This window comes from Durio zibethinus, chromosome 27 (genome assembly GCF_047325235.1).
Source record: "Durio zibethinus cultivar Kanyao isolate XHJ-2024 chromosome 27, ASM4732523v1, whole genome shotgun sequence".
Lineage (NCBI taxonomy): Eukaryota > Viridiplantae > Streptophyta > Magnoliopsida > Malvales > Malvaceae > Durio > Durio zibethinus.
In genome coordinates, this window is record NC_143188.1 from 13,289,929 (window position 1) to 13,362,017 (window position 72,089).

The 72,089-nt window shown below is 27.2% G+C and overlaps 3 protein-coding genes across 3 annotated transcripts; 1 reads left to right on the forward strand and 2 right to left on the reverse strand.

Annotated features, from left to right (window-relative positions):
* The first annotated feature begins 4,921 nt into the window (after positions 1-4,921).
* LOC111279458 (NAC domain-containing protein JA2-like) lies at positions 4,922-8,921 on the forward strand. Its single transcript, XM_022866432.2, has 3 exons — positions 4,922-5,072; positions 6,069-6,322; positions 8,092-8,921. The coding sequence occupies exons 1-3, from the start codon at positions 4,925-4,927 to the stop codon at positions 8,455-8,457; spliced, it is 768 nt and encodes a 255-aa protein (XP_022722167.2). The 5' UTR covers positions 4,922-4,924; the 3' UTR covers positions 8,458-8,921.
* Positions 8,922-29,596: 20,675 nt separating this feature from the next.
* LOC111280089 (NAC domain-containing protein JA2L-like) lies at positions 29,597-32,180 on the reverse strand. The gene is made up of 3 exons (XM_022867251.2): positions 31,894-32,180; positions 31,014-31,267; positions 29,597-30,060 (listed from the first exon to the last, which is right to left on the reverse strand). Exons 1-3 carry the CDS (start codon positions 32,039-32,041, stop codon positions 29,695-29,697), a joined length of 768 nt encoding a protein of 255 aa, XP_022722986.2. The 5' UTR covers positions 32,042-32,180; the 3' UTR covers positions 29,597-29,694.
* Positions 32,181-46,318: 14,138 nt separating this feature from the next.
* On the reverse strand, positions 46,319-50,447 carry LOC111279618 (NAC domain-containing protein JA2-like). Its single transcript, XM_022866582.2, has 3 exons — positions 49,969-50,447; positions 48,702-48,955; positions 46,319-47,220 (listed from the first exon to the last, which is right to left on the reverse strand). Exons 1-3 carry the CDS (start codon positions 50,105-50,107, stop codon positions 46,798-46,800), a joined length of 816 nt encoding a protein of 271 aa, XP_022722317.1. The 5' UTR covers positions 50,108-50,447; the 3' UTR covers positions 46,319-46,797.
* Positions 50,448-72,089: the final 21,642 nt, after the last annotated feature.

Consider the following 72,089-nt stretch of genomic DNA (forward strand, 5'->3'; position numbering starts at 1 on the left):
ATAACTATAAAATAAAGTTAGTTTCTCACATAGACAAATCGATATTTAAAGGTATGGTGTTCATGAATATCTCAAAAATTAAAAAGAAAAAAATATATTTTTTCTTTAAATACATTCAACATTTATATCTCTTGACACTCATTATACTACTAAAATTTCATCGACAAAATTAATAAATTTATTAACAAATTTTTGTATATTATAAGTGAACAATTATTTTTAAAAAAATTCTAAAGATGTTGCTTGCTTCTCATATATGCATTGCCCAACATTTTATCTTAGATTGTCCCCATTTCTGCTTACTTGACTTTAGTCTCAAAATTATGCTAAATAACGAGCTGCTTTTAGAGAAATTTCCTCTCTAACTTCCTTAATAGAAGAAAGAAAAGAACACTTTTTTTTTTAACTCAATAATTCCAAGGGTCACACTAATTTATCACCAATGGTCAAAATATTTAGATTTACTCAAGATACTAGTTGATGTATCAGAATCTATTTTAGATTTAGAATTCCAATATTTGGGTCACTCTAATTTATCCCTAATGGTCAAAATATTTAGATTTACCCAAGATACTAATTGATGTATCAGAATCTGTTTTAGATTTAGAAATTTTTTATATATTATTAGCATTAGATAAATTCTACTGTTCCTTGAAATGATGGTTAAGGTAAGAAAACCCTAAATAGCTGGCAAAAGTCAAAGGAAAATCTCCATTGATGTAATTTTGAGATAAAAACCAATCCCTTTAAAAAAAAAAAAAAAACTTTATCTTTTTAATGGTAAGAGTATTTTACACTTTATTCAATTTTTTTTCAAATTAATTTAAATAAATAAATTTATATTAAATTTAATAAAATCATTAAAAATTATCCCTTCGTATTCTCTTAGCTAATTTAAACAAGGTAATTAAGACAAAAACATACTTCTTTTATTACTTAAATCATACGTCCATTGATCAAATCTATCTTTTAATTGTCCTTTAATTATAGATGCCTTGCCCAACATTTTGTCGTAGGTTGTCCCCATTTCTACTTCCTTGACTTTAGTCTCAAAATATTGTAATTAATGTGCTATTTCCAGGGAAGCTTCCTCTCTAACTTCTTTAAACTGTGGAAAGAAAACCCTTTTTAAACAATAATTCCCATATTTGGTTCGTACTAAAAAAGTAGTATTGCTAATTAGTTTATAATTTTTCATACAAGAGAGTATTACTGTTTAAACTTAAGATCTTTATGAAAATATGACTTAACCTTTTACCCTTACTATTTGAGGTATGTCACAATTGTTTTTATTATTTAACTTATTTATTTATTTTTTTGAAGTCAGTTTATAAAAGAAAAACAAGTTCCAAATGTAATATCTTATTTCATTAAAAACAAAAATAAAATATGAATTAAATTTAAATATAGTTGCTTCATTTAATAGTAAAAACAAAAAGTATTTTCGCACTTTATTGTGAAACAGTGGCGGATCAAAAAAAAATTAGAAAGTGTTTATTTATAATATATATATATATATATATTTATAAATAAAAATTTTAAATGATATATTTCTATATTATCACAATTGTTTGCGATAAGCTCTCTTATCTTAAAAAAAATTTATTGCTATTGAAATTGAAGCGGCAAACACTATGGAAATAATATATTACAATAAATTCATAACAAATAATAATCAATAATATAAAAATATATATATCAAGATTTACGTACAAAGTTATCTAATATAAAAGAAAAAAATTATGGACCATCATAAAATTTTTTATCAAATAATAAATATATAATTTTTTTTTTAATTTAAACTAGAGTTAAACAATAATTAAAAAATTTATTAAAAAAATCTCATTAAATAAATAATTTAATAAAGACATTAAATTTATATTTTAAAATTTTTAATTTTAATTTTTATCATTTAAAATATAAAATATTAAATTATATATATATATCAATAAAATTTTAACTCAATCACACAAACCTGACATACATTCAATCTCTTTATCAAATTCGTAACTCTCCTTCTCTTTTTTTTCTCACTCCGACAAATTTTTTCTCTCTGGCGGCTCCCCCTTTTTCACGTGTTATTAGACGCAGCCCTCACCCCATTAAAAATAGGTCTATCACATATTATTTAAAACAAAAGGCTCATAGTCTTTAATTAGTCAAAAAAGAATGGGGTTGGACCCCACATCATAACAATTATTAATATTATTAAATACATCACGTCAATATTACAATATATATAACTAGTTAATTATTCAATTAAAAATAAAAAAATTTATTCTATAAATCACTTTTTATCAATAAATATTCTGTCAATGGAAATAATGTTAAATTTTTTTTTTAATTTTTTAAAATTTTCAATTTTAGAGTGTTAATGGACACTCTATCTTAATATAAGGATTTGCCACTGCATTGAAAATATAAAAAATTTGAAGGCTGAAAAAGGAAAAACACAATGACAAAAATGAAATTCGAAATCTGAAGAATCTAATGGGAAGGAAAAATACCTGTGGCCTGTCGGCTGATGGGTAGTAGCTAAAACAAAAACAGTTATCAAAGACCAAAAACAAAGGGTGGGAGACTTTGTCACATGTGCAGCCAAATATCCAGGCAGGATATTTGGAGATTCTTGAGAGTGGATACTATTTTTGATAGTTTTTTAAATTGTTAATAAGATTAAATTATTAAAAGTTTATAATTTTTCAAGATTGTTAGTGTTACACTATATATAAATTTTTATTAAATTTTTTTAATACTCAATAATTATCAAATTTAAGTTAGCAATTTTGATATTTTGACAATACTATTTTTTTTTTTTAACTTTTCAAGATTATTGAAAGATTATATTATTAAAAAACTCTTAGTATTTGCTAAGAGCTTTAAAATTTTCAAGATTATCAATGGTATTAAACTATTACATCATATATAAACTTTTATCAAACTTATAATTAAGCAACACCACAAAACATTAAAGAACAACATATCCATTAAACCTTTGATAAAACTTGATTATTTCATTAGCAATTGTAATTAATTTCAACGATAAATCCTTTAATCCGACAAAAAGTAAGTCATGACAACATATATTGAGTCATAGGCGTGCTCCATAACAGTACTTTGTCTTATTATTTATAAATCACATGGGATAATAGATAATAATTTAATAAACATTTATTTTCTATAAATATGGCATAAATATCTAATAAGATGCAATCATGTACCAAAAGTTTAGTCACCATTATATTATTAATAGCAATATCAGTATTAAAAATATTTTCTAAAAAATTATAAAAAAACCTTGGAAAATTATAAAAAAGTGGTAAACTAAAATATTTTAAAATTTATGAAAATTTAAGAAATTCAAAACATTCAAAAAATTTCAAAATCTTAATAAAAAAATCCAAAATAAATTAAAAAATCTAAAAATTTCAAAATATTGAAATTTTTAATAAAATTAAAATTTCTTAAAAAATTAAATAAAAAAAGATTCTCAAAAGCTTTAAAATTTTAAAATAAAAAAATCTAAATTTTTGAAAAAATCTAAAAATTTGAAAGAGTTGTAAAAAATTTTTAAAAATTCTGAAAAATTTTCATTTTTTGAATCTTATAATTTTATTTATATATATATATATATTTGAAGTTTCGGAAAAAATTTTGAAATTTTGTAGATTTTACTAAAATTTTAAGTTTTTTACTTTTTATTTTGTAGAATTTTTTAAATTTTTTATAATTTTTTAGAATGTTCTAGATTTTTGAAAATTTTTTAGTTTTCAAAATTTTTTTAAAAATTTTCAGAATTTTTTTAAATTTTGGGTTTTTTCAAAAAATTTTATATTTTTTAATTTTTGATAATTTTTTTAAAAATTTTTATTTTTTATTTTTCAGTTTTTAAAAGTTTTGTGATTTTTTTTAATTTTAAGAAAAATTTATTTTTATTAAAATTTTCATTTTTTTTATTTTTTTTGGAATTTTATTAAAATTTTTTAGATTTTTTTATTTTTTTTTAAATTTTCATAATTTTTAAAAATATTTTAGGATTTTTTAAAATTTAAAACAAATTTAGATTTTTTTATTTTAATACTAACATGGTAATTGATGACAAAGCGTTGATTAGATTTTTTTGCTAGTATCAATATTTTATTGAATATTTATATTATGTCAATAAATTAACTAATAATATTAGTATGAAATATTAAAGTAGATGACGAAATAAAACTTAAAACACCCAATTAATAATTTTATTTTTTTAAGTTACAAATTGATAAAAAAAAATACAAGATCTTTTTTTATATTTAACCCTTATAAATTTTAAATTCTAAAATGAGAACTGAAGGTGCAGAACTTTTCCATGTGTGGCTATAAAGATGTTGGAATGACATAAAGATGTAGGGGAGTGTGAATGTACTTTATTGCAGAAATGCATCAGGTGAATATGACTACAGCTGTTAAGCTGTGAGTCCATCATGTACTGCTAATTGGCATTAATAAGTTGAATGGCTGAGGAAAAAAAAAGAATATAAACAGTTTAATCAAATTTGTTAATTAAGTTCCATGACAAAATGTCAATACAGCCTATTCTCAGCATCATCATTACTCACTTTTTCTTCCAACTTGACCCACATGTTAATCTTCGTTTCCATGCACCATAATGTCTTCAGTCAACCTAATCAATTCCCACAGCAAGAGACAGATACTAATATTGTAGGTCTTCTCTCAACTAATTGAGTTTCTTTTGTCTTCTTTGCATTTTCCTATCTACTTCCTTTCTTTATATAAGAAGCATTATCAAATTACACCATAGATTTCAGAGATAATATATGAGAATATATACTCTATTTCTCTGGTTGTTTTGACCATTTCCTAGACAGAAAATTGATTAAAATTTAAGCAGGTTTCTTTCTTTTCTTTGAAGAAGATCGAGAAGATGGTTTTTATTGGCTTCAGATTCAATCCCACCGATGAAGAGCTTATCGAAATCCTGAACCAGAAAGTATCTGGGAAGACTGCCATGGCGCCTTTGGATTTCATTGTTGAAAGAAATATTTATGAATTCGAGCCCCAAGATCTTCAATGTCTGACATTTTTGCTTCTTCTTCTTCTTGTGTGTTCTTTATCATAGATTAATTTCTGTTCTATATATGTTTCCTTAGTTTGCATGTCTGACATCACATTTTGGCATATGAAAGTGTAACATTAATACGTAAAGATATCAATTTGGGTGTCCTTAGCCTCCTAGGATCATGTCTGAGTGTGCAAACGAACAGAATCCCGTGTTTCATGGACCATGCATTGATCAGATCAGACCAACAATCATATAGTTCCCATCCCATGTTTTATCCGTCATCCTAATCCCTACTTACTGACTGTCTGTCTCCCTTGCAATGGCTTCCCAAATCCAAAAATATTCAACTTTCATTTCTAAGTGGCTTTCCTACCAATTAGTTCTATAAGAAAACATTTTTTTTTTTGCTAAATGTACTATACAAAAACCGATCAGGATCAGATGAAAGTTTTCTGATGATTATCAGCACATTTGAGAGCCGATTGGAGTGCTGCTTCCACCGCAATGCAGCAAAGGATCTTGTGATCATATTGAAGCAATTAGGATTACAGCGATCACTTTATCACCAGTCATACCTAGTTTATGTAGGAGGATATGTGCACAACTTGGCTACACATAGGACCTGTTTTGATAATTTAAACTGGAGTGAAACGAAATGCGGTGAACTAAAGGGGGGTCAGGTAATGGCTCAACCTAAACCAGTCTTCGCAAGAGTCGAACAGATAGAGACAGAAATTGGGGGTGAAGCAGAGAAAAAAGTTGTGTAAAAACAAATAAAAATGCGTCCAGTTCAAGAGGTGGTAGAAGCCTAGAGTTCCAATTTCACAAGAAAGTGCGTTTTATGAGTGAACCCTAGATGAAACCCAAATTGATTACACATCCGAGAATATATTTAGCTAAGCATATTCCAATCTCTCTTTCTCTGAAATATACAAAAAAAAGAAAATTACATCTCAATTCTTAAACTCATATATAGTGAAATTTATAGAGTATATGCTTTGTGCAGGGATTCAAAGTGTGGCCTTTAACAAGAACGAAAAGTATTACTATTGTAGGAGGGAGAGCGATTCAAGAGAAGTACCGGGTCGAGGATGGTGGAAGGCAACAAGTCATGTCAAGACAATTTCTGATAATGGACAAGCGGTGGGTTACAAAAGACCCCTAACATTTCACAAGTTTAGGGATAACCAAAGAAAGCGCAAAGATGCAATCAAAACTGACTGGATTATGCATGAATATGGGCTTCAATCCATTGCAACGGTTAGCTTTAGCTATTCATTCTTTGCTTTTTCTTCATAACGTTTTAAGCAAAACGCATATTTTCATTCGGATACCTTTGCCTGGTTCATGAAATGCACTGAATTTAACAGTGAGCTGTTTGTTCACGAGAGTTGGTTTTTCTATTATGTTGAGCCCTAATTTTAACCCCAAAAGAAAAAAAAATGCAAAATTATTTTGAATTTGCAAGCTATAGATTTCTTGAGACATCATTTCTTCTTTTTTTTTTCTGCAGCCACTATACATTTATTTACAGATTGATATATTTTTTACATCTATACTTTTTTGCAAAAAAATGTTGCAGTTTGATGATGCATGAAAAGGTTATAAGTATTGGATTTGAATCTCAAATCTATTGAATGTCATCTATTAATAATGTATTACATGAATCAACTTAATTAAGTTTCGGATTCTATCACATTTATGTTAATTACTCTGAGCTCTTGTACTCATAAATAGGTTAATTATCTACCAAACCATTTCAAAATTAACAATACTTGTTTCTGAGCCTAAAGAGCCCGCTGTTTTTTTCTTTTCACTATCAACTCTAACCTCCTACGTTAAAACCTTGACAATATAAGGAGAGGGAGGCCGCCTAGTTCCTGAATGGCTGCATCTATATATATTGCATAAGTGAATAGCTACAAGTGAGATAGTGATGAACAAAATATTTTAAAAATTTTTATGGCTATGTGCAGCTCTTAATGATTTTTCGCAATATAGTTAATTATTAAAACATTGCTAATTTATCTTAGACTTATTGTTCAACATTGTCCTCAATTTGATACAAACTATAGGTTGTTGATTAATCAAATGTTAGGAACAATTAATTTTTCCATTTTTCAGTACTTGGATTATGAGTTATATCTCTTTAGTTTTTTTTTTTTTTCTCTAGTTTTTTTATTAAAGTAAATTAAAAAGATTTGAATATAGTATTACAAATATAGTTAATTACAATGTAAAAGAATTTCATTATTGAAGTTGTTTTATTTGATAGGAATGATAAGGATGGAAAAGTGTATGAATTAATCATTAAGCGACAAGATCTAATAATTTCGTTTTCATTTTTACCAAACAAAACTTTAATTAGCACAGAAATAACAAGAAAAGATATGGTATTGCTGTTGGGAATATTGACTCAAATCCCATAAGAGATTTGTTAGAGATTTGTTTAGGATTTATCAGATATTGCTTGATGGACAAGAAGACTTGCAAAAAAAGAATTCCAAGAGAAAGAGAATTCTTAATAAGTAAGTTTGATTTGCAAGAGAAGAATTCTAAGAGGAGGGAGATTCTTAATGGGCAAGTTTGTATGGTTATAAATAGGTGAAGTCTCTACAGGGTTAGGTATAAGAAAAAAATGTAAGAGAGTTGTAGGGTTTTGTGGGATAGACACCCTATAGGAGTATTGGGACTCTACGTCTTATGAGTGTGTATGTTTGTTTGTGAGTGGACTAGAGGAGACTGAGAGGGTCCACATAGGTATGATGTATGGGAGCATATGGGTATGTATTTGGTTATGTTGAAAGAGTGCACAAGGGTTTGGGTTTGTGTTTGTTTGGGTTGAAAATACTCTATAGGACTATAGGAGATTGAGAGTGTCTTATGAATATTGATTGTTGAGTGAGATTGATGATTTGATATTGGAAGCTTTTAACTCAACAAATCGTATCAGAGCTGTGGTGTTCCCCAACAATTGCATACTGTATAATCATATAGTTTTTTTTTTTTTTTTGTTCTTGTTTATGTAGGAGTGGAGACTCTGTAAGATTATGTACAAAGGAAAAGAAAAGCTTGAAGAAGACATGGAAAACATCATAAACGACAATCCAATGAGTTCAAAAGCTGAAGTTAGCAGTAGTTCCGTAAATCCCATGCAGTTAGAGTACTTTGCTTTTGAGGAGCAGCCGCCATTTCTACCACCATTACCTGAAAACAATTATTATGAAAATTATTTTTGGTCATCCTCTTCATTTGATGATCAGCAGCAGCAGCTGGAATTCGCGCAGTCATCCTCTTTATTTGATCCAAGTTCTTCGATGCCAATTCTCACACCAAGCTATGATCACTTTGCCCAACAAGACAACCAGCAACCATTTGCAGACCTGTGGTCCTAGGAGAATTGGAATTGTGACCCCTTTGCTCCTGCAAGCATGCTGTTTAACCACAAATAAAATGGTTTAATGTTTCCTTTCCCTTATATAATGTAGTAAGGCTCCACTTGAGAGCCTGATGAAATGCTCTCACCGCATCCGAGAGTGCATTTTATGATTGTATCCAAAAAAACATTCCACTGAACTCTTAAATGGAACCTAAATTAATATAATTTGAAGAGTCTAGTATTATGCATTTAACTAATTTGGGATCCCATACTATGCATGGTTTCAATTTTTTTTCTCATTCTCTAGTTGCATGCATATAACTATCCTACATATATGTGTAATAACACAACTAAAAAACAGCTATTCAAATGCAAATTAAAAAGATACATGTAATTTATGAACAGATTATTGCATTGCAACAGTTATGATTTTATCAATTAACATATTGTGTACAAATTTTAGAAAGATATTTCCCTTGGGAATTCAAACTTAAAAAATAAAAATAAAAACAAATTAAGGCATAATACGTGGGGACAATTCTTGGCTATGTTTGTCACTGCAAGAAATTTCATTTTAAGCAATAAAATTTGTTTAAAGTAATTTGCATAAATGTTGCAAAAAAATATGTTTTTGCAACATAAATAGTATTATATTGCAATAGACTAGTACAAGTAACATTTTTCAGCAAAAAAAAAAAAAAAAACAAAATCAATGTTGTTTTTCATAAAATTACTAATTGCAGCACCTTGAAATAATTTGCACAGCATGGTTTTTGCAACATAAAAGTCTTATGCTAGTGTCGTAAATTATTTTTTGCAATAAAAGTGTATACAAAAATTGATTGAAAATATTTTTTAACATAATTAATTATTATTAATTACATCATAGCATAATATATATTTTTTTTGTTTCTCAATATCACGTTTCTTGTAGTTTGCCCCAATTAAGTCAGTTGTATATTCATCTTTGGATTATCACATTGTGTTAGTAATTTGACTACCTGCATTCTAATTGGACATAAGTATTGGATATACTTAATTAATATTCTAATTGGAAATACCTTGGTGATTTTCTATTAATATGTGGAGAATGTTTTAGACTTTTAAACGTCTTTGGAATTTTGGGAGCAACGTAATCTTATGAGAAAATTGTATTTCTTCTCAAAGCGTGTTGAATCCATCCCATACTATTATTATTATATTATTGTTCTTAAAGGCCCACAAGCCTTTGGTTTCTGTCAGTCAAGAAATAAAGCTTTACTTTATATATAAGAGGTGCGGGAAAGCTGTCAGTTTGACAAGAGACCAAAAACAGGTTGATTTGTAGTTTGATTGGGTTAAAATTTTATAAGAGCGTTCATAAGTCACTATTTTGCATTTTTAACTGTAGAGATTAGGTTTGGTGTTTTTTAAGAATAGATTTAGATTATATTTATTTAGTAATTTATTTTGTCAGATTTTTTAAAATTTTTTTCTAATTATTGCATAATTTTAATTTTAATTAAAAAAAATTATATAACCATTATTTGTCAGTAAATTTTTTTTTTGTAACTCATAATTTTTTTTAAAAAAAAATTTTTGTATAAATTTTAATATATTTTATTTTTTTTACGTTATTAATTAATATCGGTTTATGAGTTTATTATTTTTATATTATAATTTATTACGATATATTATTTTTGTATTGTTGTATTTGTCGCTTTAAACTCAATAAGTAAAATTAGAATTATAGTTATTTTGAGATGTTAGTACTGTAACAATTCAAGATAGAGCTATTACAATAATTAGTAAATTTTATTTGAGATTATAAAAAATGATATAATTTTTATGATAAAATTAATATAAAATTATTCAATTTAAAAAAGAATGATGAAAAATTATTTATATTATAAAAATTTATATGAATTGATATTGAATGATTTGATTAAATCAATAAATACAAAAAATAAAAACAAAAAGAAAATAAATGGTAATATGCTGACTACAATTAAAAAATGAATTAATATCAAAGTACTTCATCATATAGCATATAAGACAACTGCTTATATCGTTTAGGAAAAAATTAAAAACATTGTAGAGAGGAATTTGCATTTGAAGAAATGGAATGGAGAAATGTGTGCCAAACAACATATAATATAATTTTTTTTTTCTTAATTTTTACTATTTTAATTTGATTTGTGTTGGATCCCATCAGATCGGGCTTGATTGGAAACCAGTGATTATGGTTTGCTGATGTAGTTTGTCTTTTCTTGAAGTTTCTAAAGTCTTCTGATTTCGCAAGATTTTTTTTATTTACGGTGAAAAAAAAAGCTTACAATGCATCAATTATCATAAAAAATAATAAAATATAAAAACAAGATTAAAATTTTCATTACTTATATTTAGATTTTAAAAAAAATTCTAAAAATACTCACGAATTAAACTGAATACACTTGACATCTAAAAAATATAAATATAAAAAAAAAAAGCTTTTATCCGTTTATTTATTTTATATTTATTATTAAAATACTAAAAAATTTATATTAATATATTAATTTTTAATACAATTTATAATTAAATTTAAATGAACCATACTTAAGACAACAATGCCAACACTTAAGTTGAAACCTTAATTGACCATGTGATAGACAGTGTATTCTTAATTATAATTTTTATTTTTATTTGATTTGATTTTTTTTTATTTTTTTTATTTTGTAGGAAAATAAAAAAATTAAAATTAAGGAATTAAGATTAAACATTAAAGGATTATTAGACCAAAATTTAGAATAACATGCAACCAATCTTTTGTCTAACTTTCAAAATATGTCTCTAGTAGAGTCACTAAGCTATCGCGACATTCCAAGATCGGGGGATAATGATTCAAGTGCCGAACAAATAGGGAATTTGGAAAGCGGGGGGCTTAAAAAAATATTTTCGATAAAAATCAAAAGAAAGAGTTGTCACCATTTTTTTAACTATGTGATTGGTCAACCAAAAATATTTTTTCCTTTTAATAAAATATTTAAATAATTTCAAAAGTTTTACAAAAAAAAAAAATTAAGGTCTACGAAATCAAATTTAAGGTTCGAGAGTCAATTATACATAGAGAATGATTAACACCCTCACAGTGCTTAATGAATATAGTACCAATTAACTGCATCTTATCCTTAAACTTTGGTTAAAAATAATCCTATTTTAGTGTTTAAAAATTAATTCTTTTTTTAATTCATAAAAAAAACCTTGAATTTTTTCTTTTTCAAAATAAACTAAAATTTGAAAACTAAGCATTTTATTTTTAGATCAAAATGAAAAAAACTTAAGTACCATGACACATTTTTCACTCTCCTATATTTAGGTAGAGTTTCAAAATTATCCTTAACTTGAAAGTTTTCAAATTATTTCACAAAATTGAGATAATACCTCGCATAAATAATAATCACCGAGAGTCACCCTATATTTAGCCCAGATCTCAATGACTATATTTACTCAAAATATTATTTTATTTAAGAACATTTTACTTTGAAAACCCATTTTTTAAAACAAATGCATGACATGCAACATAATATATAATGAATGCATGATATGAATAACATGGTATGAATGTAGGACAATTTAAGGATGCATACAACAAAGTAAAATGAAATGCAAATGTATGAATGGGGGGCAAAGGTTAGTTTTTGGGTTTGGGGGTTGATTTGGGTCTTTAGGGTTTGAAGGTTGGTTTAAGGTTTAAGTTAAGGTTTAAGGTTTAAAGCTTAGGGTTCATGGTTTAAGGTTTAAAATTTAGTGTTTAAGATTTAGGGTTTATGATTTATGATTTAGGGTTTTAAAGCTTTAAGTTTCAAATTTGGAGTTTTATGGGGAAATGCATGTGACCAAAACAAACTACAACAATGCCATTGGTAAAAATGTAAATATTTGATGCATGTGACATGTGCATGACAAAAGAACAAACTAATTACAAATCTAGACATTTACAAAACTAAATTACAAACAAGATGTACATGTGAAAATATGAGGAAAATAAATCAAACACTAAAATTTTTCGAACTTTGAAAAACATGTTCCACTATTTTTCTTTTTTAAAAATCAACCAAACAAACATCTAAAATCACCAAATAAATTATTAAACTAACATTTTATCTATTGAAAATTGGATCAAACACATTGAAATCTTGAAAAACATAGCAAAAACATAATCAAACACATGGAATCAAGCAACATTTGGCCACAAAATGAAGAACAAGTTTTGGCCAAGCATGGAACTACCTTGGCCGAATGTCCCATGGCACTTACACAATCACATTTTCATTCCATTTCACTCAAGAATGCATTGAACATTACAATATTCATCATTTGAAGGAATTTTAATCAAAAGAAGAATTCTATCAAACATATAGCAAACTAAAATAACAAGGAATCTATGAAGAACTATAACATGAACCAAACACCAACATATATCACTAACTAATCAAAATTCATGAAAAACATATGTAGACTCATCATTTATTTATCATAGATAACATTTGAAAGCAAATAAATCAACAAGAAGACCAAAATGAGGTTTGGCCATGGTGAAATGGAGGTTGGTCGAATCTCTAAATGGAGTTAATGGTGGTATTGAATTTTTTTGTTGCTTGATTCTCTAAATTCAATCCAAACTATGAGCTAATTGAATGAAATTTGATTCAAGCCTTGATAAAAAAATAAAAAAGATGATGAACTACAAATTCCTCATAAGAAAAATAGAAAAATGAATGAAAAACCAATGTAAAATTGTTATGAAAATGAGATAAAGATGTAATGGAATGCAAGAAAAGAAAATGAAGATTATACCTTTTCTGAGCTTTCTCCAACTTTTGTTTCTCTCTTTTTTCCTTTTCTTTTTAATTTTTTTCTTTCTTCTTCTCCCTTATTTTTTTCTGTGTTTCTAGCCCTTCTTCCCTTCTTGCCAAACCATCCATTCCCTTCTTGTTTTCTTTGTAATGAGCCATCTTTCTCCATTGGATCTAGCTATTCAAGATCATACTATGGTTGAGAAACCCACTACCAAAGATTGGATTTTTTATGCTATTGGAACCAAGTAAAAAGATTATTTTACCTTGTATTAAAAAGTTTTTTGTTTCTAAGCTATTTTCTTGGACAACAATGCTCCCTTCTTTATTTTCATGATTTTAAAGCACCAACAATCATGAAATAATATGGAATTAAGATCTAAAACTTTTTGTGAAAATTTGACCACTAAAAGGTCAAATTACGAAATTACCTTTTAGGGGTATTTTAGTAATTTCATACCTTTCAAGGTGTTGCCAAGGTTTTTAATGCACCAAAACTCATCAAATAATTTAAAAGCATGATCTAAAATGCTTTACAAAAAATTGACCTCAAAAAAATCATATTACAAAAATACTTTTAAAGGGTATTTTAATGATTTTATATTTTTTGAGGTAAGATCAAGGTTTTCAATATTTTAAAAATATCAAATAATATTAAATCATGATCTAAAGCTTTATGCAAAATTCTTACCTAGGGAAGGTCAATTTATAAAAATACTCCTAAGTGTATTTTAGTAATTTTACACTTTTCAAGATACGATCTAAGTTTTTAATACATAAAAAATCGTTAAATATTATAAAATCATTACCTAAAAGTTTTCACGAAAATCTAACTTTGAAAATATCAAATTACGAAAATATCTTTAAGGGTGTTTAAGTAATTTTATACTTCTCAAAATACAATCAAAGTTTTCAATGCTTTAAAAAAAATCAGAGATTCAATATAAAATAACATTGGTTCCAATTTGGTTGTGAATTTTGAAAGTTGACTCATGTTCTATTTGTTTTGATCGATTTTAACCAATTTTGACTTTATTTGATAGGATTTGACCAAGTTTGACCTTAAGACATTTAGGTCAAATTGATCATAATTTTAAGCATAAAAACTTGTCAAAATTACAAAAATGTTGAATTTGGATTGGGTCGGATTTTAAGTGCTTCATAAATGATCAAATTTTGTTCGGATAAAATTAGGTGTCTACATTAATTGGTATATGTTATTATTATAATTCATGTTTATGTTACAACTTATGAGGATTACTATTACAATTTATGTTATTGTTGGTTAATATTCATAATATTATAGTCACATTTTATAATTCTAGTCGTTTCAAACACATGATAATAGTTGAGAATATTAGACATTGCCCATTACAATGTTAGTGTTGTTTTATCACTTCATACATTTAATATGACCTTCAAAAATGATGATAATGCTTTTAATTTTATGAATTGTAATTGTATAAAACAATTAAATTGTAATATACTTACAATTACTCTAAAACAATTAAATTGTTATACCATTTCCATAATGCCATACATGCAATTAGATATATAGATTCCTATAATTAAATTGCTACACATAATACAACTTTTCTACCATGATAAAATAATCAGATATATATTATGGCTTTTTCATTTAGAAATAATAATAGACTTTTTCAAAATTTTTTACTGTTATGTGCAAAAATGGTTACATGCTCTAATTGTTTTTCACTTATTAAACAATGGCAACATGTTGTAAATTTGAATTATGTAATATAATAAAATGAAGGCCATTTTAGTCTTTATCATACGGCATAGCTATTTATTTTGGACTTTTAATAGACAAAGACAATGATCGTCATAGCTATTTGATTAAAGTTTACTCTTCTTATTTTACTTTATAGATGTGTAGTATGTCATTTTCTTTTTTCATATTCTTATTCACCTTACTCTTTAAATCAAATATTTTCATTGTTATTCTTTACAATTTAATTTTATATTTCATATGTTATCAACGCCTCTTTCTATAGCGCATAAATCCTTTACATGTACGTATGTTTTACTCGTTTATTTTACACAAACCATATATTTGTATAAATATCAATTGATTTTTTAGGAAAGTCCAAGATTGATGAACCCAAGAGGAATTACTGCAATTTATAGTTTTACAAGTGAAGAAGATAAGTATTTCATTCATTGATAATATGATTGATTTATTTTTGTTATTTGTATTTTGTATTTCCAATATTTAAATTGATAAATATTTTTTATTTTGTATCATATATTTGGATTTAATTTAAAGCATAAATTTGCAATTTGATTTTACTTTATGAATTCTTATATACTTTTTTAAAGAATTTTTTCTATAAATTCAAAATTTATCATGTTAAAAAAAAAATTGAAATGGCAACTAAAATTCGCGTCTTGTTATCATAATTCCCTCTAAACCAATTATGATGTTGCTTTATAACCACCTTGAATCCCATTATAAAATTAGCTCAATCCATATATTGATTATAAACCGAGCAAGAAAAACGCCATAAGGTAATTGTGTTCTTCTTTTCTAGAAACAAAGCTTGGGTTTTCATTTTTAACTAATCATCTTAATATTGTTAAGGTATGTTTCTCATACAATTGATGGCATTTTTTTTATTTATGTGGAAATCAATGATTATATTTTGTTAACTACATGTAATGTTAAAATGGGAAATTAGGCATAAGTATGAGTGTACTGCATTAGTTTTTCATTTTATATTATTAAGTCATAGTTATTTGATGTAAGTAATATGTACTTGAGTGTTTTGAAATAACAGTATACATGCTGAAGGTAAAAAAAAATTATCTTTGCAAAGTAATGTTTCAGCAAATACTATTAAAAAAAGTTTGGCAAGGAGACTCATAGATGATGAGGAAATGCAACCCCTTGAAAACACTAACTTTAAATGAAAAAATCAAGAAGATGTAGGTTTTATAGGTTAGATCTATTTATTCTAATTAAATGCACTACATATAATGTTTGAATGTTTATAAAAAAATTATTCAAATATTTTGTTTTTTGTGATACAATTAAATAGAATGCTCATGGCAAATATAAAGGCTAAAAATTACTAATGAAGACTCGAGGTGGCAAATCTTAATTGGATATTGATATGCCCATTGATATAAAACGTGATATTGAGGATAATGCTTGTGATTTAGTAAACTTTTGTGGTTATGTTGTGAGAACAATAGCTCCAATCAATGGTAAAAATTGGAAATTGGCATTTGAACAAGTCGACAACAAGATGCTGAGCCAAATACAAGTAAGAATTCAAAGTGAAATTGGTGCAATTTTTGTATTTTATAACTATTTTTTATCTCATTTTATTGTTTATTTGTAGGATAAATTTAAGTATCCTGATAATGAAGATAGGTTCAAAGCCAGTAACCACGCAACAATTGTCCAAGCGATGGAAGAATAGGTTGCACAAATATTATCAAAAGTATGCAGATGATTGTGAACAATTGAAGCATTTACTTACAGACCTTAAATTGAACAATAGAAGTATTACATTGAATACTTTGGGTCAAATAAGTTTAAGATACTTTACACATTGCATATTTTTTATTAAATGACTATATAGAAACTGTTTAAATAGTTTTTCAATGTACTAAAGAGGATTAAAGCAAAAAAACGAAAGCAAAGACACACTATTGGAAATTTAGTTTCACAAAATGTTAATATAAAATGGTAAATATATCATTTTATAATTTCATCAATTTTATATTATCTTTAATTAGTTATTTATGCCTTATAAACAAATATTGTATTTGTTGCAATTATAATAGGTAGATTGTAATATTGAAGTGAAACCTATGACTGATGAAATTTGGTTCAAACAACATATTCAAAATAATAAAGAAGGTCAAATGGAATGGGTTGATGAACATTCAAAATAAATAGACGCATGTTATTTCAATATCCATATTTTGGTATTATGGTAATGTAATAATAATTATTATATAGTTCTAATATGAATGTTTATATAAATGGAGGAAATGCTAAGAAATTTGGTTCAAAAGAGTTTTCAAAGATTTTGTATTGTTTGTTAAAACAATTGCTAAACACAATCAGCCACATTTATTTCTGGCAAACTTCATTACATAAGAAAATTGCCCAAAACACAATGAAAAATTGCAGTCAACCGATTTTCCTAAGTTATGAAATGCATTATTTAAGACTTTAAAAATCATTTGTCTTATAAAAACCTTACTTGATAGCTTTATACCCTTAATTTATCCCTTAGCCAATAGCATCTATCAACTCATAGTTTTTTTTCAAGAGTCAATAAAAAACTAATTCATTCATACTTCACCTAAGTCAATCCTTATAGATTCTGGCCTTTTATTCTCCAACATATCATAATCTTCATTCATGAGGAAACAACCCATCGATCTCATTCAACTGTCTTTCCAACAATCAACCTTTTTTTTACAAGGTCTTTATTTTCTATTAGTTCTGATCGTAGTTTGATAATAAAGATAAATCAGCTTTGATATATGTTTTTTAATATCTATGATTTGTATTTTGTCTATACTTGTAATTTATTCTCTTATCTGTGTGCAGATCAATTTTTATAAGTTTTATGGATCATAATCACAAATCACGGTTACAAAATTGTCATCATCGACGATAAAATTTACACAATTTCAAAATCATATATTTTTAATCTCATTCTGGTTTATTGTTTTTTAAAACATTACCATTCATGGATTCATTTTAATCTTCACTGAAAAGCAAATACATTTATTTGACTCCCAACTTCAGCCAAATTATTGTGTGAACTTTAGTTTAACTCATAATTTATCGAAATAATATGTATTGGGTTTTTTATTTAAATTTTAACCCTAACAATATTAATTGTTACTTCATTTCATTAATGTAGGTTAAAAAATTAAAAGTTTTATCCAAAGTTCGAATTGGGTTTCAATGTAATTGGTTTGTTATTAGATGTATTAACAACTTTTCAATTTTTTGGATATGGTAAAGTCAAATTTTGTTCTTCAAGTTCAATCTCTAGGTTAGTTGTACTATGCAAATTATTTTCTTTTTTATTTATTTTCTTTTATTTCAATATTTCCTTTACTAAAGTCAATTCATTACAATTTCAAATTGTATATGATTTTTCAAGTCTACGCAATTAATATAAATGGTTTTCATAAGCCTATAAAGCAGTCAATTGATTTAACCTGTTGTCATACTCCAAACCCTAAGATTTAGAATGTAATAATGCCACATCTCATAAGATGAATCTTATAAGCATGCAAGGTAATATATATCAAACTAAATCAAAATCTTCAATAATCTCTAAAATAATACTTTACAAAATCTTAAATCTACAAAATTATACCATTTGTGAGTTGGTCGAATATACTAAAGTTCTTACTAACAAATTTTTTAGAATCAATAATAAAATACTTACTTCGAAAGCAATACCAAACTAAAGACAAATGCTAATCTTACTTATCCAAGTAGTTGTCAAGATTAAGTCTCCCAAGACACAAACATTGAAATCTAAAAAAGTAAAGAAAAATAAAAGCATGAGTACAATCATTAAGCAAGTAACTGACATCCCCTCAGTTGGATTAAGTATACCATAAAATATTTAGGCCAAAATATCAACTAAGTGGTTCGAAAACATTTTGGGTAATCATATATTCAAAAACATTTTCACAAATCATATTATCAAAATCAGATTTTTTAGATTACAAAATGAAATAAATATCAACAAATTATAAAGTTAATTAGTCTCTCATAACATACTATGACCACATTTAACCTCTGTAGTATTGGTTAGAATCAAAATTTCTACTTAGTGTAATGGGAAAAAAAACAAATAAAAACCAACTAGGTGATTGCACTAAATAGTTATAATTAATCCCTTAGTGCAATGAGACAGAACAAAGATTACAGTAACCCTTTTAGTGTAAAGAGACATAAGTATATCATCAATGGTATGGTGAACAAAACCCACTATTCTCAATCAGTGACATAGTTCAAAATTGATATTGATATCACAAAATACATGTCGACATGGCTAACAATCAATCCCCATTGGTAGGGTTAGAACATAGTCATATTAGGAAACAAAAACCAAAATATATTTTTAAATTACCCAATATATACAAATTCAATGTTTATATATTTTCTCAAAACATAATTCATACAAAGTAAAATTCCATTATCATTCCAAAACAATTTTTCATATTCCAAAAAATGATGAATATATAAATATATTATTACAAAATCATTTTAGGAAATCAAAACAACATTAAACCATATTCCAAACTTATAACAATGAAATCATATATACGTTTTGCATGCTTAACCCAATTTACAAAATAAAAGGATAAAACAATATATATTATATATTTCAATTCTAAATATATTGAGGCTTATTTTTCAGGACATTAAAACCAAAGGGATATTAAGTCACTTACTTGATGTACTAAACTGAAACTTAAACAGTGAATCACTCAATTCTTTTAATATCCTAATAATTTAAGAAACATTCAAAAATCAAAATTTTGACCCAAAAACATAAATTTAATAAGGCAAACTTTTCGTGGGTCATTCTAAGTGTGGACATCAAATTTGTCCAGTCACAGAAAAAATAATAATATTATTATTAAATACAATAATAAAAATTAAATAAAAATACAAAATACCAAAAAATCAAAATACAAAATACTAAAAAAAATACAAAATACCAAATAATAAAAAACAAAAGAATAGAAAAAAAAATCGAGGATGGCAGTGGTGCTTTCCCGACACCACTGTCGCTATACTTTACTACCCACCCCTCACCTTACCCTACCACCCATCTCGTTGCCTAACCCTACCACTGTCAAATGTTGCCAAAAACAAATAAAAGAGGCATGGGGCTTGTGCTTGCACCCTCATGCCTAGCCCTGTACCATTCCCTTAGGCATGGGGCACTGTCGAGCTCTATAAATAGAGCTCTTGGCTAATCAAAAAAGAAAGAGAAAGAACCTTACGAAAAAACATTCTGAAAAAAAAACACAAAAAAATAAAAGCTCAGTCCTCCCCACAAGGAGAAACCTAGCGCCGAGAGCCCTGCACAAAAAAGGAAAAAAAGTTAGTTTAAAAAAAATAAAAAAGTCAGAATACAAAAAAAATAATTTTACCAAAACTTTAAAAGCAAATCTAGGGAAGTGGAGACTCTTTTTGATGAAAAGAAGGTCAGATATGTGTTTAGAAAGTTGAAAAGAGTTTGTGGGTGTTTTTTAAAATTTTTCGACACTGGCGACAGCAGTCGGAGCTCACCGTCGGCAGGACACAGTGGTCGTCACGACAGACGGCCATCGGCCCCAGGTCAGCCTGAAAAAAAAAAAAGGAAACAGAAGTTTTTTTTTGGCAGAAAGAGGGAAATGAGAAGAGAATTTTTTTTCTTTACTTTTATAGAAAGTGCCAAAACAAAAACGATGTTGTTTCATTAAACACCCAAAATGACGTCGTTTTTAAACTCAAGGATCCGCGCGTCAACTCGTTGACCCGACTCGGGGTTCGTGCAACCGACCCATGACCCGACTTACCTTTAGACCCAGACCGATCCAACCAGATCGCACACAAATCGAGTCGAATCGATACCGAACTGTTGAACTAACCATACTGTGCCCAAATCGAGCTGAACTGCCAAATCGTATTGAAACCGCTGAGCTGATCGGATCCACATTGACCGGACCACTGATCGGTCCGATTTAGGTAAAAAAAATTTTGTTTTTAATTTTTAATTTATTATTTTATTAATATTTATGCATATTAAAATATTTATATTTGTTAGATTAAATGATGAAATATGTGGTTAAATTTTTTTTTATAATTTTGTTAATTTTTAAAATAAACTTTAAAAACAAAATAGTATAAAAATAAATTTAATAATAATACTAAACTAATAAAAAATGTAGGAAAAGGAAATTTTTATTCGACGATGAGATTCAAAGGTATTTCGAGTAGTGATGCCTACGAAATCTCTAGGTGAGAAGATTTTTTTAAAAATACTACTAGTGTATTAAAGTATTTATATAAAAAAATTTCAATACAATAAAAATTTTCTTTTTTTTTAAGTAATAAATTAAAAATATAAATAATAAAAATGAGAAGAAAAAAAATTTTATCCGATGATGGGATTCTAAAAGTATTTCGAGTATAGATGCTTTAAGAAATCCCTAGGTGAGAAGATTTTTTATAAAATATTACCAATGTATTAAAATATTTATAGAAAATCTTCAATATAATTAAATTCTTTTTTCTTCAAAATTTTAATTAAAAATAAATATTAATAAAATTTCTAACAAAAGAGAATAAAATGTGTGCGTCAACATGGTAATATTTTGTATTGCATGCATGACATTTTTTACGAAAAGTAAATTTGAACCTCCGAGAATGAGATTTTAAGGTATTCCGATAAGCGTTGCCTAAGAAATCTCTAGGTGAGAAAAAGTTCTTCTAATGTTACCAACGTAATGGAACATTTTAAGAATTATTTCAATAAAAAGTTTTTAATTTATTTTTCTCGAGAATAAAAATTTTTTTCTAATAAATAAAAAATCAAGGAAATTATTTTTTGAACACCAAAAATTGGACTTTTTTTATCAAAATCAAAGAATAACACGTTGTTAATTGATATCGTTTTTAACGGGCACTGTGGGGATGCTAATCCTTCCTCATGCATAACCGACTCTCGAACTCAGACTGTTTCACAGACCGTAAAATTATCTTTTTAGTAAATTTTAATTAATTTTAAAACTTTATTAAAACGATATATTTTAGTAGGTGATCAATCGCACCTAGCCAAAAAAAAAGATTGGTGGAGACTCTGTTATTTTTTATTTCATTTCTAAATTCATCGGGCGTACACAAAACTGTTACAACACTAAGCAATATGGTCATATGGCAACCATTTCGACAATTCGAAACTATTTGAAAATATTTTCTTTTAGCATATAAAATAAATTTTCTTTTAATATAACAAAATACCTAGAATTTAGTATAAATATGAAATTAGGAATTAAAACATAAAAATTAATAGCAATATAAATTTTTACAAATATTTAATTTTTAACATTTAATAGTGATCTTTTTCTTTTGTAAACCTAAATATAATTTTATAACCCTTTAACAATATTAAAAACATAAAATTAACATAATAAAAATATATTAAAATAAGTAAAAATTCATTAAAAAATAATATAATTAAAATTCAAGTAATTTATAACTAAATACATCAAATATTGGCTAAAAATAATTTTTAAAATAATTAAAAATGAGAATTCTTAAATTCTGAAAATTTTATATTATGTAATCATTTGGCACATTTTAAGCCACAAAAGCTCGAATATCTTACAATTCCTAATGACAAAGGGAAGCATCAATTTAAAGTAGAGATGTAATACTACAACCTAGAATTTTGTTTTGGCAAGAATGATTTCCAAAAGCCTAAGTTTCAAAGGCCAAAACTTGACAAATCACCTTAACAAACCAATTATCTCACTAGAAAGTTCACATTTTGAACTGTCAAAAGCACCTAAAGTTTGACCAAATCAACCACCGAAGTGAGGAGTTCCGACGGTTCAAAATTTAGGTATTTGTAATTGTTAAAAATCCAAAAATAAAAAATTTGAAACACTAAATTCTCTTAAATTACTTAACTAAATGAAGTGCCACATATACCATTAGAAAGGTATTAAAGAGACATTTCCATTGGTACCCACAAATTTGTCATATTGTCACTAGAAAGTCATCAGAATATTTTTGAAAATGAAAAGGTACAAAAATATCAGTTGGGATTTGTTGAAAATTGCATAAAACATAAAAATTCTAAGAGTTTTAAGCAAAATCTTACCTTAATCAATGATTTCTAAGACTGATTTGTGCTATCTCTTCCTCTCTTCTTCTCAAACATTTCTTGAAGTTTTTCCTTTTTTTTTTGTCAGAGAAACCTATCGATAAAAACTATCGATAAGCTTTTTTTTTTTTTAGACTAATGATACTTATGGGTTGGTCACTGATTAAGCTATCATAACTTGGGCTTGCATATTATATATTCCCCCACTTAAAAGAATTTGGTCCTCTAAATTCAAAATCCCTACCTCAAAGTTTGTTTACTTCAATTTAATGTCACATGACATCTTCTTTTTAAAAATCCATGATGTATCACCCTAATAGCTTCAATCAAGTATGCTCCTTATTGTTTTTCACGTAGCCAAATCAATATAAGCCCCAATGTGTATAAATATATCCATTATAGCCTAATAAACAAATATTCTAACTGTATAATCTCAATTATTGTTCCACGATGCAATCACAAAGCATAAGTCTCCTACAATTCTATATTTTCGAAACATACATAATGCACAACTTAAATCATAGCTAGGTAAAATTACCTTAATGTAATTTCGACTATTCAAATGATTTTTTACTAATAAAAGCAAACATAATAGTTATGCCACAATTTCATAGCTCTTCTAAAATCTCAAAATTTTAAATATCAAAATCTATAATCTATTCACTATTAACCCATAATCAGTCTCCAATTTAAAAGAATTCAATATTTGCTAAATTAGCAATAACCCAAAATCCATAACTTAAATCAAATCATGCTTCCACTGTGCACATTGATATTTCATTCAAATATAACCCAAAAACATCAAACTGACTTTATAGGATTTATTGCACCAACAATATCACTTGCCCATCACATCCCTTACAATAAAATTTCTAATTCATTCTCATAAACATGTCCATGTATATCCTTAAATCCTAGTAACAACATCACCAAATAGTTGCCTCAAAGACATCATATATATTGATTCTTTTTTTTTCTATCATAATTTTTTTTTAACCATTGTAAGACTATGATAAATGTCAAACCAATACAATTGATTATATTAAAAAATTCACCACAAAAATCTAATTATAAAACTTTAAGTTCATGATACAACTCCTTGTTCATGTATCATTACTTTTCAAATTTCAATGATCAAATTTTGCATAATCATTTCACTATTCAAGAAGCCTATAACCATCTAATGTCCTAAATTTTCCTTCAAGAAAGTATATTATTTATTAGCTTCAAGTCAATGTCAAAAATTCTATTTACCATAAGGAATCCTTTTTACCAAAATTCCAATCAATATATTTCAAGAGTATAATTCATATCAAAAGTACAATTATAAAACCACCCCAATATATTGCTTTGTATCGTAATTTTCTTAGATTCTTCAGAATTGCATCCATACTCAAAATTATTGAATAACAAAATCATCACTAAAATTGACTTTATCATTATAAAAATAATTCTTTGTACTTATAACATGTAGTCTTTATTCACAAAATACGTTATAGGCACATGATACGTGTAATCTCCATAAAATATTTTTCATCAATTCTCATATTGCCCTTTAATTTGAAATTATAATCACAACCTAATGACATTGACCATTTCAAATTCCAACCACTCTAAAGAAAAAATCGAAAGATCGACTTCAAATAATTCCACGAAACACCAAGTCACATAATCAAGCTTATAATTTATTCTTTTGACTGACAAAATATTTCTTATCAATCTAATCATTGTAAATCGTAACAAGGATCAAGACAATGATATAGATCATATCCTAAGTTTCTTGGCATATAAATTCAAACATAGTCCATTGAATTCCCAACATAACTCCAAATTCATATATAAATAGCTTTTGATTTCTATAAGCCAATTATCAAATAACAATCAAAATCTTCACCAAACTTATAGGCTTATAGCATCATAATGTTCCAAAATTTCCTTGCAGTCCAATATGTCCTCTATGCTTATTTTACAATGATTTAGTCTTAGCAATTTAATGATATTTAGCAACAATTTTGACCATTGCTGTATATACATTTTCTTGTAGTGTTTTTCAAGTAAAGGTGATTTTTGAGACCACACCTAAATATAAGGAAGATTCTTAACAATTGCATTTATAAAGAGTATTATATTAGTTTTGATTAATTACTATGAAAACCTTAAAATCCAAACCAAAACCTTAAATTATCCAAACCTTGAAACAAGTCAAATCCCAAAACCTTGAAAACCCATTTGAACACCTAAAACCATCTTAAAATTCAAAGGATTTGTATGAAAATCTCATATAAAATAATTAGTGCCTAAATGTCCCCTAAAGGATAGGATCTTTAAAGTAATAAAAACGGGATCTTAAATATAAATAGTTATACCTAAATTTTACATAAAGGTTAAGGAGTCTGAATGGTTTCTTTATATATAAGGACCTAATTTCAAATTTTCATTTCAACATAATGCATGACATCCACTTGCATATATTTACTTTTAGATTATTGTTTGCACTCATTTCATGTGCAATTGTCTTTTAATTATTACTATTTATTTGTTAATTATAGCATCATTGGTTTTTTCACACAAAATATTTTTCATGTAAAATGTCATTCATAAAATATGGATTTTGAAAAAAAAATATTAAAATAACATTCTAAGGAAAATAATTCTTGGTACTCTACCTGGAGTTTGAAAAGCCACCAATAATTATTATTTTTGAAGAATGTTATTTTTGTTTTACAATAATGTCATAATAAACCTTAAGCGGAAAGAATTATCTTTAAATTCTACGTAAATATTAGATAATTTTAAGATAATTTTTTAACCTTAAAATTGTCACAATATTTCTAAATAAAGTTTTCTTTTATAAAAAATTAAATTGATTTTTTTCAAAAAAAAAAGTGAAGGGAATTATATTAAAGATAAGTTGAAACCATTTTCATCAAATACTAAAAGATTACTCATGATTAATTGGTATTATTTTTAAACAAACATTATCGGAAAACTAATCATTCCTTACGCGTAACCGAATTTTTGAACTCAACTTTATTTTCAAATACTAAAATATCTTTTTGACAAATCTTAAATTCATTTTTAGTTTTATTAAAAAAAATAAACTTTTTAATGACTAATAACACCTAAAATAATATTGATGATGACTCCTTTTTTTTTTATTTACAAAATTTTACATCTTACGATCAGATTCATGAACCCACACATAGCAACAGTATCCCATCAATACAGTGCATTCTGACATTTATAAATACCTTTAGGTTGCAGATAGTATGCAAGTCCATATATTGGTACCTTACCGGTATAATGCTTTTGGAGCTTATAAACGCTCATTTATTGTTTGATGATTTGCGTATATACTCACATTATCATTTTCTGTTTATGGCCATCCTGTTAATTCAAATTCAAGTTTAATGACTTGGGTTATCCAAGTGAGAGATTATTGTAGTTATCCACCATATTACCGCTGTCTATTGCCCCAAATTTTCACCATCACTTCATCTTTTCCTCCTCGTCATGAATCTGAGCTCCGTTTTCCAAAAAAAAAAAAAAAAAAACCCTAGAGTCGTAGATCTAAAACCTTAAACCAAAACTTTGAATCTCCGTTTAGCCTCTGCCCACCGTTACCCTCCTCTCACTCTTCATTTCCACTGTTCCTAATCTCCCAAAAGATTATCATCGTCCCTCCTTTTGTTGTCACCGTTGCTCACTGCCATCCGTCATCGTCACTTAAAAACCACATTTTTCTCTTTCTACAAATTCTGATGCACTATCGATTCCCAAAAAAGAACCTCTTGTGCCCGAAACACTCACCATCAGATTTTGTATTGACACTCTTTGGTTTTTTTGTGACAATTTTTTGTATTTGTTGGCTTTGATTGAGGTTCCTTTTAAGGGAAGGACTGTGCTTTTGTTTGTTGTGATTTTCGGTTTGATTATTGTTGGCAATGGGTGGCTGTGCTTTTTTATGTTGATTGTGTAGGGGTATGAGGGCAGGTTAGGGAATGGGAAAGCTTATGGTTGTTTGGAATAGGAGGTTACCGAATGGGATTTGGGGGTTGTTTTGGTTGTTTGGGTGGTGCTGATAAGGGTTAAGGATGGCACTTCTTCGGCTGAAATGGGTCCTAGTGATGGGTGGTGGTGGTATGATTCAGAGAGGTGTGGGGGGGGAGATGATGGTTTAGAGTTTGTGGTCTGGCCCTTTAGGATTTTTGTTACGCTCCCCCCCAATCCTCCTTGTGAATTGTTTTCCTCATATAGATTCCAATTTTGATCCATAAAGAATCTGGGAACTTGTTTTTTTAGAAAGTTGCTAGTATAGGGCAAAAGAGCTAGTTACTCCTAGGGTGGTGAAGCTTGCTGGCTTTGGGATAATGGGTCGATGAATTTGTGCTAGGGTTAAAGGGTAAAGCAGAAAGTGAAAAAAGAAAAGCTAAAAATAGTGCAAGCAAGGGATCAAATAGGTTTTAGGGGTGGAGAAAGCTGGCTACTAGCTACCATGGCACTGCCAACTTCTGGGCTTCTTTTTTATTTTTTGTAATTTTTTAAATTAATAAAATGAGATTGGGACTTAAAATAGGATTTGGACTCACGTTAAGCTTTAAGCCTTCAAACCTAAATTATAAAATTTTGACTTGATCTAAATTGAATTAAATTAGATTTTTACTTACATAAAATTATTAAAATTTATTCACGAATTTGATTAAAATACTTAAGTTAGCTAAAATCATGATATTTAAATCAAACAAAAAAAATTAAATAAACTTAAATTAATTCAAACAAAATTAAATATCTATAATAAATATAAAATAAATAAATGAATAAAGGCTTTCTTTCATATTTACATTTTTTAGATATCAAGTGTGTTTAGTTTAATAGATTCAGTTTAGGATATGTTTTTTCAAATCTAAATATAAATAATGAAAATTTTAATTTTGATATAATATTTTTATTATATTTTATTTGTATAATTTTTATTATACTTTATTTGTATAATCTTTTAGCTAAAGTTAGAATTAAATAATAATTAATTTTTTTTAATTGCACAAAACAAATAACCCAATAAATACAATCTAAATCTATTCCTAGAAAACACTAAACCTAAACCCTACCGTTAAAAATACAAAATAATGAACTGTGAATAAAATTTTAACTTGATCAAACTACAAATCAACCTCTATTTGGTCCCTTGTCGACCGACAGCTTTCCCGCACCTCTTATATATATATAGCTTTATTTGTTGACTAGAAGAAACCAAAGGCTTGTCGGCCTATAAGAACAATAATATAATAATAAAGTACGAGCTAAATTCCACACGCTTTAAGAAGAATCACATTTTTCTCATAAGATTACGTGGCTCCCAAAATTCCAAAAGCGTCTGAAAGTCTAAAACCTAATCTAAATATTAATAGAAAATCACCAAGGATATCCTGCCGACTTTAAGAACCCTTCAGATTGGGAATATCCACCAAGTAAATCCAATACTTATTTCCAATTAGGATCCAAGTAGTCAAATTACTAACACATGATATGCTCGAGTATTACGGAATTTAGGTATTGTTTATATAGTAGAATAATAATCCAAAGATGAATATACAATTGACTTAATTAGGTCAAACAACAGGAATTGTGATATTTAGAAACAAAAAAAATTACGCTATGATGTAATTAATAATTAATAATTAATAATTATGTCAAAAAGTATTTTCAATAATTTTTGTGTACACTTTTATTGCAAAAAATAATTTACAACACTAGCATAAGACTTTTATGCTGCAAAAAAACATGTTGTGCAAATTATTTCAAGGTATTGCAAACAGTAACATTATAAAAAACAACACCGATTTTATTTTTTTTTTGCTGAAAAATGTAACGTCTTTTGCAACATAAATAGTACTATTTATGTTGCAAAAACATATTTTTTTGCAACATTTATACAAATTACTTTAAAAAAATTTGATTGCTTAAAATGAAATTTCTTGTAGTGACAAACATGGCCAAGAAGTATCCCCTGGTCACATATGATGCCTTAATTTGTTTCCATTTTTTTTAAAGTTAGAATGCGAAACTGTTTTTTTTTAATTCCAATGTGAAATATCTTTCAAAATTTTGTGCACCATATGTTAATTGCTAAAATTATAACTATTGCAATGCAATAATCTGTTTATAAATTACTTGTAATCTTTTTAATTTGCATTTTAATGTCTTTTTTCTATTTTCTGTTATTACAAATATTTGTAGAATAGTTACATGCATGCAATTAGAGAATGAGAAAAAGAAAAAATTGTAACCATGCATTGTACGGGATCCCAAATTAGTTAAATGCACAATATTAGACTCTTCAAATTATATTAATTTACGTTTGATTTGAGAGTTCAATAAAATGTTCATTTTGGTATAGTAATAAAACGCATTCTCCGATACTATGAGATCATTCCATCATGCTCTCAAATGGAGCTTACTACAGCGCATGAGGGAAAACATTAAAACATTTTATTTGTGGTTAAACAGCATGCTTGCAGGAGCACAGTGGTCAAAATGCCAATTCTCCTAGGACCACAGGTCTGGAAATGATTGCTGGTTGTCTTGTTGGGCAAAGTGATCATAGCTTGGTGTGAGTGTTGGCATCGAAGAACTTGGATCAAATAAAGAGGAAGGAAGCGCCAATTCCATCTGCTGCTGCAGATTATCAAATGATAAGGATGACCAAAAATAATTTTCATAATCATTGTCTTCAGGTAATGGCGGCAGAAATGGCTGCTGCTCCTCAAAAGCAAGGTATTCTAGCTGCATGGAATTTATGGAACTACTGCTAACTCCAGCTTCTGAACCCTTTGGATTGTCGTTTCTGATATTTTCCATATCTTCTTCAAGCTTTTCTTTCCCTTTGTACATAATCTTACAGAGTCTCCACTCCTACATAAACAAGAACAAAAAAAAAAAAAAAACAAAGTCAAGCTAGAAATATATATATATATATATATATAATTCTAAAATTCTAATAAATGATTTGCAGTTTTATTGAAGGAAAAATGCTATATTAATAATAAAAAATTAGAATGTGATTTTATAAGTAAAAATCTTTTTTTTTATTGAGACATATTGCATCAATAAAAGTCTAAGATAAATTAGCTATGTTTTAATAATTAACTATACTGCCAAAAATCATTAAGAGCTGCACATAGCCATATAAATTTTTAAAATATCTTGTTCATCACTACCTCGCTTGTAGCTATTCAATTTGGCAATATATATAGATGCAGCCGTGCAGGAACCAGCCGAATTCCCTCTCCTTATATTATCAAGGTTTTAACTGTGGGAGGTGAGAGTTGATAGTGAAAAGAAAAAAAAAATAGCAGGCTCTTTAGGGTCAGAGACAAGTACCATTAATTTTTAAATGGTTTGTTGGAAATTAACCTATTTATGAGTACAAGAGCTAAGAATAATTAGCATCTAATAGAATCCCAAACTTAACAAATTACTTTATTCATGTAATAAATGCTTAATAGATTTCTTTTAACATATTTGATATTCAAATCCAGTATTTATAACCTCTTTACCTCTCATCAAACTACAGCCTTTTTTGTAAAAAAAATATAGATGTAAAAATTATAAGAGATGATATCCCAAGAAATCTATAGCTTGCAAATTCAAAACAATTTTGCTTTTATGTTTATTTTATTTTATTTTATTTTTGGGTTGCCATTTGAACTCAAGATACTTAATAAAAAAACCAACTCCCTTGAACAAACAGCTCATTGTTAAATTCAGTACAATTTCATGCACCAGGCAAAAATATCCTAATGAAAATATGCATTTGGCATAAACTGTTACGGAGAAAAAGCAAAGAATCAATAGTTAAAGCAAACCGTTGGAATGGATTGAAGCCCATATTCATGCATAATCCAATCAGTCTTGATCGCATCTTTGCGCTTTGTTTGGTTATCCCTAAACTTGTGAAATGTTAGGGGTCTTTTGTAACCCACCACTCGTCCATTATCAGAAATTTTCTTGACATGGCTTGTTGCCTTCCACCATCCTCGACCCGTCACTTCTCTTGAATCGTTCTGCCTCCTACAATAGTAATACCTTTCATTCTTGTTTAAGGCCACACTTCGAGTCCCTACACAAAGCATGTAATATATAAATTTCACTATGTATAAGATTGAGAATTGAGAATAATTTTCTTTTTCTTTTTTTTTTTGTATAATTTAGAGAAAGAGAGATTCGAATATGCTTAGCGAAATATATGATAGGATGTTAGATGAATTTGGGTTTCGTGTAGGGTTCAGCCATAAAACACACTTTCTCGTGCACGGTGGAAGCATCACTCCAATCGGCTCTCAAATGCATTGTTAATCATCAGAAAAACTTTCATCTCCTGATCAGTTTTCTTATAGTACTAATTGGTAGGAAAGCCATTTAGAAATGAAAGTTGAATATTGTTGGATTTTGGAAGCCATTGCAAGAGAGTAAGACAGTCAGTAAGTAGGGATTAGGATGATCGATAAAACATGGGATGGGAACTATATGATGGTTGGTCTGATCTGATCGATGCATGTTCCATGAAACACGGGATTCTGTTCCTTTGAACGCTAAGACATGATCCTAGGAGAATAATGACACCTAAGTTGATATCTTTACGTATTAATATTACAGCAAAATGTGATCTCAGACACGCAAACTAAGGAAACATATTTAGACCAGAAATTAATCAATGATAAAGAAGAAGAAGGAAAAATGTCAGACATTGAAGATCTTGCGGCTTGAATTCATAAATATTTGTTTCAACAATGAAATCCAAAGGTGCCATGGCAGTATTCCCAGATACTTTCTGGTTCAGGATTTCGATAAGTTCTTCATCGGTGGGACGGAATCTGAAGCCAATATGAACCATCTTCTCGATCTTCTTCAAAGAAAAGAAAGAAACCTGCTTAAATTTTAATCTATTTTCTGCCTAGGAATTATGCTCAAAATAACCAGAGAAATAGAGTATATATTCTCATATATTATCTCTGAAATCAATGGTGTAACTTGATAATGGTTCTTTATATAAAGAAAGGAAGTAGATAGGAAAGCGCAAGGAAGACAAAACAAACTCAATTAGTTGAGAGAAGACTTAGCTATTAGCATCTGTCTCTTTCTTTAGGAGTTGAATAGGTTGAGTCAAGTATCATGGTGCACGGAAACGAAGATTGCTATGTGCGGCTAGTTAAAAGAAAAAGTGAGTAATGATGACGCTGATGTCATGGAACTTAATCGACAAATCCATCTATATTCATTTGTTGAATTATTAGTAATATTTAAAATTTATAAGGGTTAAATATAAAAATGATAATGTATTATAGATTTTTTTTTGTTAGTTTTTATCTTAAAAATATAAATTATCAATTTGGTACTTCCATTTGCATTCAGTCGTTCACTTTAATATTTCCAATTAACGTTGTTAATCAATTTGTTCACATAATAAAATATTTAATAAAATATTAATATATGTCAAAATTTAATCAATGTCATCTCATCAATTATTACATTAATATTAAAAGAAAAGTGAAAAAATAAAATTTTAAAAAATCTAAAATATTTTTTAAAATTAAAAATATATATTTAAAAAATTATAAAAATTATGAAAGTCTTTAAAAATAAAAAAATATAAAAGTTTTATAAAAAATCCAAAAAATTAAAAAAAATTTTAAATTTTTTTAAAAAAGAAAGTTTTAATAAAAATAAAATTTTCTTAAAATTCAAAAAAATAACAAAACTTAAAAAAATTGAAAAATAAAAAATATTTTTTAAAATTTTTGAAAATTAAAAAAATTATTTTGAAATTTTTGAAATTTTATATTTTTTCAAAAAAAATAGATTTTTTCATTTTGAATTTGTAAAGTTTTAGAGAATCTTTTTTTATTTAATTTTAAGAAATTTTATTTTTATTAAAAATTTCAAATTTTTGAATTTTTAGATTTTTAATTTATTTGGATTTTTTATTACGATTTTGAGATTTTTTGAAATTTTGAAATTTTCATAATTTTGAAAATTTTTAATATATTTAGTTATTACTTTTATATAATTAAAAAAATTTCATATATTTTTTGAATTTTTTAAAAAATTTCTTTTAATGATAACATGACAATTAATAATGCCGTGTTCACTAGACTTTTGATAAATATCATTATCTTATTATATATTCATGCTACGTAAACAAGTTAAATTGATGATATTGTCTGAGATACTAAAGTGAATGTCAAAATGAACGTTGAATTATCAAATTGACAGTTTTATTTATTTAGATATCAAACGAATAAACATATATAATATAAGGATCATTTTTATATTTAAATCAATATATAAATATATCTACTTATATTGTTAATTTTAATAAAAAATTTCTAGATTACTTTACCAAAGGATAGTAACTCAAATGGCAAATAAAATGTATTTGTTTTTTTGTTTTCTAGTTTGAATTCGCTAAATTCATTAGATTTGACATAAATATGTTTTGAAGTGGCTTAAAAAAGAGATACATTGGGTAAACCCAAAAACTCTTTGTCCTTTAATAAAAATTTGCTTTGCTTAAGGAAGGTTTAAGCAAGATTTAAATGAATATAAATATAGATATATTCATTTATTAAATTATTAGGCAAGGTTTGAGGAAGCAACTTCAGTTTGCTTTCTTTGTCTCTGTTTTATATCCAGTAGTGGAACTGGCTTTGGGGAATTGGTTCAATAATAGTGCCTTTTAGCGGAATTAATTGATGGTTTTTGTCTTTGATTTACTTGGTTTGGTGACATAGCTTGGGCATGTCGGCTGCCGAGTCTGTTCAAACATTTTTATATAGTGTTGCTTTTGAAATATACTGCCAGTTAAAGTTTTTCTATAAATAAACATTTTTCTAAAAAAAATTGACTGTTTAAAGAAGACTTTTCTTCTGACTTTGCGATCAGTTGAGTGTTTATTTTAAAATAATATTATTCATTCAGAATCATTAATTAAAAAAAAATGAGAAAATTTATGGTTAACTTGACTAAAACTTCCTTATAATTTGGTTGCCATTACTTTTTTTAATAAGATTCTCATAATATGAGAATTAAAAAAAAAATTTATAAGTATTAAAATTAAAATTTAATACTTATAAGATATCAATTTTTAAAAACAATTACATAAATTAATTAAATTAAATATTAAATTTAATGATTATATTAGTTATAGTTTATTTTGCTGTCTTTTTCATTCAAATTAGGATAATCTACCATACTTGGTTTCGGAACCTATATAATTTTGTTAATACAAAGTTTATAATGTAATTGTTTATTACTGTTGACAACCTTAATAGTCTGATAAAATTAAAAAATTACAATTTTTTAATAATAACAATTTAAAAATTTATCAAAAAATTCTACGCTCAAGAATCTCCGAACATCCTGTCTGGATATTTGGCTGCACATGTGACAGAGATCATGGATTACAACCGGACAGAGACCACGCGTTACAACCGGCCAGGGAGCAAGTATCCCACCTTTTATTTTGGTCTTTGACAAATGTTTTTGTTTTATCTACCACGCAACAGGCCACCGATGCTTTGTCTTCTCTTTAGATTTTTTGGATTTCGAATTCCATTTTTTTCATTGTGTTTCACCTTTTTCAGCATTCAAATTTTTAACATTTTTACAGTAGTGGCAGATCCCTACATTAAGATAGAGTATCTATTACCACTTTAAAATTAAAAAATTAAAAAATCTTTAAAAAAAATTTTTTCGTCGTAATAAAATTTGATTGTGGAGTAAATTTTTTATTTTTAGTTAAATAATTAATTACCATAGTAAATTAATTACAATAATTTTGAGACTAAAGTCAAGTAAGTAGAAATGGGGACAACCTGTGACAAAATGTTGGGCAATATGTCAAAATTACATCAATGGAGATTTTCCTTTGTCTTTTGCCAGCTGTTGCTTTTTATTCCTTATCCATCATTTCATGGAATTGTGAATTTATTTAATTCTAGTAGTAATATATCAAAATTTACTAAATCTAGAATAGATTATGATGAATCAATTAGTATCTTGAGTAAATCTAAATACTTTGACCATTGGGGATAAATTAGTGTGAATAAGGAATCATATATTGAGTTTAAAATTTTATCCCCAATCATTTTGAGAATAAATTCACACTAAATATTGGAATTATTGAGTTAAATTTTTTTTTTTATAACTATTAAGGAAGTTAGAGAGAAACTTTCTCCAGCACATTGAATATAATAATATTGAGACTAAAGTCAAGTAAGCAGAAATGGAGACAGCCTAAAACAAATGTTGGGCAATGCATCTATGAGATCAACATAAAAAATAAAGAATAAAAAAAAATAACGTGTGTATGAGAAGCTAACTTTATATTATAGGTTTGTATCTCAAAGTAACATCAAGGAATTTTTTTTTTATTTAAAATTATTAAATTTAAATTTTGATCATTAAAATTAAGCTTTCGTTTAGTATTATTGTTACGTTTAGGAAAAGTTTAAAACTCAAAATCTTCACTCTATTTAACATCAATGTTGTGGTTGAAACAAATTTTTTAATCACAAATACTTTTATAGACTTCAATGCTAAACCGGCAATCAAAATTCACTACTCTACTAATAAATGATTGGGCTATTAGCCAATGGAGATTTTCTTGTTTGTGGCCAGCTCCTAGGGTTTTATTCCCTAGCCATCGTTTTCATGTGAATGTGATAATCTATCAAAAATTACTAAATCTAGAGTAGAATCCGATAAATCAATTATATGATATGATTTTGGCCCCATGGATTCCAGGAAGGGATGATTCGAGGAAATTATTTTGAAGAAACCAAAAATTTCATTCCACTTTTTAAAAGCAGTCTTCAGATATTTAAAAGTTTAATGATAAAATTGTTCTAAACAAATAGAATAGCTTTGACTCAATTAATGGAGTTTACGCGGTTTTGGAAACTTGGAAGATAATTAATTGTTTTTTTTTTTTTTTTTTTTTTGGGTTACGTTTGACTATATTGTTAATTTTGATTCAGCAAAATTAATTTACAATTTTAAACAATACTTCGATTTTGGTTTAAGAAAAGTTCATCAACCGACAATTTGACGGGTATTAAATTTATACGATTTTCTATGTATAATGCTAATTTAAATTTTCATTTTTGAATAAAAAAATATAAATTTTTGTAATATTTTTTAAATTAAAAGTATAAAACATAATCATAATTAAGTATTATATTTATATATAAAACATCATTAAATAATCAAAAAAATAAATTAACTAACGAATTAGAATATAATTAAATAAATCTAACATAAAATTAAATTAAATTCACACTCAATAACTTTTAATTTAAAATTTTAAAATTTTAGAATCTCTTTTTAGTATTAAAGTAAGGCTTTATTGGCCAGATTTTTTGTAATTTTAACTGTTCGTATATGAAAAAAAAAAAAAATCAAGATTTCGGAGTTAAGGATTATCAAAGTTTAATCGGCGTATCAACAGGTCAAAAATTATAGTTTAATTGTCAAACACTTGCTAACCTGGCCCAATGTTGTAAGGTTTGGACGCAAGATTTGGGCTCAAAGAGTAGGCTTGGATATGACCATACGGTTAAACTTAACCATATAGGGTTAAAGGTAAGGTGGAAAAACAAAATATTTGCCTTATAACTTTTCAAATAAATTACACTTGAGTATGAGGTGAAATGATAAAGCACGTGTATATTCCAATCCTATAATTAAATCGAGTTGGGTTGATGTATCATAATTTTAAGCTTATAATTTTTTTCTTTTTTTTTAATTTTGCTTGATAGAAAAGATAAAAAAAGGTAGGTATAAAAATTTGTTAATGTAATGATTAAAATTATAATAATTTTTTTACTTTATAACTTAATAATTGGATTAATAAGTTTTTCTTATTCACCTCTTTTCAACTTTTTAATTAAATAAAGCTTTAAATTTCATTTGAATAGATGACGAGAGGGGCTTTAATAATAGCTGTGACTTATGATTAATTAAAAAATCTAATCAAAATACATTACATCATTTGCTTTGTCCACAGCTAAACCTCGCACATGATAACCCTCAATTAGGGATTTGAGAAATATCTCATAGCCAAATACATCTTAATTTCATAAAATTTGTCATAAATATAATGCAGAATAATGATGGAGTCAAAATTTTTATTTAGTGGAAGCTGAGTTTAAATATATTAAATTATATATATATATATATATAACAACAATAATAGCATACAATCATAATTGTTAAAAATTTTATAATTATCCTTGACATGATTTTATATTTTAAAAAGTTGCATAATAATTTCGGTATTAATACTTTTGAACACTTTTTTTAAGATAGATAATTAAATTATCATTCGACTTGATTTTTTATTTAATTGCATAAATGAATTTTCAAAATGTTTATTATTGAAAATGCTTTTGTTACTGTCATACATCTGGTAAAATCAATGTTAATCTTAACAAAAAATAAATTGATCAATAAAGGCTGTTTAAACTTTATCTAAAACACACATAATTTCAAAAGAAATTTATTTAAGCACCCATTGAATTGATATAGCTCAACCTTTGATGGACAATGGAGCCACCATAAAACAATAAAAACAATTCAACAAAATTCTGTAAACTACTACAATCTCAAATAAATGGAATTAGTATTTAAAAGGAAAATTCTCGAGTAATAGCCAAAGTTGGCAAAAGGAATAGCACCAAGCTTTAATTGATAAATTCAATCCAATCAATAAAGATAAAAATTGATAAGATATTTAGCTTAAATTCTCTTTCATTTTGCTGATGTGATGGGGACAATGCTTTTTAAACCAAATTAAAAAAAAAAAAAAACGTCGCTAAAATTTGAAGAGTTATGAGCTACACCTGCTCGCTTTAGGTTTACTCAATAAGTAAACCAAACCCTGCATAAACCCAGCATAATCTGAAAATGGATTCAAGGTAGGAGACAAGTAAAAGGCTAATCAACTCAATTTGCATTTTATCCTTTTTTTTAACCCAGAAAAGAAAATAAATAACATCTTCTAATTAAAAAAAATATATAAAAATTCAAAAGGCTAATATTATAAATGACCGTTGAATTATATTAAAATATTTAATATGATATTTAAATTTTAAAAATTTTTAATATGATATTTAAATTATATATCTGTTAATTAATACAATATTTAGAAGATTGTTTGACCATCATTTCGGTATTTGAATCATTTCGAGCTAATAACGCAAGGAGCAAATATTAAATTAATTAATAAATTCATAATTATTTAAGTAATACATTAAAAATTTTAAAAATTCAAGTATTATATTAAATATTTCATTATAATTTAGAAATTATTCATAACATCAATCCAAATTCAAAATCAAAATTTGATTGCACTATAAAAACGAAAACAGGAACAAAAAGGAGAATTTTTTTCTTTCTTTCTTTCTTTTACGAGAGACCCTGCATTTCGTGAGAGAAGATTAAAACATCCATGATTCATGGTCACATTGAATATATAGCCTAAAGCTTCAGCATCATCTTAGACAAACATAAGTCCCTAACAGTTTCCATGAGCACACAATTTAAAGAGAACGCAACATGAAATATGAAAGAAAATACAATCCTTTCCCTCTTCATACCAAATAAATGGCACCATCAGTGCTCATTATCTTGTAGGTTTGTTAGAAAACTTAATTTTTATCAGGAGGAAACAAGAGTCGCGTTGCAGCAGTGGTTTTCGAAGGAGGAATGGATCCCAATTAACCCTTTTTTGGTATGCACTCAAATTCATTTATTCAACGTTATATGCACATACATATACACTCTTACATAGGAAGAATTTAGTCACCTACCAATTTTAGATATAAAATGATATAAAAATGATATGGAAAAAATATGAAAACAATATATATATATATATATATATATAATTTTAGTAAAAACGGTTTATAAGTTTGGTAAAAATTAAAAAAAAAAATTTATATTTGAAATGTCAACAAAAATTGTGAGCCAATAATCTTTATGTTTTACTTGTGTTAGATACAGAATAAACATATACAAATATACAAATTACCAGATGTATTTATTTAAATGCATACATAGATTACAAATTATATTGTCCACAAGGGGTGTCTCTACTCTATTCATTTAAGATGTGTTTGGTACATAAGATATGATAAGATAGGATAAGATAATATTATGAATAAGATTAGATTAAAATAATGTTATCTTATCTTGTGTTTGATGTGTGCAAAGATTAAGATAAGATAATTTATTTATTAATTAAAATTATCCTTCTTTAAAGTATTCTAATTTAAATTATTGATATAATTTTAAAGGTAAAATAGGACATGTAAGTTTAATCTCATAGATTAAAAATAATCTTTTTCACTTTGGGAGGATTAAATCACTTTATACCAAAAGGATGATTAATTCTCCTTATAATCCTATCCCTTTTTAGATACAAAACAAATATAATATAAGATGATTATTATCCTATCTCATCCATTATCCTATGCACCAAACATGACCTTATTTGTATAAAACAACCTTTTCCTAATTAGCCTTGATTATGCAAGTTTGACTACAAATTTTGAAGCACAATTTTAGCATCCTCATTGTAAAGTCTAGAACCAATCTTTAGATATTAAGCAATGAATTCTAGTTATTTATGTTTTATAAAACTAAATCTTTATGATTATATATTTTACTTTCTTCGGTGACTATGCTCCAATTTCTATTATATTCTTCTACCAATAGCTGACTTTGTGCAATTGATGTCAAAAGAACCAAAAGCAAATGCATATGTATAAGTAGGGTGTTTATTGATAGTTTCAAAAATTAAAAACAAGAAAATTTTAAGGAAATTTTTTTCTTGAACACTATTTCTATCAACAAAATTGATAAATCTATCGATAGTTTTTATATATTATAAAGTGGATATTGTTGGTTTTAGCCCAAAAGTTCACAAGGTCAATAACACATTTTAACATAAACTAAAACAGATCTAGATGTGGGCAAGAGCTCAATCCCATCGAATTCTAGTCTAGTGTGGGTCAAGTTGTAACTTCTCATTCATGTTTATGGTTGTAGTAACTAGATTGCAATTGAGCAAATTAAATCTTTTAAGTAGATCCATTGCATACTTCCTTTATGAAATGAAAATTTCATCCTCGCCTTACTTCACCTCAAGCCCCAAAAAATAATGCAACAAACCCATGTCTGACATCTCAAATTCCTTCATCATGTTAGATTTAAATTCAACAACGAGAGAATCACATAAGCCCATATAAATAATATCATCAACATAAAGTCAAACAATTATAAAATTATTTTTTCTTTTCTTCTTCACATAAAGAGTAGGCTCATTCTCACTCATTGTGAAGCTATTGTGACAAAAATAGCTATCAATCTTATTATACCATTCTTGTGGCGCTTGTTTCAACCCATAAAGTGCCTTTTTTAGCTTGTACACCTTTGTTTCCATGCCTTTGATCACAAACCCTTTAAAGTCTCCATTTAAAAAGGTAGACTTGACATCAAATTGATAAACAGTCCAATGAAGTTGTGCAACTAAGGTTAAAATAATTTTCACAGTTTCAAATTAAGCAACCAAAGAAAAAGTTTCTTCGAAATCAATACTTTGTTGTTGCGAGTATCCTTTCACCACCAATTTAGCTTTGTGCTTTTGTATGGTTCCATCACGTGGGATTTCATTTTGAACATCCATTTAAGGCTAATTGCATTCTTGTCATAGATCTACCATCTTCCATGTTTCATTTTTCTAGATTGTCATCATTTCTTATTGCATTACATTTTGCTATTTTTATTGATTTACTACTTTTTTTAAAGTTGTAGGATCTGAAACAAGGAAAGCAAATTGACAAGTTTCATAAATATCTTTCAAAGATCTGAACTTTTTTAGAGGTGTTTCATCTAATAATTCTTCCAAAGAAAGTGAATTGTTGTGTCATGAATTTGGAAGTGAATAGTGAGATAAGGAACCCAGTGAATAAGAATTGCTTAGAGAGTTCGTAGGGGTTGATTCAACATCTTCATTTGTTGCATTCTCACTTGAATTCTCACTTTCATTTAGAATCATAATTTGAGTTGTCTCGTTTATTCCATTCCACTCCTAACTTGTATCTTCATCAAAGACCACATTTATGCTAATAAACACGTTGCCACTTAAGAGGATTATATAGATGATATGCTTTGGATTGAGTGCAATATCTTACAAAAATGCATTTTTCATATTTTTCCTCCAATTTGTAATGAGCTTGAGAATTAACAAAAACATATACAACACAACCAAAAATCCTTAAATGGTTTACCATTGGCCTTGTACCTTTCCAAGCTTCATATGGTGTTTGATAAAAAACTGCTTTTGTAAGAGAAAGATTCAGCAAGTAAACAGTACTTGCCATAATTTCAGTCTAAAAAATGATTCAGTAATCCTCTCACTTACAACAAGCTTCTAGCCATTTTTACAACAATACGATTCTTTCTTTTAGCTACATCATTTTGCTCTAGAGTGTAGGGAGCAATCAATTCCTTGTGAATGCCATTTTTCTCACAAAAAAAGCTAAACTCATTAGATTAAAATTTTCCTCATCGATCAATGTGAAGAGCTTTTATGAAAGCTCCACTTTGCTTTTCCATAATAGCCTTGAATTTTTTTAAACTCTTAAAAGTCTCTAACTTATTGGTTAGAAAATAAACCCAACTCATTCGACTACAATCATCAATAAAAAATAAAAAATACTTACTCCTACTAAGTGATGTAATTCTTATAGACCCACATAGATCGACATGTATCAATTCAAGGCATTCAAAAGCTTTTCACGACTATCCACTTGGAAATGACTTTTTTGCTTGTTTTTCATAAATACACCTTTCACATAAATCAAGAAATCCAATTTGAAGTAATTCAAGAACCATACCTTTCTTACTTAGTAACTGCATGTCTTTGATATTGAGATGTTCATATCATAGATACCACAATTTTGATTCATTCTTTTAATAACAATAAAAGCTTGCTTTTCCATGTTAGAAATTTTAAGTAGAAACATCTTATTTTTTGTCATATGCACATTCATCATAGGTTACCCAAATTTATTTTTAATCACACATACTCTATTTTTGAACATAATTACACATCCATCAGCCATTAGTTGTACAACACTCAACAAACTATACGTCAAATTAGGAACAAATAAGACATCAGAAAGTAATTTTATTTTACCATTGCTTGCCTATATTATAACGGTACCTTTTCTTTTAACTTGCATCTGTTTGTTATCCCTAAGTTTGACTTACAACTTTTGTGACTCATCAATATCCTTAAATAGCGATCTGTTGAGGTTATATAGGGTTATATAGTTTGAACACCCACTATCCACAAACTAAACATCATTTGAAACTTCATTAGTAGGTAAATGGGTCATGAATAACTTACTTTCTTTGCTTTCTTCCTCCACATAACTCACTTGGTTCCAACAATTTGCCCTTACATGCTTAAATTTTTTGTAATTGTAACATTGAAAAGCGCTCTTATTCCTTTTTTTCTCACCAACAAATTGTCTCTCTATCCATCAAAATGACCTTTTTTTTTACCTCTGCTACATCCTCTTTCACAAAAGCTTCATCTGCCATATCCTTTGTCAATGAACACTTTCTTTTTAGTTTTTTTTTCCTTTCACTTAAAATGCCTTCTCATCAGTCTTCTTTTGTGATCTGTTCAGTCTTGTCTCATAAGCTTGCAAAGAACCTATTAGCTCGTCAAAAGAAAAGTTAAACAAATCCTTAGACTCTTTTATTGTAGCAACTATATGATCAAACTTTAAAGTTAGGTTTCTTAAAACTTTGGAAACAACAATCTCATTAGTAATCATACCACTATAAGATCTCAGTTGAGTAATAATAGAAATTACTCTAGAAAGAAAATCTTGCATTGTTTCCTTACTTGTCATCATCAAAGTTTCAAACTCATGCTAAAGAGTTTGAAATTTCACAGTAATAACTTTTGAAAAGCCTTGAAACTCTTTTCGCAAAGTTTCTCAAGCTTTCTTTGAAGTGTTGGCTACTATAATCCTAAAGAAAAATGTCTTATAAACTACTTACTGAATAATAAATAGGGCTTTGAAATCATTCTTTTTGTTATCTTTTAGCCATCCTTCATTGTTATCATTCTCGTCGTATCCGATCTCTACAAAATTCTGAAAGATCTTGATATTTGAAGAATGTCTTCATCTTAGTGCTCTAGAAGTTGTACCATTTTTCATCAAACACGTGAATTAGAGGTTGGGCTACATTTGAACTACCATTCATTGCCATCGTTAACAATTTAGCAAATATAAAAAATAAGTAAGGATCTTAAGGCTCTTATACCAAAAATTTGTCAAGTAAAAAGGTAGGTTTTTTGAAATTAAATTACCGATGCGAAAGAAATAACTAATTTTTTATAATTATGAATAAATTACTTTGCATTTCTATTAAATTTAATCAGCATTTTAATAAGCTTACAAGATCACTAAGAGAGTAAAAAATTTAAATAGTTAACAGATAATGAAAATATAGAGAAAGTGGCTGAATATTATAAATCATCCAGTCACGTATAATAACTACTATCAACTATATCTTAAAAACTAAGACATTGAGCCTAAACATGAACTCAATTTTGGATCACTTTTCAACAATCCTCTTTGCATGGCCAAGCTTCCCATAAGTATAACAAAAACATAAAAACCATCATAGTTGAGTCTACTTTTTATCTAGTGCCTTATATCCTTCTTTGTTATTAGAACCATCCTTCTCAAAGGTTTTGTAACATCCACTTCTACTCAAATTCTCAAAAATATGAACCAACCCTTTTATCAAAGAATGCATCAATCTTCTTAAGAACTACTATCTTTTTTCCAATTCTTTCATTATTTTCTTCATTGTGCATTCCCAAGGGTAATCCATACACATGGATCCAAAAGCATGTTATTTTGAAGCTATATTCCCTTAGGTAAAGTGTTCTATTATACTCAGCTTAATTAATAGATTCTTATCAAATGACCACGGCTCACTTGCTTAAACCCTACTTTTATCTGATGGTGAAGCAAATTTAAAAAGATAGATGTTTTCCTCAATATCTGCTATTTCAAACCCTTTCGCCACTCTCCATAAAAACTTCAAGACTCCCTTCATGGCTTCTTTATTGTATGGTCTATTTGTTAATATGTTTTATTTGTTAATAGAGTGCCTACCAACCATGCGTTCCTTGCTTCAATCTCATGGCCACTGTCTCCTTTTATATCCTCAATTTCCTCTCTCTTCTGTAAGTTTAAAATTTCCTAATAACTCTTTCAAGTCTTCCGCCATCACCTATTACTCCACCCCAACAAGGACATCGTTGTACACGCTCGACTAAATAATCCTTAAAGATCTCCACAGCTTGGTGATCCTAAGGCATTGACTCATTGTAACTAGACAAGACAACTTACTATCACATATATTCTAGAAAGACTTTTAAAATAAAGACTTAACTACTCAACATTTTAAGAGTTTTTCAATAAGTTTTAATTTTTTTTTTAAATAAAAATGAAATAACAATTTAAAAAATAAAAAGGAGGAAATTTTGTGAAGGAAAATAAAAAAACCAAAACTATGACAAATAAAAAGAGATTTAAGAAAATAAATTTTAAATATCAAAATTAAGATAATTTTTGTTAAGATTAAAAGATAACACATAATTAATTGATATTTTTTTTAAATGTACGTTATGAGATAGCTAATCTTTCACTTCACATAACTATTTTCGTAAACTCAAAAATTATTTTTTAATAAGTTTTAATAAATTTTAAAATTTTATTAAAGGGATAAGTTTTATTTAGGTAATCAATCACATATAATCAAAAAATATTGATTACAACTTTTTATATTTTTAAATTTATATAGGAATTTATAAAATCATTATGACATAAAATATACCAAAATTTACAAAAAAAAAAAAAAAAAAAAACTCTTTAGTAATAAAAATCTTGTGAAAAAAAAAAAAACTATTATCAAGGGAGTATATAAAGGTTTTTTTAACTAAAACTAAAGTTAAATAATAATTAAAAAATTAAAGAAATCTAATAAAATAAATTACTGAATAAATATATTCAAATTTTAGTCTTAAAAAACATCAAATCCAATTTCTACCGGTAAAAATACAAAATAATAAAATATAAATGTAATAACAAAATTTTAATTCAATCAAAGTACAAATCGACCTTGATCTCTTATCAAAGTGACAGCTACCCCGCACTTCAATCGAAGTAAAAAATCAACGTTTTTTTTATCTCTTATCAAACTTACAGCTATCCCGCACCTCTCATATGAAAAATAGAGCTTTATGTCTCGATTAAAAGAAACCAAAGGCATGTAGACCTTTTAGAACAATAATATTATAATAATAATATGAGACTGGACTCCACAAGTTTAACAGGGAATCACATTTTTCACGTGTGATTACGTCGCCCCCAAAATTTAATTCCAAAGACGTCTAGAAGTTTAAATCCAACTCAACATATTAATCGAAAATCACCGACAACATCTGCCCGCTTAAGACTCATAACCATTCAGATTGAGTACATTCACCGACTAAATCCAATACTTGTTTTCAATTAGAATTTCAAGTACTCAAATTACAAACACATGATATGCTTGAGTATTACGCAATATAGGTATTGTTTATATATAGTAGAATAATAATCCAAAGATGAATATACGATTGAGTTAATTAGGTCAAACTACAAGAAATATGATTCAGAAAAAAAAATTATGCTATGATGTAATTAATAATTATTAACTATGTTAAAAAAGTATTTTCAATAATTTTTTTTGTACACTTCTGTTGCAAAAAATAATTTACAATACTAGCATAAGACTTTTATGTTGCAAAAAACATATAGTGCAAATTATTTCAAGGTGCTGCAAATAGTAACGTTATAAAAAACAGCATCGATTTTGTATTTTTTTTTTTGCTGAAAAATGTAACTTGTACTAGTCTATTGCAACATAATACTATTTATGTTGCAAAAACATATTTTTGGCCACATTTATACAAATTAATTTTTTTAAAAAAATTTATTGCTTAAAATGAAATTTCTTGCAGTGACAAACATGGCCAAGAGCCATCCCCTGGCCACATATTATGCCTTTTCCTTTTTTTTTAAGTTAGAATACAAAACTTTTTTGTAACTTGTAATTCCAATGAGAAATATCTTTCAAAATTTTGTACACAATATGTTCATTGCTAAAATTATAACTATTGTTATGCAATAATTTTTTTATATTTTAATTTGCATTTTAATAGTTTGTGTTATTACACATATATGTAGGATAGTTATATGCATGCAATTAGAGAATGGGAAAAAAAAAATAATTGCAACCCTGCATTGTATGAGATCCCAAATTAGTTAAATGCATAATATTAGACTCTTCAAATTATATTAATTTAGGTTTCATTTGAGAGTTCAGCTGATTTTTTTTTTTTTTTGGATACAATCAAAAGTGCACCCTCGGATGTGGTGAGAGCATTTCATCCGGCTCTCAAGTGGAGCCTTACTACGTTACATAGGGGAAAGGAAACATTAAACCATTTTATTTGTGGTTGAACAGCATGCTTGAAGGAGCAGAGGGGTCACAATGCCAATTCTCCTCGGACCACAGGTCCGCAAATGATTGCTGGTTGTCCTGTTGGGCAAAGTCATCATAGCTTGGTGTGAGTATTGGCATCGAAGAACTTGGATCAAATAAAGAGGATGGCTGCGCCAATCCCTGCTGCTGCTGCAGATCATCAAATGATGAGGATGACCAAAAATAATTTTCATAATCATTGTTTTCAGGTAATGGCGGCAGAAATGGCTGCTGCTCCTCAAAAGCAAAGTACTCTAACTGCATGGGATTTATGGAATTACTGCTAACTCCAGCTTCTGAACTCATTGGATTGTCGTTTCTGATATTTTCCATGTCTTCTTCAAGCATTTCTTTTCCTCTGTACATAATCTTACAGAGTCTCCACTCCTACATAAACAAGAACAAAAAAAAAAACTATAAGATTATATTCAAGAAGAAAGTCTCAAAAAAAAAAAAAAAAGAAAAACAAAGTCAATCAAGAAATATATATATATATATATATATATATATATTAGAAATATATATATTTCTAAAATTCTAATAAATTATTTGCAATTTTTTTGAAGGAACGTTGCCATATTTAATAATCAAATATTGGACTACTGTGATTTTATAAATAAAGATCATCCTTTTTTTATTGAGACATTTTTTCAAAAGATAAAATCTGAAAGCAAGACAGAGAATCATCTCATTGCTTGAAAAACCTAGCTGCATAATAGTATCCAATACTATATCTTCTCTTGTTATCTCTGCTGTAATTAAAGTTTTGTTTGATAAAAATGAAAACAAAATGGTTAGATCTTGTTGCTTAATCATTAATTCATATACTTTTCCATCCTTACCATTCCTATCAAATAAAACAACCTCAATAAAATTCTTTTACATAGTAATTAACTATATTTGCAATACTATGTTCGAACCTTTTTAATTTACTTTAATAAAAAAAACTAGAAAAAAAAAGAAAAAGAGACACAGCTCATCATGCAAGCACTCGAAAATGGAAAAATTAATTGTTCCTAACATTTGACTAATCAACAACCTATATTTTGTATCAAATTGAGCACAATGTTGAACAATAAGTCTAAGATAAATTAGCAATGTTTTAATAATTAACTATATTGCCAAAAATCATTAAGAGCTGCACATAGCCATAAAAATTTTTAAAATATTTTGTTCATCGCTACCTCACTTGTAGCTATTCACTTAGGCGATATACATAGATGCAGCCATGCAGGAACTAGCCGGCCTCCCTCTCCTTATATTATCAAGGTTTTAACGTGGGAGGTTAGAGTTGATAGTGAAAAGAAAAAAACAGCAGGCTCTTTAGGCTCAGAAACAAGTATTGTTAATTTTTAAAAAGTTTGGTAGATATTAACCTATTTATGAGTACAAGAGGTAAGAGTAATTACCATAAATGTGATAGAATCTGAAACTTAATTCAGTTTATTCATATAGTATATTCTTAATAGATAACATTCAATAGATTTGATATTTAAATTTAATACTTATAACTTCTTCACGTATCATCAAATTGCAACATTTTATGTAAAAAAGTATAGGTGTAAAAAATATATTAGTTTGTAAATAAATGTGTGGTGGCTGCAGAAAAAATAAGAAGAGATGATATCTCAAGAAATCTATAGCTTGCAAATTCAGAACAATTTTGCATTTTTGCTTTTTTTTTTTTCTTTTGGGGTTAAAATTAGGGCTTGAACTTAACATAATAAAAAAAACCAACTCTTGTGAACAAATAGCTCATTGTTAAATTCAGTGCATTTCATGAACCAGGCAAAGGTATCCGAATGAAAATATGCGTTTTGCTTAAAATGTTATGAAGAAAAAGCAAAGAATGAATAGCGAAAGCAAACCGTTGGAATGGATTGAAGCCCATATTCATGCATAATCCAGTCAGTTTTGATTGCATCTTTGCGCTTTGTTTGGTTATCCCTAAACTTGTGAAATGTTAGGGGTCTTTTGCAACCCACCACTCGTCCATTACTAGAAATTGTCTTCACATGACTTGTTGCCTTCCACCATCCTCTACCTGTCACTTCTCTTGAGTCGCTTTCCCTCCTACAATAGTAATACTTTTCGTTCTTGTTTAAGCCCAAACTTTGAGTCCCTGAAAAATGCAAACACTATGTAAATTTCACTATATATGAGTTTGCGAATTGAGATATTATTTTCTTGTCTTTTTTTTGTATAATTTAGAGAAAGAGAGATTTGAATATGCTTAGTTAAATATATGCTTGAATGTGAGATCAATTTGGGTTCCATCTAGGGTTCACTCATAAAACGCACTTTCTTGTGAAATTGGAACTCTAGGCTTCTCCCACCCCTTGAACTAGACGCCTTTTCATTTTTTTTTTTCACAACTTTTTTCGCTGCTTCACCCCCAATTTCTGTCTCCTTTATCTGTTCGACTCTTGCGAAGACTGGTTTAGGTTGAGCCATTACGTGACTACCCTTTAGTCCACCCCATTTCGTTTCACTCCAGTTTAAATTATCAAAACTGGTCCTCAAGAGTAGCCAAGTTGTGCATGTATCCTCCTACATAAGCTAGGTGTGATTGGTCATGTGATCGCTATAATCCTTATTGCTTCCAATATGATCACAAGATCCTTTGCTGCAGTGCGGTGGAAGCAGCACTCCAATCCGCTCTCAAATGTACTGATAATCATCTGAAGACTTTAATCTCCTAATCAGATTTCGTATAGTACATTTAGCAAAAAAAAAGTTTTCTCATAGTACTAATTGGTAGAAAAGCCACTTAGAAATGAAAGTTGAATTTTTGGATTTTGGGAGCCATTGCAAGGGAGTCAGAGAGTCAGTAAGCAGCTAGGGATTAGGATGATGGATGAAACATGGGATGGGAACTATGTGATTGTTGGCCTGATCTGATTGATGCAAGTTCAATGAAACACGGGCTTCTGTTCCCTTGCACGCTCAGATATGATCCTAGGAGGCTAAGGACACCCAAATTGATATCTTTACGTATTAATATCACACTTTGATATGCCAAAATGTGATCTCAGACATGCAAAGTAAGGAAACATATCTAGACCAGAAATTAATCCATGATAAAGAAGAAGAAGAAGAAGAAGAAGAAGAAGAGAAGAAGAAGAAACGTCGGACATTGAAGATCTTGCGGCTCGAATTCATAAATATTTCTTTCAACAATGAAATTCAAAGGCGTCATGGCCGAATTCCCAGATACTTTCTGGTTCAGGATTTCGATAAGCTCTTCGTCGGTGGGACTGAATCTGAAGCACATCTTCTCGATCTTCTTCAAACAAAAGAAAGAAACCTGCTTAAATTTTAATCAATTCTCTGCTAGGAATTATGCTCAAAACAGCCAGAGAAATAGATTATATATTCTCATATATTATCTCTGAAATCAATGGTGTAACTTGACGATGCTGCTTTATATAAAGAAAGGAAGTAGATAGGAAAATGCAAAGAAGACAAAAGAAACTCAATTACTTGAGAGAAGACTTGGCATATTAGCATCTGTCTCTTGCTATAGGAATTGAATAGGTTGACTCAAGTATCATGGTAAATGCAAACCAAAATTGCCATGTACGGCAAGTTAAAAAAAAAAAAATTTGAGTAATGATGATGCTGAGTATAGGCTGTATTCACATTTTGTCATTGAACTTAACAACAAATTTGATTAACCTGTTTATATTCATTATTTGAATTATTAGTATTATTTAAATTTTTAAGGGTTAAATATAAAAATGATCTTTATATTATACATTTTTTATTAGTTTGATACTTAAAATAATTTGTTAGTTTAGTTTTTTAACTTTTATTCCGTCATTCATTTTGGTATTTCAGACTAATATTGTTAGTTAATTTATTGACGTTGTGTGAACATCTAATAAGATATTAATACATGTCAAAATTTTCAATTGACATCATTCTAAAGTGCCACATCAATATTAAAAGAAAGATTTTTAAAAATTCTAAAAAATTAAAAAAAATTTTGAACTCTCAAAAAAATCTAAAATATTTTAAAAATTTATAAAAAAAATTAAAAAATGAAATATTTATAAAATTTAAAACATTACAAAAATTTTAAAAATAAAAAAAATCTCAAAAAGTTAAAAAAATACAAAAAATAAAAATAATTTATGAAATATTTCAAAAAATGAAAATTTTCTTAAAATTCAAAAAATTCACAAAACTTAAAAACCTGAAAAATAAAAACAATCTAAAGTTTTTTTGAAAAATTTTGAAAATAAAAAAAAATATATTTTTTTGAAAAAATAAAAAAAAATTCTAAAAAATTCTAAAAATTCTAAAAATTTTTTGAAAAATAAAAAATTTCAAAAATCTAAAATATTTCAAAAAATATAAATTTCCTTAAAATTCAAAAAAATTCACAAAACTTAAAAACCTGAAAAATAAAAACATCTAAAATTTTTTTGAAAAATTTTGAAAATAAAAAAATATATAAATTTTTTTGAAAAATAAAAATTTTCAAAAATCTGAAGCAATCTAAAAAATTTTATAAAAAAATTAAAAATTTTCTGAAAAAATAAAAATTTTCAAAAATATAAAACATTCTAAAAAATTATAACAATTTTAAAAAATATAAAAACATAAAATTTTAATAAAAGATACAAAAAAAAATTCAAAATTTTTTCTGAAAATTTCAAAAAATTTATAAAAAAAATTAAAATTATAAGATTCAAAAATGAAAATTTTCAAAATTTTTTAAAATTTTTTTACAATTTTTTTTCAAATTTTTAGTTTTTTAAAAATATTTATTTTTTTATTTTGAATTTTTAAGCTTTTTGTTATTTTTTTATTAAACTTTTGAGTTTTTTGAATTTTTTAAAATTTTCATAATTTTTAAAATTTATTGAAATATTTAATTTCTTTTTTTATAATTTTTTTAATTTTTTTAGAATTTTTTGTTGAGTTTTTTGAATTTTGTTTTAATACAGATGTGACAATTGGTAATGTAGCATTAATTGAACTTTTTAACACATATCAGTATTTTATTGGATATTCATAACACAGCAATAAGTTAGCTAACAATATTGGTATTGGAGTATCATACTGATAATTTTATTTTTTAGAGACCAAATTGATAAAAATGTATAATACAAAGACTATTTTTATAAACATATCGACTTATCTTTTTAATTTTAAAAAATAAAATTATAATTTACTTTATAAACAGATATTTGACTCAAATAACAAAAAGAGTAATTACAAATTACAAATAGATGATCCACTTATCCGAGTTTGAATCCATTTGAAAATTATAAAAAGATAATTTTTAATAAATTTGTTAAACCTTATATAAATAAATAAATATGTTTGAAGTGGCTCAAAAAAGTAATATATTGTGCAAAACCCAAAAACCCTTTGCCCTTTAATAAAAATTTGCTTTGTTTGAGGTAGTTTTAAGCAAGGTGGAAATGAATATAAATATAGATATATTCATTTATTGAATTATTAGGGAAGGAAGCAACTTCAGTTTGCTTTCTTTGTCTCTGCTTTATATCCATTAGTAGCAGTGGTTTTGGGGAATTGGTTCAATAATAGTGCTTTTTAGCGGAATTAATTGTTGGTTTTGACTTTGATTTATTTGGTTTGGTATCAGAGCTTGGCCGTGTCGGCTGCTGAGTTGTTCAAACATTTTTCCACATAGTGTTGCTTGGCTGCTGAGTCTGTTCAAACATTTTTCTTTGGAGTGTTGCTTTCGCTATATATTGTCAGGTGAAAGTTTCTTTTGTAGAATGTTAGGAAGATAATTTAAAATATAATATGATTGATATGATATAAGTGTGATATAAAAAAATAAAAATAATATAATTTAAAATTTTAATAATTATTATATATATAAATTTAACAAAATTAAAAATATATTTTTTAAAATTTTGTGTTAATATAAATTATTGTACATAATTTTTATATAAAATATGATATAAATATATAAATTTTAATATTTTATATTATATAAATATATAAATCATCATATCTATTAAAAAAAAATTTTAATGCTAGTGTCCAAGCTTTCAATTACGAAGATTAAAAATCCTTTACCAATCAACTTAAAATGAATTGACCTCCGGACTATTTATAGAAAATAAATGCTTATTAAATTATTAAATAAGAACAATATGGAGCACGCCTATGACTAAAATATATGTTTGTCATCATGACTTAATTTTTATCGGAATAAAGGATTGATTGTTGAAATTAATTACAAATGCTGATTAAAATAATCAAGTTTAATCAAAGTTCTAATGGATAAGCTGTTCTTCAATGTTGTGTTGTTGCTTAATTATAAGTCCTTGTTCATAAAGTCATGGCTCTAAAGAGGACTTTCTTCTGACTTTATGATCAGCTGAGTGTTTATTATTTGGGCTTTGAAAGAATTTTTTAGGCTTGCTTAATTTGTCTTTGGTTTTTTTTTTTATTTAATTTGTTAAATTACTAATGAGGTCTTTAATTTTTCCCTTTTGCTTCTGTAAGGACTTTGATTTATATTGCAACCTTAATTTAGTTGCTACTTTTCGTAATAATATGTTTTTCTTACCCAAAAAAGAAGTCGAATAAAAAATATTATTATTCATATTATTCTGGATCAATTGTGTATCAATTTTAAAATAATATTATTTATTTAAATACGACTCGACTAAAAATTTTCTATAATTTGGTTGCCATTAGTGTTTTTACAAGATCATTGTAATATGAAGTTAGAAAAAAATTGTAGATATTAAGATTTTAATCCCATATTTATAAGATTTTATTTTTTAAAAATAATTATATAAATCAATCAAATTAAATTATAAATTTAATAATTAACATTAATTATAGTTTATGTTATTGCTTTTTTTATTTAAACTAAGGTAATCTACCATATTTCATTTCAAGACCTATATAATTTTATTAATAGAAATTATATAAAAAAATTTATTATTGTCAAAATACCAAAATTATTTTCTTAAATTTGATAATGATTGAATATTAAAAAAACTAATAAATATTTATATATTGTAACAGTTCAATTCGATTAATGATCTTAAAAAATTAAAAATTTTTAATAATGTTAAGAGCTTTTTATAATTTAATTTTATTAAAATTTAAAAAATTATCGAAAAAGAATCTACTCTCAAGAATCTCCAAATATCCTGTCTGGGTATTTTGCTGTAAATGTGAAAGAGATTACGCGTTGCAACCGGCCGAGGAACAAAGTCAGCCGCCATTTTTTTTTTCTCTTGTTTTTGTTTCATCGACTACCCCACCTTCAACACGTTCCCCAGGATTTTCGCATATAATTTTAAGAGGATCAATTAAAAGTTTAATATTATATAAATTTTTTATTTGATTTATGTTATTTTACTAACATAAGATATATATATATATATATGTAAGTAATATATTAATAAAAAATTATAAACTTATAAAATCATAAAACTTATCAATTTATAAATAAAAATATAAAAAAATATATATATTAAATAAATAATTTTATCTAAAATTAAGAGCGATATTCTTTTAAAAAAATAAATTTTCCAAAATTAAATTTGAACTAAATATTTCATCAATTTTTTTTCAATGTTGACAACTAAATTATCTAAAAAAAAAAACTCATTTTTCATCTTATTTCTAAGTCTTATTTTTACGATTTTCATATTTGAACTAAAAGAGTAAAAATAAGTAGGTAAAAAAAAAATCTAAATTTATTTGTTCTTTTAATGAATTGAGAGTATAAATTAGAATTTAAAAAATTAAACTAATTTTTTTTTTAAATTCACATAATTGTAACATAATATTTGGGGCAAACCAATTAACATTAAAGTATTTATGAATAATGATTGACGGATAAAATAAATAGATGAATTTTAATATATTTTAATTTGAGGGGTCAATTTAAATTTATTTAATATATATATATATATATATATATATATTATAAATGTATGTATATAAAATGGATCTTTCAAAGTCCACCGGGGGGGAAAGGGGGGCTTAATCTGGTTTAGCTTACCGACCGCCTTTGAGGCCATTGATTTTTCTTCTCTTTGATTTCTTCGGATTTGAATTTCATTCCTTTTATTGTGTTTTTACTTTTTCAGCATTCAAAATATTTATATTTTCGCAGCAGTGGTGGATCCACAAACATTAAGATAAAGTATCCATTAACTCTCTAAAATTAAAAATTAAAAAAAAAATCTTTGAACATTTTTTCTGTGAAAAAATATTTGTTAATAAAAAGTGATTTGATTTGTAAAATAAATTTTTCTATTAAATAATTATTTAGTTACATATATTGTCATAAGATGATGTATCTAATAATTTTAGTAATAGGGTTTTTTTTTTTTTTTTTAAATACAAGAGCTTCTCACGGCAATTGTGATAATATAAAAATATATTACTTTAAATTTTTGTATACAAATTAACTTTTATATATTATAAGTATGGAGATCCACATCCAAATTATTACAAGATATTATTCGTTTTAATTTAAAAGTCTTTAGATTTTATCTCACAAAAGCAAATCCAAATCAAAGTACAAATAAATTACAGGATCATATCAGATATTGAGATTTTAAAGATGATTATTATCATGTAATACTTAACTCTCACAGGATTTTAAAAATGGCTCACACTATATAGAACTTAAATTTTATATGACTGGTAATCACTCTGATACCATTTATAGAGACTCACATTCAATCTGTGAAATATTGACAACTTTGATCTAAAAATTTTACGTTTTTATCTCACAAAAGATGCCTAAAAATTTTTTATTTAAACCTCTACATAGATAGTATAGCATATCTTCAAAATATCTCGATGTAAGATTGAAACATTATAATAACTATACACTCTCTTAAATTTTTTTTGATCTATCAATATTCACAGTAAAGTGCTAAGATACTTTCTGCTTTTACTATTAAATGAAGCAACTATATTTAAATTTAATTCATATTTCACTCCTTGCTTATTTTTAATTAAATAAAATTTTTAGTACATGTTTTTCTTTTATATAATGACTTCAAAAAATAAATAAATAGTCAAATAATAAAAATAATTGTGACATACCTCAAAAGGTAAGGATAAAAGGTTAAGGCATATTTTCATAAAGATCTTAAGTTTAAATAGTAATACTCTCTTGTATGAAAATTTATAAAACTAATTAGCAATACTACTTTCTAGTACGAACCAAATGTGGGAAATAGCACATTAATTACAATATTTTGAGACTAAAGTCAAGTAAGTAGAAATGGGTACAACCTACGACAAAATGTTGGGCAATGCATCGACAAGTAAAGGATAATTAAAAGATAGATTTGATCAATGGACATATGATTTAAGTAATAAAAGAAGTATGTTTTTGTCTTAATTGCTTTGTTTAAATTAGTTAAGAGAATACGAAAAGATAAATTTTAATGATTTCATTAAATCTAACATAAATAAATTTATTTAAATTAATTAAAAGAATTGAATAAAGTGTAAAATACTCTTACCATAAAAAAGATAAAGGTTTTTAAAGGAGAGGTTTATATGTCAAAATTACATCAATGGAGATTTTCCTTTGTCTTTTGTAGAATGTTAGGAAGAAGATTTGATAATTTAATATATAATGTGATTGATATGATATAAATATGATATAAAAAATTGAAGGTGATATAATTTAAAATTTTAGTAAAATTAAATATGAATTTAACAAAATTAAAAAAATATATTTTATGTTTTTGAATCAATATAAATTATTACACATAATTTTTATATAAAATACAAATAAATATATGAATTTTAATAATTTATATTATCTAAATATATAAATCATCATATCTACTAAAAATTTTTTTTTTAATGCTAGTATCCAAGCTTGCAATTGGATTAGTTTGAGAAAAAATATATTAACACTATATTTGGATTGAGGGGAAGGTAAAAAAAATAAAGGAAAGTAAAAGAAAGTAATAAAAACAAAAAAAAAAATTGTTTAAATAAACTTTTAATTTAAAGAAAAAAAAAAGATATATAAACTCAATAACTTTTGATTTTTTTTATAATTTTTACTTTTTTAATACCCCCAATATAGAAGAAAAGCTAAAACAAATATTAAAAATATTTTATTTTTATAAAAAAAACTATTATATCTATGAGTGTTCTAAAATCACAAACAATAAAATATTATAATTAAAAAATTTTATTATAATAATTTTTTTTCATTTTTTATCTAAACAATAATTGTTAATTTTTTTAATTTTATTAATTTTAAAACTTTTTTCTTTAATTTTAAAATTTTTTTTTCAATATTTATCCAAACATTTCGTAAATAAAATTTAAAATTCTTTTACCAATCAACTAAAAAAGATTATTAAATTATTAAATAAGACAATAAGGACTGTTTTGGAGCACGCCTATGACTCAAATATATGTTTATCATCATGACTTAATTTTTCTCGGATTGAAGGGTTTATCGTTGAAATTAATTACAATTGCTGATTAAAATAATCAAGTTTTATCAAAGTTTTAATGGATAAACTGTTCTTCAATATTGTGTTGTTGCTTAATTATAAGTCTTTGTTCATGAAGTCATGGCTTTAAAGAGGACTTTTCTTCTGACTTTGCGATCAACTTAGTGTTTATTTGTTAGGTTTTCAAAGAATTTTTTAGGCTTGCTTAAATTTTCTTTGTTTGTTAAAATTTTTTTTTTGTTCTATTTAATTTGTTAAATTACTAATGAAGTCTTTAATTTTCCCTTTTGCTTCTGTAAGGACCTCGATTGATATTGCAACCTTAATTTAGTTGCTACTCTTCGTAATATTATGTTTTTCTTGCAAAAAAAAAATCGAATAAAAAATACTATTGTTCATATCATTCTCGATCAATTGTGTATCAATTTTAAAATAATATTATTTATTTAAAATTATTTATAAAAAAAAAGAATATTTATTCTTACAACTCGTCTAAAAATTCTCTATTAGTTTTTTTATAAAATCATTGAAATATGAAGCTATAAAAAAATTTGTAAGTATTAAAATTTAAATCTCGTACTTAAAAATTTTATTTTTTAAAAATAATTATATAAATTAATTAAATTAAATTATAAATTCAATAATTACCATTAATTATAGTTTATGTTATTGCTTTTTCTATTCAAACTAAGATAATCTACCACATTTGGTTTCGAGACCTATATAATTTTTTATTAATAGAAAGTTTGATTGAAGTTTATATATAACTTCATAGTTTAATACCACTAATAATCTTTAAAAATTATATAAAAAAATTTATTGTTGTTAAAATACCAAAATTATTTATTTAAATTTGATAATTATTGAATATTAAAAAAATTAATAAAAATTTATATATTGTAACATTTCAATTCGATAAACAATCTTAAAAAATTAAAAACTTTTAATAATTTAATTTTATTAAAAATTTAAAAAATTATCGAAAAAGAATCTACTCTCAAGAATCTCCAAAATGTCCTGTCTGGGTATTTGGCTGTACATGTGAAAGAGATTACGCGTTGCAACCGGCCAAGGGACAAAGTACGCCGCCTTTCTACCCAACCTTCCACACGTTACCCAGTTACTGATCTTCCCCTATAATTTTGATAGGATCAATAAAAAGTTTAATATTATATATATATAATTTAATTTATATTATTTTATTAACAAAAGATATATATGTAAGTAATATATTAATAAAAAATTATAAGTTTATAAAATTATAAAATTTATTAATTTATAAACAAAAATATAAGGGAATAAAATATATCTAATAAATAATTTTATTTAAAATTATGAGCAATATTTTTTTAAAGAAACAAAATTTTAAAAATTAAATTTAAACTAAATGTTTTAGCAATTTTTTTTTTAATGTTGACAATTAAATTATTTGAAAAAAACTCATTTTTCATCTTATTTTTAAGTCTTATTTTTATGATTTTCATATTTGAACTAAAAGAGTTAAAATAAGTGGGTCAAAAAAAATCTAAATTTATTTGTTCTTTTACTGAATTGAGAGTATAAATTAGAATTTAAAAAATTAAATTAATTTTTTTTAAATTCACATAATTGTAACTTAATATTGGGACAAACCAATTAATATTAAAGTATTTGTGAATAATTGACGGATAATATAAATAGATGGATTTTTATATATTTTAATCTTTTTAATTGAGGGGCCCATTTAAATTTATTTAATATATATATATATATATATATATATATCTTACAAATAAACGTATATAAAATGGATCTTTCAAAATCTGGGGGGCCGGGGGGCTCCCTCTGGTTTAGCTTACCGACGACCTTTGAGGCCATCAAATTTTCTTCTCTTTGATTTCTTCAGATTTGAATTTCATTCTTTTTATTGTGTTTACCCTTTTCAGCATTCAAAATTGTTATATTTTCACAGCAGTGGTGGGTCCACATACATTAAGATAGACTATCCATTAACTCTCTAAAATTAAAAATTAAAAAAAATATTCTTTGAACATTCTTTATGTGAAAAAATTTTGTTAATAAAAAGTTATATGATCAGGGACAACAACTCGAAATCGATGGGTTTCGATTCGATTTGATCTCATAAAATTAAATTTTTTTTTTTAAATCAAATTTCAGGTAGGATCAAGTATTATCAATGAAAGATTGGGGTCGGATCGGTTTCAAGTATTAGGCAAACCCGAACCGACCCCGATATTATATGAAAAATTATTTTTTAATTAATTATTTATATTTATATATTTATATATTTTAAAAATAATATTTTATATTTTAAAAAATAATATTTTATTAATTTCGGGTCGGGTCATATACGGTTTATATAATATTGGGTTTAGGTCGGGTTCGAGTATTTTAAAAAAATTTCAGGTTGAATTCGATACGGATTTTGTAGTTATAAAATCGGGTCGGATTTGGGACAAACAAAAATTCGTCTCGACCCAACCTGTTACCAACCCTAGATATGATTTGCAAAGTAAACTTTTTTATTAAATAATTATTTACTTACATATATTGTCATATTTAGATGATGTATTTAATAATTTTAGTAATAGTGTCTCTTTTTAAAATACAAGAGCTTATCCCAGACAATTGTGATAATATAAAAATATATTACTTTAAATTTTTGTATACAAATTAATTTTTATATATTATAAGTGTGGATATTCATATCTAATTTACAAGATATTGTCGTTTTCATCCAAAGATCTCACATTTTGTCTCATAAAACAAAAATCTCACAAATTTGGATTTAAGCCTCTACATGTATATCATAGCAGATCCTTAAAGCATCCCGATGTGAGATTAGTGCATTATAAACTCTCCCTATTAATGCTTGACATCCCGTTAAGCTCAACACAAAACACGCAGATCCATCAAATTACACTAAACGTTGGGTAAGCCCAACTCAAAGCACATATAAATCACAAAATCAAACCAAATGTTGAGATTCTAGAGATAACTCTTATCATATAGCACTTAGTTTCTACAAGATTTTAAAAGTGGCTCTCATAGTATAGTACTTAACTCTTGTATGACTGATGACCGCTCTGATATCATTTGTAGAGACCCGCACTCAACCTGTAAGGTATTATTCACCTTAACCTGAATGTTTTATGATTTTATCCCATAAAATATGCATTACAGATTTAAAATTAAACCTTTACATATATTATAATAGATCCTCAAAATATTCTAATATACGATTGTGACGATACAATAAGCAAACACTCTCTAAAAATTTTTTTTTGATCCGTCACTATTTCACAGTAAAATGCTAATATACTTTCGGTTTTTACTATTAAATGAAGCAACTATATTTAAATTTAATTCATATTTCACTCATTGCTTATTTTTAATTATTTGGTACATGTTTTTTTTTATATAATTGTCATAACGGTTTTCGGACCGCTAGACGTAAAGTGTTTTATAATCGAAAAAAATAAAAAAAGAGTCACCACCAATCTTTGTTAGGATGTGATTGGCCACCCAAAAGTTTATCTTTTTAATAAAACTATAAAAGCGAGTTTAAAGTTTATCAAAAAAATAATTTTTGATCTACGAAAAATCAGGTTGGGTCTAGGAGTCTGTTACATGTGGAGAAGGATTAGCACCCCCACAACGCCCATAAATTGATACCATTTAATTATGCGTTATTTTTTATGTTAGATGAAATAGTTTTAATTTGAAATTTAATAATAATCCCTTTCGTTTGAAAAAGTAAAATTTTGCTAAAGCTCTTTATTTAGGAATATTGATAAAATCTTTAAGTTAAAAAATTATCTTCAAATTCTCCAACATCTAGGTAGAATTTAAAATAATTCTTTTCGCTTAAGATTTAATACAACAATCCTTAAAATGAAATAACACACTTTATAGAAGATAATTGTTGGTGACTCTCCAATATCTAGGTAGCGTACCAAGAATTATTTCATTCGGAATGTTATTTTTATTTTGTTTTAAAATTGCACATTTTTAAAAGTAAGTAAATTAAATTAAAAAAATATTTTATACGAAAAAGTAAATGATGGTGTTATCAGGTAACAAGTAGAAATTAAAGACAGAGAAATACAAACAAGTGCAAACAATAACAAATAAATGCATGTAAGCTAATAGGTATTATGTATAATGAAATGCAAATTTGAAATTGGATTCTTAAATATAATGAGACCACCTTAACTCTCCAATATTTAGACAGAGCACAAGTGCGACTATTTATGTTTAAGATCCCATTTTATTATTATTCTTATTCATTTAATGATTTTAATCCTATAGTTAAAGTGAATTAAGGGTTGGCATGAAAACTTGATGAAATAAAGTTTCTTAAATACCCCATCGTCTAGGCGACATTTGAGAATAAATTATTTCGTATGAGACTTTCACACGTATCTTTAAAGTTTCAAAATAGATTTAAACTGGGTGTGGGTCGAGGTTTTAGAGTTTGAATAATTTTTTGGTAATGATTTGGGAATGCATACCGAATTTGGGGTTTTTAGAATTTTGGATTTTAAAGTTTTGGATTTTAAGAATTAGAGATTTTGGATTTTTGGAGTTGTTAGAAACTTTGATTTTTTTGTTTTGGATTTTAGGGCTTAGGATTTTGGATTTTTTGGGTTTTGATTTTGGGGTTTAAGGTTTGGGATTTTAGTTTTAGGGTTTAGAGGATTTAAGGTTTGATTTTAGGGTTTCGAGGATTTAGGGTTTTGAAATTTAGGGTTTGGATTTTAAGGTTTAAGAAAAATACGAACATTTCTAAAAATTCCCAACATATAAGCATATTTTTGGAGCAAGTTCGATTTTTATGATTTTTAAAAAAATTTAATTAAAAAAATTTCATATATTTCCTTTTGATGAAAATTTATTATTTTTTATTATCTTTTTATACCTTTAATTTTAATTAATTAATCTTTATATAATAATTCTCCAACATCTAAGTAGAATTATTTTTAAAAGTATAATTTTATTCCCTCCAACATCTAGGTAGGGAAGATAAAAAATAAAATAAAAAATATTATTCAATTTTTATTATTTTTTGTAGATTATTATTATTATTAGCATTTTTAGTATTTTTTTAGTTATTATCCTATTTTATTTCATTTTATTATTATTAAAAACAATCAAATATTTATTCTAACAAATCTAAAAATTTATCATGCATGAATACTCAAAATAACAAAAATAATAATATATAAAAAAATTTAAAATTTTAAAAATATATATATTTTTTTACCTGAACCGGACCGATCAACGATATGGTCAACACTGACCTGGATTAGTTTAACCAATTTGACAGTTCAATTTACGATTTGGGTGGTCCAGCGGTTCAAATCGGTTCGACCGGTTCACTAGCAGTTCGTCTGGACCGATTCAAGGCTAGCTGAAGTGAGTCATGGGTCGGGTTGCACAGATTTTGGGTTGGATTCAGGTCCACGCGTGGATTTCTCCTTAAGCAAAATGACATCATTTTGCTACTTTGGTTTTTATATAAAAGTCAACTTTTTTTTTGTTTCATTTCATCTTTTCTGCCAAAAACTTTTTTTTTTCAGAACTCTAAAATCCTCTCTGGCTTCAACCAAAATCTGATGTCGGATTGTCGTGCTGGCGGCAGCTTGGGTCACCATCAACAATCATTTTCGGTGGTTGCAGGTGGTCAAAAAATATCAAAAATACTCCCAAAAGCTTTTTTCGACGTCTTCTTTCTAAATATGCTTTTTTTTAACTAGAAACAGCCTCAATCGTGGTAGATTGGGGCTCGAAGTTTTTGACCTTCTTTTTTTTCTTAAAAATGAAACTGATATGATTTTTTTCGTTGCTTTTACAAGTAGCTCGGCGCTGGATTCCTCCTTACGGAGAGGACTGTGTTTTTCATTTTTTTGGGTTTTGCTTGTGTTGTTTTTTTTTTTTTTGTGATTGGATGTGGGTTCTGTTTAGGGCTATTGAAAGTATATTAAGAGGGTAGTTTGTCTGAGCTTGGGGGCTTCTAGTAGGGGTGGAATGGATAGGCTCCAAGCGTTCGATGTCCGAGAGAGAGCTTTTGAGGGGAAGAAGCTAGGGGTTTTTAAAGAGCTTTAAAAAGGGAACAAGTGGTGGTTGTAGGGGTAGGCTGTTGGTGGGCTGGGGTAAGTTGTAAAGGTGGCTAGTCAGGGGCGACAGCGATATTGTACACCAGTCACCTTACTTTCTGTTTTTTCTTCTTTTTTTCTAATTAAATTTTTAAAAAATATATTTATTATTATTATTAATTTTAATAGTAGACCTGAATAAAACTAGTGTCTACAGCTACTCCTCTTCGCACGTTACTGAAAATCAGAAATAAGGCAAAGACAAAGACAACGATTTTGTCCGAAAGTAAATCGTGGATTTTTTAAAGGTTTTTTCTTTTCTTTTTTTTTTAAAACACAAGTCAAGTGAAAAAAGAAAACGATTGGGACAACACCGCAAGTCGAAAAATAAAAAGTCGACCGGGACAACAACGTGAGTTGAAATTAAATAAAATTGATAGGGACAACACCATGAATCAAAATTAAAGAATCGATCGGGATAATACTGCGAATTGAAATTATGCCCGAAGATCTTACAAAATTGACTAGGACATCACTGCAAGTCAAAAATAAGGAATCAATTGGGACAACATCGCAAATCGATAATTATGCCTGGATCTCTTAGAAATCATGCCTGAAGGTCTTACAGAATCAATGGGACAACATCGTAATTCAAAAAATAAAGAATCGATCGAGACAACATCGTAAATCAAAATTATTTCTAAAGGTCTTAGAAATTATACCCAGAGGTCTTATGAATCATGTTCGAAAGTCTTATAGAATCGACAGGATAACACCGCAAGTCAAAAAATAATGAATCGATCGGGATAACACCGCGAATCAAATTTATGCTTGAAGGTCTTACAGAATCGACGGGATAATACTGTAAGTCAAAAAATAATGAATCGATCGGGATAACATCGCGAATCAAATTTATGCTCGGAGGTCTTAGAAATCATGCCCGAATATCTTAAGAATCATGTCCAGAGGTCTTACAGAATCGACGGGACAACACCGTAAGTCAAAAAATAATGAATCGATCGAGATAACACTGTAAATCGAATTTATACCCGAAGGTCTTAGAAATCATGCCCTGAGATCTTAAGAATCATGTTCGGAGGTCTTATAGAATCGACTGAGATAACACCGTAAGTCAAAAAATAAGGAATCGATCGAAATAATATCATAAATCGAAATTATGCTCGGAGGTCTTACAAATCATGCCCGAAGGTCTTACAAAATCCACTGAGATAACACCGTAATTCAAAAAATAAAGAATCGATCGGACAACACCACGAATTAAAATTATGCCCAGAGGTCTTAAAAATTATGCCTAGAGGTCTTACAAAATCGACTGGGACAACACCGCAAGTCAAAAATTAAGAAATCAATCAGGATAACACCGTGAATCAAATTTATGTTCGGAGATCTTAAAGATTATGCCTGAAGGTTTTAGAAATCATGCCTGAAGTTCTTACAAAATTGATTGGGACAACACCGCAAGTTAAAAAATCAAAAATTGATTAGGATAACACTGCAAATTAAATTTATGCCCGGAGGTCTTAGAAATCATGTTCGGATGTCTTAGAAATCATGCCTGAAGGTCTTACAGAATTGATGGCACAACACTGCAAGTTAAAAAATAATGAATCAATCGAGATAACACCGTAAATCGAATTTATGCTCAGAAGTCTTAAAAATTATGCCTAAAGATCTTATAAATCATGCCCGGAGATCTTACAGAATCGACAGGACAACATCGTAAGTCAAAAAATAATGAATCAATCGAGATAACATCGTAAATCGAATTTATGTTTAGAAATCTTAAAAATTATGCCCGGAGGTTTTAAAAATCATGCATGGAGGTCTTATAGAATCAATTAGATAACACCGTAAGTCAAAAAATAATGAATCGATCAAGATAATATCATGAATCAAATTTATGCCCAGAGGTCTTAAAAATTATGCCTGGAGGTCTTAGAAATCATGCCCGAAGATTTTATAGAATCGATCGGGATAACACCGTAAGTCAAAAAATAAAGAATCGATCGGAACAACATCGCGAATTGAATTTATGCCCGGAGGTCTTACAGAATCGACTGGGACAACATCGTAAGTCAAAAAATCAAAAATCGATCAGGATAACATAGCGAATCAAATTTATGTCCGGAGGTCTTAGAAATCATGCTCAGAGATCTTACAAAATCGACTAGGATAATATCGCGAGTCAAAAAATAAAGAATAAATTAGGATAATACCGCGAATTGAAATTATACCCGAAGGTTTTAGAAATCAACATCTTTAGATGCTCCTCTAATAAAAGGTTTGTGAACTTTGAAAATTTAAAAATCTTTTACCCGAAAATATTAGAGATTATGCCTGAAGGTCTTACAAATCTCAAAATCTTTAAATGCTCCTCTTAATAAGAGGCAATGAAACTTTACAAATTTAAAAAATTTTTACATGATCAGGGATTTTTAAGACTTTAAAGGTCTTGTTTAGAGAAGGTTCCTCTTAATAGAGGCTTTGAAATCTTGATTCGAAATGGTTCCTCTTAAACAGAAGCTTTAAAACTTAAAAAAAACATGCCCCTTTTTTTTCATATTTCTTCTTTTTTGTTCTTAATACTTACAAAGTTGACTATGATACAAATGTTTATTCTCATCAAATGATGCTAAAGGAAATGTCGATGCAAATGTCAATGTCAATGTAAGAATACGAATGCTTGATGGAAACACATTTGACTTTTTCACAGTGCAAATGACAATGGTCTTTTCATGTAAATGCAAATACCCTTTTTTAGGATGCAAATGTCATGATGGAAATGCAAATTTTTCTTATGGTGTGAATGCAAATGTCTTATACAAGTGCCAATGCAAATGATGCAAATACAATTGTCTTTCTTATGATGTAGATGCAAGCGATGCAAATGCAAAGATTCTTTTTGCCTTTTTTTTTAAATCTCTGTTTAAATTTTTACTATTTCATTTTCACAAAAAAAAATCTCAATATTATGTACAAAATGCTCAAATAATCTTGAAAGTTTTCAAAAGTGATAAAAAATTACCCCACATAAAGTATCTTTAAAAATTTTAAAACTCAAGACTTTCGAATCTTTTGAAAATTGATAACAACTATTTGAAATACTTGTGAATGGGTAATTGACAATTCAACTCTTTTCACAGGTGGGCATATCTCATGGAAAGTTGGATAAGAGTTGCGAGGATTTCTCTTGGACTCACACAAGAGATAATTTTTTCAAAACACTTTTCTTTTATTGAAAATGTGATACTTCAATGTGAGTTAAAACTAGCCATTACTTTTCAAACAAGATTTGAAAAGAGGACAAGGCTGGTTTTTCTTTTTTTTTTAAAAAAAAAAAGGTCTTTAATAGGTACTGGTCTTTCAAAAGACTTTGTATCGAGATTTTTTTTATTTCGAATTGAACCTTGAAACTTTGAAATTCATTTTGAGGCCTCGAGAATGATTTTAGCTCTAAACTACCGTTTTGAGATTTTCACCTTAAAGCTATATTTTTTATCAATAAAGAACTTGGTAAAATCTTACCAAATACCAACAAGTATGTACAAATTTCAAGGACATTGCTCTTCAACCTAAGTATCCATATTTGATCAAAATAAACTTTTCAAGGTATGTAACGTAAGCCAAGGTTAAGGGTTCTGAAAGAATGGATAAATAGACTCAAAATATATTATTCAGGGTAATTAGGCCAAGGATCTTGAGGAGTATTCTCTGACTTTTTTTCTTTACTTTTTTTTTAAAACATTTGACTTTAATTTCAGCAGCTTTATTCATCTCCTTTTTTTGCCATGAATTCTCATTTTCAAAGTACATTTTTTTTTATTTGATTTTTTTCTTTTTTTTTTCAAATTCTAATTTTTAGATTCTTATCTCTAAAGTTTCTTTGCTCTTTTTGAAAATACCTAACTTCATCTTTAGCTATTCATTTTATCAAATTGTTGGGATTCCAATTGAAGTCTTATTCCCTTTTTTTGCCCAAACTTTCATTTTTTAGGGGCATATTAGATGCTTTCAACACTTTCATTGAAGTTAATCTCTCAAAGGTATCCTTATTTTACCCCCAATAGAAAATGATCCTTAGCCAGATTTCATTTTGGAACAAAAAATTTAATAGGCTCAAATGGGTAACAAATGGATAATTTTTATATATAAGAAGGATAGAGAAAATGGCCATTCATCGTTTCAAACATGATCACTTGGTTAGAAAAGCAAATCATTGAATATGTCACTTTTTTCTTTTTTTTCTTTTTTATTTTTATTTTTTGATGCCCCATCTTGTTTTTTTCACTTAAAGTTCTAATGAAGATCAAGTCGTATAAGGTCGATCGTATAGTTCAAAATGGCTCTTTGGGTTTCAAAATTTTTTTGGCATTTTTTGGTGAAAAGAAGAGAAAAGGTATAAAGGTATGAAACAAATTGTCTTAGGCAAAAGGGATTTTGCTTTTTTTTTTTTTAATTAATATGCCTTAAGATGGGAAACAAGGGTTACTTGAGAAAAAAAGTTCAGGCCTTTTTGTGTCCATGGTCATAGCAAAATTTGACATACATTGAATTATCAATTGAAAATTTGAAAAGCATCTTAATGATTTTTTTTTAAATAAAATTTTAAAATTGACTTCTTTTACTTGTTGCCCAAGAAAAGATTATTACTTCTTTAAAATATGAATTCAAACATACATTTCTTGAAGGATTATGGTCGATGGGTCAAATCATTTAAGTGATTAAGGACATGAAAGTATTCAAAAATGTGTGAAGGTATTTGATGAGCTTTTTTCTAATAGTAATCACCAATTCTTTCAAGAATCCTTCCATCCTTATTACGGAAGAAAACTTTTTTTTTATTTTATTTTTTTTTTAAATCTTGAAAGTTACTTATGTGGGACTTTTTATTCAAACAAATGCACAAAAAGATCCAAAACATTCAATTATTTCAAAATAAGTTAGATAACTCCTAGAGACACAATGCACATGTCATACATACATAGTAAAAAAAATAAAAAAAATCATTCTATCTTGATTTTCAAAACTCGAAACCTCTATTTTCATCTCAACTTCTCATATTTGATAATTGGATGGAGTTAACAACTTCCATTTTTCTATTACCTCTAGAGTCAAAATATCATTCTTGATAAGATCTTCAATATTTTCTTTCAACTATTTGTATTTTTCAGTTGAGTGACTAATTGCTCCCATATGATAATCACACTTGCCATTGGGATCATAACTTCTTGCTGATGGATTTGGTGTTATTTTTAGAAGCATAAGAGTGAGATATTGACCTTCTATTAGCAAAGGTAAAAGGTGAGAAATGGGGATGGGTAATTTTTCTTGATCATTTTTTGATCTTTTTTTTTCTTTATCGATCAGATGGTGGGTTCAAATGTAGGAACAAGATCATGAATGACCAGTTGGCAAATATATGGGTTTTGAGAGATATGACTTATGACAAGGTGATGAGGTTGATAAACAGGATAAGGATTGTACGGGATAAAACTATTAGGTAGATGCCCCTCTATTATGACTGCTTGCACCTCTCCTTTATTTTTTTTGATGTATTTTTCTCTTTAACATCAGTCACTTCTTTTAACTTAATCCTGTCACTCTTGATTGTATTTTCTATAATTTCATCAAAAATCACCATGTCTGAAAAGTTTTTGGAGACATTCCCAATCATTATTTCATAATAGGGAGTGTTCAAAGAATTGACACACAGAACAATAATTTTTTTCTTAGATAAGGGTGGTTGTACTTGGGCTGTTATGTCTCTCCATCTATGTGCATATCCTATATGACGCCATATCTTCAACATGCTTATATTGTTCTAGGAAGGCCCTAGTCAAGTCATTCCAAGAGCAAATCTTATTTCAGTCTAACTGAGCATATCATTTTACTGTAAACCCAGTGAAACTATCTTGAAAGTAATGAATCAACAACTTATCCTCATGAGTGCAACCTGTCATTTTTTTATAGTACATGGTAATGTGTGTTAAAGGATATTTCATTCCATCATATTTCTTAAAATTTAGGGCTTTGAATTTCGATGGAATAACAAGGTCAGGCACTAGACTAAGCTCATTGGCATCGACATTCCCCTATACATCATGGCTTTTAGTTGCTTTCAATATCCCATCTAACAAATCAAATTTATCTTTCATCACTGTATCTCTTGATGGATCTGGCATCCTTTTTAATTTTTTTGATTCTTTAATATCATCCACCTTAGGCACAATAATGGAGTCATGAAAAGTACACCTGAGGTTGACATTTGTTTGAACTGATGGTAACTTGGTAGAAGGGCCAATATAAGGTTAATGAGTTGTTGGAAGTGCTTGTAACATATGGGAATCTTGAATATATGTGAACCCAGATGGATATAATGATGTCTCAACAACTATTTTCTTCCTTGCCCTGTGTGTTTCAATAACTCTTTTCTTTTTGTCAACTATGCTAACATCTATTTTAATTTTATTAATTGTTTGTTCATGTTCTGCTGCATTCTCATAACTGTTTTGTTGATCTCTCTTTGAGCTTTTTTTACTTTGTACATTCGACTTGCATATTCATTTTTCATAATTTTGGTACGAACTCAGTGCTATAAATGTGCAGACTTAACTGATCTCATTCCTAGGATCGCTATCCTTGAACTTTTTATTGATTACCAAAATTCAAAAATGCATGACATGAATTTTATTATAAAAAATCTTTTGACTTTAAAGATTTAACAAAAGCATATTCGCAATCATCATCTTTTGTGCTTAGCTAGCATGACAAATAATGAATTCAAACAGATGATGCATGATGTGCAAGTCAAATTTTATTATTATTAAAAAGAGAAAACTTGAGTTTCATCTTATATTTTGGTTGGGTTATCTACAAACATTCTTTTTTTCTTAAAAGTTTGGTGAAAGCATAATCACAACCATCATTATTTTTCACAAGCCCTTTTAAACAAGCAATTATTAAAAGTGGACAGATGCATCAATTCATAAAAATTCAGGTAAAAAAAAGTTTTCATTCATTCCCAAAAGTATCAAGTTTATACATCATAAACCATTCTAGGGTTATGACCAAAAAATGCTAGACCTACTTTACTCCCTTTTATCTCACCTAATAAACCCAAAAACAGTTGACTATGATTGCTGGAGAGGAGAACCCTTTTATTCATCATCATGGCCAACCTTATTGTTGCCTACAGCACTGTCTACTATAGCGGCATGGATCAATGAAGGGTTCTTGTGAACAACTGGCTTCATTTTGGTGTTAAAACCCAGATATTCGACCTTTATTAGTCCATGTACCCTATGTTTCAAAGCTGTGCAGTCTTTCAGAGAATGGCACACAACACCAAAATGATATTCACATTGGGCATTAGGGTTATATCATTTAAGAAAAGGTGGTTTGTGAGGTTCGACAGGGATAGAGGCGACAAGATAATTCTCTAAGAGTAATGGATATAACTTCATGTAGGACATGGGTATTAGATCAATAGAAGTTTTTTCTTTGGTGTTACTGGAGTTCTTCTATCTTATGGTTGGTTTGTTTTACTGAAAAAATGATGGTACAATTAGTTTTGAGGTGAATTAAAAAACTATAGATCAAAGATTAAACTGCGAAAGTGGTGATGGGATAGCATGCTAAATAAACGATTGTGAAATATGAGGTCGTGAAAGTGGATTCAAGTGTGAAATTCTTGAAGGTTAGATAAAATTTGAGGGCCTAATCCTAGGTGCTTGGAAAAGAGGTTGAAAGTGGTCATAAAAAGGATTTTGGTGCGAGTTTGGACTCGGGATAATTGGTAATGGTTGATTAAAGCCAAATGACTCCTTCTTGGAAATTAAACTTTTGAGCTCAGTCATTTACGTGGTTGGTTCACCCATTCCTATCTTAAGTTCGCCTAAACTTCGATCACTATTCAAATCACCCAATGCCTTAGTTTATTCTGAAAAAGTGCTAATACTAACAGGAGCTAATTGATCTTGACTTGATGAAATCGAAAGTGACAACAATCCTTGAAGAGGAACAAACTCGACTCCACCACTACCTTTAACCATTTCTATCAATTGGGCCATTTGTTATTTCATCTCTTGAAGCTCGAGCCATAATTTCTCTTGATTTAACTCAAAAGCATTAATCTTTGCTTCCAATCGATCTTTTATTTTTGCCATTCTAAGTTTTATCAAGACAAACATTTTATTCTGGGACATACCAAAAATTTTAGATTACAACCCTTATTAAATGAATGTCACAAAAACAATGACACACAAAGTATGTTTATGAACACATGAATATGATGGCTAAAGAATGTCATGAAATGTATATACGCCTATGACAATGGATTTTTATATGTATAAGGACTCAAATAAAAATTTTCATTAACCATGAATGTGTATGCAAGGAATATAGTGTTATATTGCAGGGATAGTGGGATATGAAATGCAATGTATGTTCCATACGACCCTATTATTCATGAATCTATATGCATGAAATGCAATGACATATTTACATGAATGATGAGATGTATTCTTATGACTAATGCAACATACTTGTATGGGATGCATGAATCTATCAAATGCACGTTATATTTTTACATGAAATGCAATGCTTGTGTTATGCCAACCTTGTGAAACTAACACTACTTTTAAACATGTAATGAGATGGAATGTGCGCACTACTTATTAAGACG

Coding starts and splice junctions, on each gene's coding strand:
- LOC111280089 (XM_022867251.2), bottom strand. CDS start 32,041: ATGGTTCATATTGGCTTCAGATTCCGTCCCACCGATGAAGAACTTATC. Junction 31,268..31,893: donor CAAGCCGCAAGATCTTCAAT/GTCTGACATTTT, acceptor TGCTTTGTGTAG/GGACTCGAAGTGTGGCCTTA. Junction 30,061..31,013: donor GGCTTCAATCCATTCCAACG/GTTTGCTTTAAC, acceptor TTGTTTATGTAG/GAGTGGAGACTCTGTAAGAT.
- LOC111279458 (XM_022866432.2), top strand. CDS start 4,925: ATGGTTTTTATTGGCTTCAGATTCAATCCCACCGATGAAGAGCTTATC. Junction 5,073..6,068: donor CGAGCCCCAAGATCTTCAAT/GTCTGACATTTT, acceptor TGCTTTGTGCAG/GGATTCAAAGTGTGGCCTTT. Junction 6,323..8,091: donor GGCTTCAATCCATTGCAACG/GTTAGCTTTAGC, acceptor TTGTTTATGTAG/GAGTGGAGACTCTGTAAGAT.
- LOC111279618 (XM_022866582.2), bottom strand. CDS start 50,107: ATGTGCTTCAGATTCAGTCCCACCGACGAAGAGCTTATCGAAATCCTG. Junction 48,956..49,968: donor CGAGCCGCAAGATCTTCAAT/GTCCGACGTTTC, acceptor TGCATTTTTCAG/GGACTCAAAGTTTGGGCTTA. Junction 47,221..48,701: donor GGCTTCAATCCATTCCAACG/GTTTGCTTTCGC, acceptor TTGTTTATGTAG/GAGTGGAGACTCTGTAAGAT.